Here is a 72089-nt window from a genome sequence, read left to right as displayed (position 1 = left end):
AAACACAAGCCATTTCTGCCTTGCCGCCTCTTCCATGCCCACGTGTTATTATTTACACCGCACATTGAAAATGTGACTTTTTTTCCGCCGCTTTGATCTCGTCTGTTTTCACAGCAGCCCTGTAAGGCCCTTGCCATTGGAAGGAGCCTTCTGATATGGACACACTAGGGTTGCCCCAGACCACAGCCTGGCAACCCCAGGGGCATTTTGGGGGCAATGGCAGGCATGCCAGCATCGTGCTGACGAATTACATCATTTCCTCTGAAAACTCGAAAAGACGTCATGATGTGAGGTAGGGCTGTCAATTCGGTGCGGTCCGAACTGAAAATCAACCGAATTTCCCCTGATTCGGTGATTTTCTGTTTGGACGGTTCCGAACTCAAAACTGGTGGGCAACCCGGGGAGCCGAATTCAGCGAGTTCGGGAGTTCGCGAATAAATCCAGCAAATTCGGCCCCCCCTTCAGGGGAGCCCGCTGGAGAGGCGCGGGCTGCCCTTTAAACTGACCTGCGCCTCCCAGCCGGGAGGCACAGATCAGTTTAAAGGGCAGCCCGCGCCTCTCCAGCGGAGCCCGCTGAAAGGTGCGGGCTGCCCTTTAAACTGACCTGCGCCTCCCAGCCGGGAGGCGCAGATCAGTTTAAAGGGCCCCCGCGCGCCTTCAGGGAATCCCTCTGAAGGCGCGCGGGGGCCGAATTTTCCCCCGAACTCCGGATCCCCCCGAATTACCGGGGATCCGAAGTGGGGGAGTTCGGACTTCGGCACGTACCGAATCCACAAGGGTCAAATTCGGCTGAATCCGAACTGTACCGAATTTTTTTTTTTGACAGCCCTAATGTGAGGGACGCTCTATGGTTAAACCATAGAGTGTTGCCAAATTCTAGAGCGCCCCCCCCAAAAAAAGACATGACTTCAGTTCCCGTTTTCACTCAAAATGATGTCACACGCTGGCACACATCCCAATTTGCCACCATTTTCCTCCCACCAGACATTTTATAAATAAAGAAACAGTCAGGAGGATCACATGACACAGTCCTCCTGGTAATGTACCAGCTCACAATGTGCACAGGGTGTTGCATGGTTTAACATTCTCTTTGTGAAAAAAACCCTTACCTGTGAGATGCTAGCAGGGTTCCAGCCTAGCTTTCTCCATGACATTCTAGTTTTCCGTGTGCAAGGATTTTTTTTAACATAAAGCTTTCAGTTGGATGGCTGCCATGTAGGAAGGAATGTCTGCATTTTCCTAGTCCCACATTTGCCTGCCTCTGCAATTTTGTTTTGTTTTGTAAAATACAGGTCTCTTGTCCTTATTATCACAGGAGACGTTTTTAAAATTTTGAAATAGTAGCTTCTGACACCAGAAATCAAAAGGATATGCTTCCACTCTCCCCGACTTCTGATATTCCATGTCTACAGCATCCTTTGACTGGAAATATTTATTTATTTATTCATTCATTTAAAATGTTTTATACTGCCTTTCCACCCCAACTTTGTCTCCAAACTAGGACTCACTGAGGAAATGGCTCAAATAAATAACTGACACATTAACCTTGTGCTGTTTGAACTCTAGGTGGGTCATTTCCTGCTTTTTCCATTTCCTTCCTCCCTTTATTGGGGAGGGGTCACACCCAATGGTAGAGCACCTGTTTTACAAGCAGAAGGTCCCAGGTTCAATCCCTGGCATCTCTACTTTTAAAAGGATCAGATCATAGGTGATGTGAACAACCTCTGCCCGAGACCTTGGAGAGCTGCTGCCAATCTGAGTAGACAATACAGACCTTGATGGACTGATGGTCTGACTCAGTATAAGGCACCTTCATGTGTCCCTGTCATCGTGCACACCTCACCTTGACCCCCATGCTCTTCCAGGGGATCCTCTGACTCCTAATAAGGGGGGGAGAGGGGATAAACCCCTTCCATGAGCATCATTCTGCTTGCAGTTTAAACAGAGCTATTGTTTAATGTGCCCTGACCTGGATGGCCCAGGCTAGGCTGATCTTGTCAGATCTCAAAAGCTAAGCAGGGTCAGCCCTAGTTAGTATTTGGATGGGAGACCACCAAGGAAGTCCAGGGTTACTATACAGAGGAAGGCACTGGCAAACCATCTTTGTTAGTCTCTTTCCTTGAAAACCCCATAAGGGGTCGCCATAAGTTGGCTGCGACTTGATGGCACTTTACACACACACACACACACACACACTGTTTAATGCAAGTTTACATACATACAGTTAGTTGTTAACTAAAACTTGCATATGATTCATTGGCTAAGATTTCTTCCATTGTGTGAAAGCAAATTTTAAAAGCCTCTTTTTTTACTGAGGTCCCGGATGCAAGCCTCAGGCCCTCCCTTAAGGTTGCCAACTTCCAGGTACTAGCTGGAGATCTCCTGCCATTACAACTGATCTCCAGCCGATAGGGATCAGTTCACCTGGAGAAAATGGCCATTTTGGCAATTGGACGCTATGGCATTGAAGTCCCTCCCCTCCCCAAACCCCACCCTCCTCAGGCTCCGCCCCCAAAAACCTCCCACTGGTGTTGAAGAGCGACGTGGCAACTCTCCCCTCCCTACTATAGTAACGTTCTTGGTTGTTGACAAGTGTGGAGAGGTTTGTTTTTCTTTCTTTGGGTCCTACATTGCTGTAGGTCCTGGAAGTAATTGTGCGCTCTTTCAGTGTGAGTAGCCCGCACTGCTATTATGGTATATTAAAATTTGATATCTAACGATAGGCGGCGGAAATGCTCCCACTCTTTCCCCCTGTGAATTCCTTACTATAGTTTAAGTGGGAAGAAGCGTGCATGAGTCCATCTGCTGAAAAACAAATTAGAAAATGGCCTCCCTCGGCTTAAAAGGGTTGCTACTTATTGATATGTCCAGGGAAACCCAGGGATGAAAGTGCCAAGACGTTAATGCTCCCAATAAGGAATGAGCCTCAAAAGACAAGGAAATCTTCCCCATAGACAACACTGAATCAATTCTGAAGAGTTTAATGGCATCTAAAATGTTTGTTGCAAATTTTGGATTCCATACGAATAGGTCTTGAGAAATCAGGTTCAGTGCCATCCTAAGAACCTTTCCTAGGAGTAAGCCCCATAGAATTGATCTGAGTAGACCAGTTTAGGATTGCTCTCTGTAACAGTTAAGCTTGCAGACTTCATAGAAGGGAAATCCTAGGTTTGTTAAATTTTTAATCAAATGTTTTAGTAGTATTCAATAACTCAATATAACTTGCTGTAGATGAGGCTATGATTCAGTTTCCCCCACCCCCCATTTCTGTAAATTGAAGTATCCAAAGGCTTTCTTGACTGGTGTGCTTGGTGGATTCAGGTATGTCTGTTAGTTTTCTCCAGTGATGGGTAAACACTCCTCTCCTCGAACTGCAATTGGATTTTAAATTGGGAGAAGCACCCTCAGACATTTAAAAAAACACTCAAAATAATGATTTGCATGTTTTCTGCTTTTTCTGCAGCTGACTCTATTCTCCTTCTCCTCCTCTAGGGCAGGACTGGCAGCCCCCCCCCCCCAGGTTGGCCTCTGGTAGAGTTGCCAACCTCCAGGTACCAGCTGGAAATCTCCCACTATTACAACTGACCTCCAGCCAATAGAGATCACCTGGAGAAAATGGCTGCTCTCGCAATTGGACTCTATGGCATTGAAGTCCCTCCCTTCCCCAAACCTCGCCCTCCTCAGGCTCTGCCCTAAAAAAACCCTGCCAGTGGTGAAGAGGGACCTGGCAACCCTAGCCCCTGGCCTGCCCACAGCCCCCAGGTCTTTGGTCCATCAGGACTTTTCCTGGTGGCTTAATGGCCTGTCCACCCTTGCTCTCCTCCATTTGCCTAATTCACCTGTGGTGGCATTCCCTGTGGTGGCTTGCCTGGTAGTGGCTGCTGAAGCAGATGCTCACAATGTACTAGCTGGCTTGGATAACAGATGACCCGGGGTCATCAAGGGCAGGTCATGCACCACTGAAGAGCAACCGCACGAGTGCACATGTGTTACTTTGGCACCTGCACAGTCAGAGGCATTCACCAGCACTAGACAGCACTCACTTTGTTGATGTGTTCTCAGATGAAGCTTCAGTTCTTGGGCAGCAGTGCAAAAACATGCAAACCCCAGGTAACATCAATGGGCACTCTGCTTTGGGAATCAGTCAGGACAAAAACAGAGAGATGAGCACAAGGGGCTGTGGCTCAGTGGTAGAGGGTCTGCTTGGCATGCAGAAGGGCCCAGGTTCAATCCCCGGCATCTCCAGTTAAAGTCCAGTTAAAGGGACTAGGCAAGTAGGCGATGTTAAAGACCTCTTTCTGAGACCCTGGAGAACTAAAGCTGGAGAGGGAGAGATTCTAAACAGATAAATGGAAATATTTTTTCACACAATGCATAGTTAAATTGTGGAACTCCCTGCCCCAGGATGTGGTGATGGCTGCCAGCTTGGAGGGCTTTAAGAGGGGAGTGGACATATTCATGGAGGAGAGGGGTATTCATGGTTATTAGTTAGAATAGATACTGGTCATGCTGCATACCTATTCTCTCTAGTATCAGAGGAGCATGCCTATTATTTTGGGTGCGGTGGAACACAGGCAGGATGGTGTTGCTGCACTCGTCTTGTTTGTGGCTTCCTAGAGGCACCTGGTTGGCCACTGGGTGAACAGACTGCTGGACTTGATGGGCCTTGGTCTGAGCCAGCAGGGCCTTTCTTATGTTCTTATGTTAACTGCTGCCGGTCTGAGTAGACAATACCGACTTTGGACCAAGGGTCTGGTTCAGTATAAGGCAGCTTCGTGTGTTCAAGACCACCAAGGAAATCACCTGTTTGGTAAATTGAGAATTATTTAGAAAGCCCTCTCACGGAAAATATTACATACGAGATTACCATTGCAGCCATGGGCACATTGTGCATTATGCTTTCCCTAAACGTACATTGGCTACTCTGTGGTATACATTCAGTAAGAAAAATGTCACATTTCACACATTTGGTGTACATGCACATTCCTGCACACGCCCAAAACAATAATAATAATGCAACAGTTGACTAATGAAGAAAGAAACAATTGCATTTCTGGCTGATTAGCTTTCCCCCCCTCTCCTCCGTGAGTGTGCTATTTGTTTAAAGCTCCCCCTTGTGGCTGAAGGGAAGGATGTGCCTTATTTCTCCAAACGGATCGCCTTCCAGGGCGCCCTCCTGAAGTGCTCGGAGTGTTCTTGTTCAGCACCTTAAAGGAAATATTCATTGTTTTGTAGAATCAGAGACTCTCGAGCACCGCAATCGCCCCTTTGTAGCCTGAAGGGATGTTTCAGAATAGGAGGGGGGAAATGCCCTACCAGGCAGCCCCTTCCCCCTCTTCTCTCTCTCTCTCTTTCTCTCTCTCTCTCTCGGATTGAAGCGTTGCTTTGAGCAGACTGAAACAAGTGCATGAAGCTGTTGCTATTTCCAATTGATCCAAATGCCAGACTGTTATTAACTGCAATGAAATAGCTGCCTTGGAGATTTATATCAAAAGATGGGCTATGAATGATTTTATAAACGATGAGTTTTAAAAAAAAAAAAAACCCGTCAAAGGTATCTATGCTCATAAATAAGAAGCTGGCCTTATTGGGGAGGGGCTGCGGTAGAACATCTGCTTGGCATGCAGAAGGTCCCAGGTTCAATCCCTGGCATCTCCAGTTAAAGGGCGTGGCAAGTAGGTGATGGGAAAGACCTCCGCCTGAGACCCTGGAGAGCCGCTGCCGGTCTGAGTAAACAATACTGACTTTGATGGACCAAGGGTCTGATTCAGTATAAGGCAGCTTCATGTGTACATGATGCTGACATGTGCAAATCATTTGTTTTTCTGGATCATTACAGAATGAACACTGCCCAGGAAGCGTGTGAGAGTGTGTGACTGGCCCAAGGTCACCTAGCAAGCTTACAGTTACATCGTTCTCCTCTCTTCTATTTTATCCCCACAACAACCCTGTGTGGTGGGTTAGGGTGAGAGAGTGTGACTAGCCCAAGGTCACCTAGCAAGCTTCCATGGCAGAGTGGGGATTTGAACCTGGGTCTCCCAGATGCTAGTCTGACACTCTAACCACTACACCACGCTGGCTCTCGCATTGCTTTTCTCGCCACGCTACCCCAAGCAGTGGCTTGACCAGAGATATGTCCCTGCTTATGTCAGGAACAGGTGTTGAAATTAAAGGATGCACGTCTTGCCGAGGAATCGTTTTAATATTCTTTTAATCCTTTCAGTTAAAAACAAAAAAGAGACATAGACACCGTAGTCTTCTTGGCAAGATGTTCTCCTTTTCAAAGACAACTTGAGATGTGCCCATGCGCAAGAGCACATAAGCATCCTAGACTCGCTGGGTCTTCTTTAACAGGTCCTGTACCACTGAAATATGGCAAGCAGTGATGTTTCCTCTGGCTGTCTGGGCATGACGTTGATTTATGACCAGCTCTCTGGTCGAACCGCTGTAATTTTGTGGAATGATAGCGATATTGATTCTAGGAAGAGTTTCACTTTTCTGAAACTACCGGACTAGAGGAACGAAATGAAGCCTTGAAGTGAACAATATAGCTTCCCACTCTATCAATTTCATAGCTTTGCTCCCTGACTTTGCTTAACAAGTTCCCTGTCTCTGATCTTCTTTTCCTTTTCTCTGTCTCGCTGACTTGGAGCCTTCGCTGTGGTCAACGAACAGAACCTATTGAACTTACCTGTAAACCTTGAGAAGCTATTCTGCACATGTACATTATTCTACATTAAAGTCAGAATGGGGAATAGCCTGTCAAGGATGTCAGGATCATTCAAGGCTTGTGTGTCCTTTGGGGCATTTAGTTGCTCTTAATCCTGATCTTGAGAAATACTGGTGCATGAAACCGAAAAGTTTGTCTGCAGATGCGGAATAAAGAGAGCCGACACCAGAGCTGGGATAATCAGAGGGCCAACTTTAGTTTCATTGCTCAAGAGGGATCCTGCAGTGCATACAGGCCAAAAACCCCAGAGATAATTGCAGTACGGGCAACTGGTGGGATGCAGAAGAGTCAGCCCTCCTTTGTTTTGTGCATCCCAGGTCATAGGGCGAGGCCACCCTGGCTCGGAGCTAGGGTTGCCAGCTCCAGATTGGGAAATACCTGGAGCTTTTGGGGGTGGAGCCTGGGGAAGACAGGGTTTGCTGAGGGGATGGACTTCAATGAGGTATAATGCCATAGAGTCCACCTTCCATAGCATAGCTTTTCTCCAGGGGAAGTGATCTCTGTCACCTAGGGTTCAGTTGTAATAGCAGGAGATCGCCAGCCACCACCTGGAGGCTATACTCTATAAAGACAGCAGTATTAGACCAAAGTAACGTTGCAAAAAGGTGCTATATTATATTTACAGTGAACACTCTAACATAAGCAATTCTTATATTCAGCTTTGCTTATTTAAACAAAAAAACCCAAAAAAACTTCAAACTTTTAGAAGCATTTTCCATATATGTTCCATTCACAGTTGTAAAGACTTCAATTTCATGATGAAGAGTGATACGTGGAACTGTATCCCGTCTGATGCAAGGTTGGGGTCTCTCGAACAATCCAGTCCGGGGGGCATGTTTTACAGGGGTCCAGATAATTTTCGCCCTGTTTCGACCGTTTGTTTTCATCAGAACATGCTATAATTCATATGCATATGTTCATTCAGTTAATCAATCAACATGTTTAGGTCATATACAATATTATGAGGGGGTAGCTTACTTTATAATATTGCCCGCGTTACAACATTTTTTAAAAATTTATTAGAAAAAAACCAATGACAATAACAAAAGAGCTCAAGAGGTTTTAAAGAGAGTAACTGTTTAGAAATTTTTAGAGAGAACATTTTTTTTAGTTTAAAATGATCTATATTGCATGGCAAATCTCTGTCAACCATTGTTTTTTCCAGTGCCATTACTAATTTCGAATTTTGAATTTCTAACTTTTAATGCTTTTATTCCACAATATTTTGTAAAACTATAAGGTTATTTTGTAACATCCTAGAAGAGCCCCGTGGCGCAGAGTGGTAAGCTGCAGTACTGGAGTCCACACTCTGCTCATGACCTGAGTTCGATCCCGACGGAAGCCGGTTTCAGGTAGCCGGCTCAAGGTTGACTCAGCCTTCCATCCTTCCGAGGTCAGTAAAATGAGTACCCAGCTTGCTGGAGGTAAAGGGAAGATGACTGGGGAAGGCACTGGCAAACACCCCGCAAACAAAATCTGCCTAGTAAACGTCGGGATGTGACGTCACCCCATGGGTCAGGAATAACCCGATGCTTGCACAGGGGACCTTTACCTTTTTTTATGGCTATACATATAAATTTACTGTTATGCCAATAAAGGGACCTGAACTGAACTGAAATAAATTTACTCTTACTTCTATACATTCTCTGCCCTGAAAACAGATGCTGAGGGGATGCTGTGGATGTGCGCTGTTATAAATAGTCTGTACAAGTTTGTTTTCACTATTAGTTCCCTCTTTGGTTCTTCATCCTGTGTGCCTGCATAGTAGTGAACACACATTTATTGTCATGCAATAAGGGGAAGAAGCCCTAGGGCTACTTTTTAGTTGAAAATGCATCATCAGAATATCGTTAGTGGAGAACAGAAAGAGGATAAGAGCCGCTTCAAATGAAATGCATAATGATGTCGATATAGCTTTCTCATTCTTTTTAGGGAAGGCCTTCACTGCAAATTGAAATCAGATTTGAGTTCATTGAACAGCCATGGGCCCAGTCTGAAGAACTCTGGGAACTGTAATTCTGTGAAGGAGGTTAGGAATTTGTGGTGAAGAAGTCTCAGCTCCTGTTCAGAACGAATTCTTCTTCATGGCTGAAAGGTGAGCAATTCTCCTAAAAAGCCAACTATCAGGTGCCTGCCATGCACTTTAGGTGTTCTAGCCTCTTCCATCCAGGGATCGAGGTAAGGGAAGAAAATGAAGGATAGTGCTGAATCATTGACCAGGGAGTAGGGTTGCCAGGTCCCGCTTCACCACCGGCGGGTTTTTGGGGTGGAGCCTGAGGAAGGCGGGGTTTGGGGAGGGGAGGGACTTCAATGCCACAGAGTCCAATTGCCAAAGCATGTAACCCGGTCGATGATATACTCGAAATGGAGGATGCAAAACTAATTAGTTCTTTTCGCATTCTCCCGAAAAAGGAACAAAACAATATAATAATGAGGCTAGGGAACCTTAAAGATAACCTTACCCAGATTAAGTCAGCACAGGCCCATTTACCCCCTTTAAAACCAAGGGTACCTTCCCTTTCTACTAGAACTGAGCACCAACCAAATTCTAAATACACGGTTGATATGACTCCTGCCTTAGTAAACCAGCCAGCCCAAGAGTCTGACCTACTTCAAGGCAATGCCCCAGTTCCTCTGGAACCAACCATAATAGTATGTCCTCCTACAGCAAATCCTAACCTGCTTAGGGAGATGTCTCCTACAGATCGCCCTGATAAGGACTGACTCTCATCTTGCTGCAAATTTCTTAGCTGGAATGTTGTTGGATGGTCAGCTAAACTTACTGATTCTGATATACAGTTATTTCTTTCAACCTTTGATATCATCCTTGTTCAGGAAACTTGGGCCACAAATGAGATCTTTCTCCCAGGCTTTACCTCTTTTACCCAAAAAGCAATCAAAGGCTCTGTGGGCCGCCCTCATGCAGGACTAGCATGCTTTATGTCCACTTCTTTAAGCATAAGCTCAATTGACCTTCTTTTGGCTGAAGAGTTGGTGCTAGCAGTTAAAGTAAACCTGTCTCTTTTTTCACTTATTTTATTTTCTGTTTATATTCCTCCTGCTGGATCAAGTAATACTGCACGAAACTGGGCCCGTCTGGGAGAACTATTTGATGACATTAAAAACAACCATCCAACTACTCCAGTTCTTATGGCCGGTGATTTTAACGCACGAATAGGGCTGGATGATAATACTCTCTTCCAAAATCTTATAGGGAATTTTGATGAATCTTTCCTGAGTTCCCTATGGTATACTAGAACTTCCAGGGACTCGGTAATTAATTCTTCCGGCTTAAGTCTGGCCCAATTCGCTATTCAGAGAAACCTAATAATAGTAAATGGGCGATCGTGGATCGTCCCTAATAGAGATTTTACTTTTTTTAAGCCAAAATGGTGCCAGTGTTATCGATTATTTCCTGGTTTCATTAGATCTCTTACCTCTAATCAGTAATATGGAAGTTTGCGATTACATGGGCAGTGACCATCTCCCTATCTCTCTTTCGATCTACCAATTATGTGTTCAACACTTAATACTGACCTACCATCAAATATTGCACCAATCCCAAAAAGCCCTAGCTCGTGTTTACTGGAGCCCTGAGCTTGATTCCTTGGTGCGTGGCAAAATGCAGCTTTTGGAGGTGATTTCGTTGAAAGCTGCCCTCCTTGAGCAAGAGTCTGCTACTGTCTTAAATGTTTTTTTCAGATTAATTGATTTATTTAAACCTTTATTTACTAAAGAAATCACCTCAAGCTTGCATGCTTTATACAAACAAAATTCTTGGTTTAACCGCGAGTGTAGACTACTCAAACGAGCAATAACCAGGAAACATAGAGAATTCAGAAGGAACAATACTATTTCAGTATTGAAGAAATTGTTAACTATTAAAAAGAACTGCAAGGACTTGGTAAACTGGAGGAAAAAAGAGGCCCTATATAAAAATTGGAGGAGCTTGATTACAGCTATAAACAACAATGATAATTCAACCTTCTGGCGGACTGTGAATTCTTTAAGTAATGGCTATGCCAGAGTCCCCGCATGTATCCTGTCATTGGTCTGGGTAGTTTACTTCAGAAGCCTCTTCTCCTACTCTGTGGAAAACCAGGGACTTATACCTGTAGTACTTTCTATTTTGTTGAATTCCTGGCCAGATGTGTCTCCTAATGAAATTAAACCGCTCATTGATAGCTTACGCTCAGGCAAAGCCCCAGGTCCTGATCTAATTCCCTACGAACTTTTTAAAGTCAACAGAAAATGGTGGGCCGACATTCTTGCTCCTGTATTTACACAAATTAATGCATCAGGAGCCATTCCAAAATCTTGGAGACATACTATTATTGTCCCAATCTTTAAAAAGGGTCAGCGCTCTGACCCAAGCTGTTATCGTCCAATCAGCCTTTTGTCTTGCTTAGGCAAATTGTATTCCTCCTACTTATTAAAGAGGCTGTTGGACTGGGTTGAGAGTAATGACATCCTTGGCTGGGAACAGATTAGCTTTAGAAGGGGTTGGTCTGTCACGGACCACTGTTTAGTGCTTTCCCATCTAGCCGAGAAATATTCCTCCCCCCGAAATGGCACCCTTTACGCGGCTAAGTGTGGCACATTCATCTAACATGAATCTAACATGACATTCATCACTCAGCTAAGTGTGGCACATTCATCCTCCCTCCAATATAGGGTTGCCAGGTCTCTCTTCACCATCGGTGGGAGGTTTTGGGGGCAGAGCATGAGGAGGGCGGGGTTTGGGGAGGGGAGGGACTTCAATGCCATAGAGTCCAATTGCCAAAGCAGCCATTTTCTCCAGGTGAACTGATCTCTATTGGTTGGAGATCAGTTGCAATGGCAGGAGATCTTCAGCTAGTACCTGGAGATTGGCAACCCTACTCCAATAGCTGTTTCTCTTGAGGAAGACTACACACAGCTGAGCAGAGTGGTAAGAGACAATCCCTTTTATCGGAGAGAGTGCAGAAATAACACTTATATGCAAGAGAGAGCTGGTGTGGGGTAGTGGATAGAGTGGCATAGTAGGGTCCTGGGAGACCCACATTAAAATCCACACTTCTGCCATGGAAGCTTGCTGGGTGACCTTGGGCCTGTCACAAATTCTCAGCCTGGCCTACCTCACAGGGTTGTTGTTTTGAGGAAACAGAGGTGGGGAGAATGATGTTCTAAAAGCCGCTGTGAGTCCCAACTGGGGAGAAAAGCGGGATATAAATAAATAAATGCAAAAGAGTGAACCTATTAGCTCTGGATTGGGTGGAGGGGTCCACACTGAATACCCATCTCTCTTCTTTCTTTAGAGCTACCACGCAGACACTTTCTAACTTGTTTTACTCTGCAAAGTGTTCCTTTATATTTAATCCATCTGTGTATGCCTTCCAAAGACCAGTAAGCAGTCACTCTTGTTCCTTTTTCCTTTGGGTCAGAACAATTGGAGGTTTTCATAACTGCCTTTTGTGCAGGGTCGTTCCCCCGTGGTCACCCCCGCCGACTGCTTTGGGGCTTCCTTTTGATGATGCATGCCTTTTCTGCCTGTCAGAGGTCGCCTCGCTCTACCCACGCATTTTGGCCGCATTTGCCAGATTCTGGCTAAAACAGCATCCGGGAAACACGGGCAAACGTGCAGGGAGAGCGAAGCGACCTCTAACGGCCGGAAAAGGCATGCATCATCAAAAGGAAGCCCCGAAGCTGTCGGCGGGGGTGACCGCGGGGAAACGTCCCTGCACAAAAGGCCAATGTCTACTTCTTTTATTAAAAAGAAGAGAAAGAAATCCTCCTTGATTGCTTCCTTGCGGCTGACAGCAGCCGTGCTCATCAAGGATGGTCTTCCCCACTGACGCTCTTCATCAACAAAGCACTTCTGCCTCCGGCAGATGGACTCCCGCCACAGAAGAGGCCAAATACCAACAGAGACAATTTCACAAAATGTGTTAATCACAGACAAATGAGGCTGATGTTGTGGGTGCCGAAGACAGACCCTTGTCCTGAAAGCTACATGGAGGAACTTGATCGGCATCAGGATTAGGGGGGGGATTTATGTCTTTTTTCGTTTGCGAAAGGAAATCAGAGTTCACTTTTGACTGTCTTATATGTTTCACGCGTAAACCGTATTATTAACTTCTGTGATGTCCTTGGCTTTTAAAGAAAAACTCAGTCAGATGTGTCATTCTGTCAAACGTGCCAGCAGTCATTTCCCATTTAATGCCGTCTTTCTCAAGTATTTTTCTTTGCCACAAGGAAGAAAGACAAAATCATAAGTACAAAAAGAAAAAAAAATCCTGCCGGGCATGACATTCTCTCCCCTCCCTATGATCAAACTTCCCGAGTTTAGCTGTGCTCCAGAGAAATGGGTGCATTGATGGGAAGTTTCATGATTTTGTTATACTACCATTAGTCACCACACATATTCCTGTCTCCTAGTGAGTCAAATTGCTGCAGGAGCCAGAGTTTGGACTCAGTTCTTGATAGGTGCTTCTGAGGGATATGTGACATTTACAAAAACCCACATCACATGACAAAGAGAAGCAGGTGGGGGAAAGTGCCGTCAAGTCTCAGCTGACTCATGGCAACCCCATAGGATTTTTAAGGCAAGAGACTAACAGAGGTGGTTTGCCATTGCCTGCCTCTGCGTTGATGCCCTGGACTTCCTTGGTGGTCTCCCATCCAAGTATTAACCAGGGCTGACCCTGCTTAGCTTCCGAGATCTGACAAGATCGGGCTAGCCTGGGTCATCCAGATGAGGGCAAGGAGCTGGTACATACTAAATATTTAACATCTACTGTACATCTACCTACATCAACTGTAATCATACTTTAACATGACTGTAATTTCTTGTTGTCACAGAAATTCCAGGGACCATTCATTACAATGGAGGGAGCAAATCCATAAGTAAGCACACATTGCTATCCCCTCTAGCAAGGTGAATGGAGAAGTTCCAGACATCCATTGGGCTTTGGACTTGAGCCCAAACTGGCTCAGTTACTTTTGAGGGACCTTGGTATTTATGACTGTTGTATCCGATGGTTCAATCCTACAATTCAGTTCAGCTAAAGTCCTCTGACACAGGGACTCTTCCTCTGGAGGAACAGCATTGGAAGAAGTCTTTGCATCTGAGGAAAGTTCCATATTTAGCTGAATGGTAGGATCCAACCCCACGTGATCTCCAGAGTAATTTTCGCCACCACTTGATAATGAGCCATGATAGAGAGAGGCTTGCTCAAGGCATTTGCCATAGCCCAGGGCTTAAAACAAAACTGACAAAGTGGAGAGGAAGCATCCTAACACTGCCACTCCTTTATTCTTTCATAGGTGGGTTCTTCTTCTATTCCCCCCTCCCAGCTGCTCCTGCAGCCTATTTACACATTGAGACCTACCGTACTGTCGATGTCAAGTGAAGATGGAAGCACTCATTATTTATCACTGGCGAACAAGAGAGGGTGATCAATCAAATTAACAGCTAGAAAGGAAGAGCTGAGGATGGGGAAGGAAAAGAAATTATTAGTTTTTCATTGATTATTGCCGTCCTCGTTGGACGAGGAATTCCGCAATGCAGTTATTCCATCCATGGAATTTTTCAAGCACCATCTGAGCTATTTAACCTCCATATGCCACCATCTCTCCTGCTCAGTTAATACTTAATGGAAAGATTTTGAAAGTCAACTCCTCCCACCCCCCCTCAAATGACACACAAAACTTGCAGTGAAGTTGGGGTTGTTGATCAATCTTTGTGTTGACAGTCAGGCTGGAAGACTTTCAAAATAGCATGCTTTGGAAATAATGATCCAGGGAGGCAAATGTGGTTTGACTTTTGCTCCTGTTATGAGACAATCTCACATTTCTGGAGGGGCACGAAGTTGAACACTCATTTGTCAACAATCTGGTTACCCAGCCTCTCTGTGATATGCAAAAGAGCAGGAAATAAAACCAAGGAGCAATCCAGATAAGTCACTGGAAGATCCTTGAATGGATCTTTACCATGGCTTTAATTTCTAAATAGGAGAGGTTCCCAATTTGGACTGAGGCTGCAGCACAGGAGAGGTGAGTGGGGTTTAAAAAAACACCATTTTCCTAACACCATTTTCCTAACAGGGTTCTTTACTCCTTTAGATCAGCCAGCCCAAAAGAGATCACGTGGGCTCGAGGTCCCCCAAGATCAAATATTCCTCCCCTTCTGTAGGTTCACCCCCATTCTATAGATAAGCAAGTTTATAATCAAGGGTTTTTAGCAAAATGTTTGTGTCAGTCTGCATTGCAAACCGATAGCCGCTAATGTGTGAGAGAATGAATTCAAGGAGGAAGACCTGTGCGTTCTGAGGTGAAACAGCTAACTGAAATTGGCTGGGAGGGAAGAAAGCAGATACAAAGGCATAGGGGGACTTGAACTGAACAAAATAAGTCCCAAGACTGCCATGACATTAATTCCAGTTCTAAATTAAGTTCACAATGGATCTATGGCCTTCCCCCCCCTTCTAAGTTTTATCCTGGATCTATAACCCAAACAGTTTCGCCTGCCAGCATTGAGGTATATTTTGTCCAAGCTATCAACATTGTACACTTTCTCCCATCTAAGAACCATTCTGTCCCTGGTCTGTGAACTTCTGAGCATGACGATTAATCTGGTCCTGTCCAACTGTGAGTTCAAACTATTGAAATTCTCCAGCAGTTTCGTAAATTCACAGTGGAGTCTTATGCAGAGTTACTCCAGTCTAAAGCCATTGATTTTAATGGACTAATACTGGAGGAACTCTTCATAGGATTGCACTGTAGGGCTGTCGGGAAAAAAAATCCGGTACAGTTCGGATTCGGCCGAATTTGGCCCTTGTGGGTTCGGTACGTGCCGAAGTCCGAACTCCGCCACTTTGGATCCGTTCAATTCGGCGGGAATTCAAAGTTCGGAAAAAAAATTCGGCCGAATAAAGCCATTAAAAACACAATCGCGCCTTTCCGCGGCTCTGGGGGGAGCATTTTTGGGGTTAGAGGTCCCAAACTTTCAGCAGAGCTTCAAAGGACGTTTATTGAAAGACTCCCCAAGTTTTGTAAAGATTGGGTCAGGGGGGGCTGAGATATGGGCCCTGAAAGGGGTCCCCCACCCTTAATGTGCATCTCTCAGCAGAGCTTGCCGCCCACGCACAAAGCTCCCAGTCCCGACAACAGTTTGCAAAGCAACTCAACCTTGTAAAACAACACCTTTTCAACAGGGAAAAACCAGGAGACACACAACTGAAACCTCCCCCCTCAAACCAGGGAGCGAGAGACTCAAGGGGGAACACACACCCCAGGCAGAACCGACGACAGCCCCCTTTGGCTTCCCCCCCACCCACAGAAACTGCTCCCTCCCCACACACACACAGACTCTGCTTTCCCCCCCACACACACACACATACACAGGAGAAAAGTTATAGATTAAAGCCCCCTAAGGGGTCTTACTGTGGCTGTCTTCTGTTCCATCAGGAGGGGCTGGGGAGGACTTGTAATCCAAGATGATTCCAATTAGGCACGGGACGTTTTGCTCTGGAGAAGATGCACACAGGATCGGCTCGCTGATCCATTCATCCCAATAGGGAAAAGGGGAAAGGGGAAAGCCCATATCTCGGGACCCCCTGACCCAATGTTCACAAAACTTGGGGGGTATCTTAAGAACACTGGTCTGAAACTCCGCTCAAAGTTTGGGATCTGCAACCCCAAAAATGCGCCCCCTGCAGCCACGGAAAGAGAAAAGGGGGGAGGCGATATTTCTGCCCCCACTGAACCCATCTTTACAAAACTTGGGTGGTATCGTAAGAATAACTGTCTGAAGCTATGCTAAAAGTTTGGGGGCTATATCCCCAAAAAAGCGCCCCCTGCAGCCACATAAATGGAAAAAGGGGGAGGGAAAACGGGGAGAGCCCATATCTCAATACCTCCTGACCCAATGTTTACAAAACTTTGGGGGTATCTTAAGAAGCTTCATCTGAAGCGCCACTAAAAGTTTGGGGTCTGTACCCCCAAAAATGCGCCCCCTGCAGCCATGGAAAGAAAAAGGGGGGAGCCCATATCTCGGGACCCCCTGACCCAATGTTTACAAAACTTGGGGGGTATCTTAAGAAGCTTCATCTGAAGCTCCACTAAAAGTTTTGTGTCTGTACCCCCAAAAATACGCCCCCTGCAGCCACAGAAAGGAGCAAATGTGCACAAGCACCCCACACACACACATGAGGATTTCGCTCTCTCTCTCTCTCTCTCCCTGGCCGGGCCGCACATCAGCTGATTCCTCCAGTACTCAATCCTGACTGATTGGCCAGAAGAAGACCCAGCTTGCCCACCGATTGGCCGGGGGAGGAGAATGCTGCTTACTGACGGCCGAATTTGCCGAATTTATTCGTGAACTCCCGAACTCGCTGAATTCGGCCCCCCCGGTTGCCCGCCAGTTTTGAGTTCGGTTCCTCCCGAACTAAAAACCACCGAATCAGGGGAAATTCGGCTGATTTTCAGTTCGGGCCGAACCGAATTGACAGCCCTATTGCACTGTAGGCCTGTTTCTGGTGGGAAGAGCAAAGACTTTCCCCACTTTGTTGATATCAAGAGCAAAAAATGTGGGGAGAGTGGGAGGGTGGTTGATGGTTATGTTTATCTTTATCTTTAGTCCGCCTTTCTCACTGAGACTCAGGGTGGATTGCTCAGTGTAAATTAATTCAATCAATAGGATCTAATAAACAATGTAATAGGGCCAGGATTACAGCTGAAATACTGTGTAGAATATTTGGCTCCGATGATGTGTATTATTCCCAGTCGCAGCACCTGAATCACTGGCAAGCCCCCCCCCACTCCCTCCCTGGTTTTACACCATGATTAACAACTGTTGCAAAGAAGCAAGTTTCTGAAGGCCAAAGACACTAATCCTCTTACTAAAACAGAGAAGGTGATGGCTGCTTGTCTTGTATTTATTATATGTCTCAGATCATAATTTTTAAAAGAATCCATTTCAGCCAGGAAGCTGTGTTATCTGACAAAGTGAGCATTGACTCATGAAAGCTTATACTCTGAAAAATTCTGTGGGTCTTAAGGTGCTACTAGACATGAAACTTAAAAAAAAAATCACAATGGCTTGGATCCCATGTAAAAGTCTCATGAGGGAAAGTTGCTCTCGCCCCCCAAGACATTCCTGGAGGTCCCCCATCCCTCAGAAGTAGCATGTGGTGGTGGTGTGCTATGGGGCTGCAGCAAGAGGGCGAGGTGTGGAAGTCACACTCCCCAGATGGAAATTTGTCCATCAGTGTACATTTTAGGCAAGATCCAAGCTGCAGCTGTTAAAATAAAGCGAGGTCTTTTATGCATGGTCGTTTCCCCTCGCAGTCACCCCTCCGATGACTTCGGGTTTTTGTGTTAATTATGCATTCTATTTCTGACCATCAGAGGTCGCCTCGCTCTCCCCCTGCCTTTCCCCGCGTTTCATCTGTGTTTTGAAATTCGAGATAAAACAGGTCCCTGAAAACGGGGGCAAAATACAGAGAAAGGCAGGGGCAGAGCGAGGCGACCTCTGATGGTCAGAAACAGCAAGCATAATCAACCCAAAGTCATCGGAGGGGTGACAGCAAGGGAAACAGCCATGCATAAAAGACCTAGATTTTTTTTTTGCCATTTCATCTTAACTGTACGTAAGAACAACTTCTGGAAACTACTGAATTTTGCCCCTAAAGAAAGTTACAATGCCCCCCGCCCCTGTGAAGTCAGAGTTGGAGGATAATACTGTAGGAGGGTTGGATATGATGACTGGAAAAGCGTGGTCCATGAGGCTGTAAAGGGAGCAAGATTAGGACAAGCCTTTCGGCCCGACATGCTGAAAAGGGGAGCCGACCTCCTCCCAGCGAGCCAGAAGTGCTGACCACACTTCTCTTCCTCCTTCTGCATTTGCTCTCTGGCAGTAACGCCCATGTACTCTGTCCATAAATATATTATTCTGTGTTCCTGCCAGCCTGAGACTAATAGGCCTAATGCTTCCTGAGGAGCAGCCCAAAGCAGCATTAGCTGCAGATGTTTGATTGATTTAAAACAAAGAGCCTGACCGCCAGGCTGCTCTATATGGTTTCTCTTCCTGTCATTTCGCCTGTAGGGTTATCTCTGAAATGCAATTAAGGTGCTTAAAAGTACATTTTCAGGAAGATGCGGGATTGATGATGATATCTGTGCCAACGGGTGCCTCCAAATGGTTAGCGCTGCAATGGAGGAAGTCGTGCCCCACCCGGAGCCGCCTCATGCAAGGTCCACACCGACCGCTTTAGAAATAATAGAGGGCAGGATGTGAAATGCCCCCTCCCATTACTGAAGCCTCGTATTAGATATCCTTTGCTGCTTAGATCCCTGCCTCTCAACCTTTTGTTCTTTCATTACTGAGCCAACCCTCTCTCTAATTAGCTTTTTTCTCAGGAAGTTGATTGCTGCCGTCATTTCACTTACTGGCTCCACTACTAATAGTTACCCTCCTCACCAATACTCCTTGTCATGTGCGAATTCATCCTCCTCATTCATCCTCTTCCAGCTTTGTTCGATGAACCGGCCTGGACTATTAGGAGCTTTGGTGCAAGCATAGTGAGGCTAACCCTGGTTAGCTACCACCCATGTCTAGGGTTGCCAGCTCCAAGCTGGGAAATACCTGGAAATTTGGAGGGTGGAGACTGAGGAGGGCACGGTTTGGGGAGGGGAGGGACTTCAATGCCATAGAGTCCAATTGCTACAGTGGCCCTTTTCTCCAGGTGAACTGATCTCTATTGGCTGGAGATCAGTTGTGATAGCAGGAGATCTCCAGTTAGTACCTGGAGGTTGGCAACCCTACCCATGTCCCTCACCATCAGGGAAGGTAGTCAGTCCACAGATCCACTCTCTTTTTTTGTGGGAGCACCCAGAATAGCACATGAGCCACTGCTGAGAAAGCAAGAGGAAGAAGCACAATCAAGACAAAATATAAGGTCATGTTTATCACCTATAGCATAAAAAACAGGATAGGAATGAAAGGTGGGTGTAGTGTAACATGGTCATTCTAATCCAGTGTTTTTTGTTACATCCCAATCCCGGACTATCCTGAAAAAGAAGAAGATGAAGAAGAAGATAAAGAAGACGAAGATGAAGACGACGAAGAAGAAGAGTTGGTTTTTCTATGCTGACTTTCTCTGCCATTTAAGGCAGACTCAAACCAGCTTACAATCACCTTCCCGTCCCTTCCCCACAACAGACACCCTGTGAGGTAGGTGGGGCTGAGAGAGTGTGACTCGCCCAAGGTCACCCAGCTGGCTTCATGTGTAGGAGTGGGAAAACAAACCCAGTTCACCAGATTAGCCTCCGCCGCTCATGTGGAGGAGTGGGGAATCAAACCCGGTTCCCCAGATCAGACTCCAACACTCCAAACCATTTCTCTTAACAACTACCCACGCTGGCTCTCCCCACTGAGAGTCTGTGACTGGCCCAAGGTCACCCAGAAAGCTTTCAAGGTGTGAGTGGGGATGTGAACCTGGGTTTCCAAGGCCCTAGTCCAACACCTTAACCATTTCACCACGCTGGTTCTCAAGTAATGACATGCCGTGACTGAAACAACAAATTCAACAGCAAGTTTTTGCAAGTTTTTCTTCTGCAGCGATTTTAGGCTTCTTTCCAAAGAGAAACCTAGGAAGGGAGGGAGGATAATAGGGTTTTGAAATCTTGCCAGAAATCTCCCTCCCTTCCCTCTCTCTCTCTCACTAAACTGCTTATCTCTTCTGTGCAATTTGTTATGCTGGCTGAAGACTGTGCTGCAATATTTTCACTAAAATGTCCTCAAGGTTTTCCATCTCCGCCCTGCAGCTTCTCGGAGAGAACTGGCAAGCAGCCTCTTTGTTTCTTATGGGACAGGTGTTGACTCCACCTCTGCTTTGCTCTTTGTGTATGTCCCAGCATGGTTAAGAGTGGCAGACTATAATCTGGAGAACCGGGTTTGATTCCCCACTCCTCCTCATGAAGCCAGCTGGGTGACCTTGGGTTAGTCACAGTTCTCTCCGAACTCTCTCAGCCCCACTTATCTCAAAAGGTGTCTGTTTTGGGGAGGGAAAGGGAAGGCAATTGTAAACTGCTTTGAGACTCCTTAACGGTAGAGAAAAAGCAGTGTATAGAAACCAACTCTTCTTATTGTCTTCCTCAGTTCTCTATCTCTAATTTATTTTCAGGGTATGGTGTCTGGAAAAAAAGAAAGAGAGAACGGAATAAAATAATGGGGTTTACTTCAGCACTCCTCCAGAACTGGAACTGATGGCCTGATAAGATGGGGAGACATTTGTTTGATGCCATTCGATAATATCTATCGTTGGCAGACAGATTTTCAAGGAAGTCATTGAGGGCTTGCTCAAGCCAGGACAGATTGAGGACAGGATGGGAATGAGGAACAAGGAGATTGCTTTCACTGTTCCTGAGGTTCTTTTCAGAAGGGGGAGGTAGAAAGTGCACCTTCTGGTGTGATTTAATGCTCATGTTGCTACGGCAAACAATGGGTTTAACCAAAAGGCCCTGAGAGTTCCATTTCGGATTTCATGGGGGAGAGGGCAGGGGAGATCCAGAGGCCCCTCTTAGATACATTCACTGTAGGGTTGCCTTTTTCGCCACCGACAGGAGGTTTTTGGGGCATAGCCTGAAGAGGGTGGGATTTGGGGAAGGGAGGGACTTCAATGCCATAGAGCGCACCTGCCAAAGCGGCCATTTTCTCCAGGTGAACTGATCTCTGTCGGCCGGAGATCATTTGTAATAGCCAACTATTATTATAAATGTACATTTTTTTGTACCCCTACCTTAGGCTGAAGAAGCCCTCAGCTAAATGTGTCAAAAATAATCTAGATCACACGTTCCTTCTTTTCCTTCCACGTCCACGTTTGGCACCACATTTTGGACCTGCTTCTCTTGGATGTTCTGCACTTACCTGTTTGTGGCTTTTAATTGGATTACACTGAACATTATATTTTCAACAAAAGCACAACAGAACGGCCATTCAATTCTTCCAGCTGAGTCAGTGCATCGTTGCATTAAGTCCATTGCAGACTTACTGGATTTCTTCCTTAGCCACCAGGTTTTGTGATAGGGGTTTTGCAGCTCCTCTGCTTCCCCTTGTATTTTCTTGCTTTGGATGTGTTGTATTCCATAGGTGTCATATATATGTGCGTCTTTCTTATTGTAACACTATTGCATTTGTGTTTGTATTTTTTGTATTTCTTGAATAGCTGTAACTTTTGAATATATGCTTATCTTGAGACTTGGTACTGTTTTTTTTTTTTTGTAGTTGCAATTTTCCTGCAGTACGGCTGCGACTTGAAGGCACTTTACACACACATATGTCCAAGCAACATTAGCTATGATGTCAGCAAATCTGGATTGCCATGCCAGATATTTTTCCCCAGCATCCTCCTGCCTGTATGTGCTAATCAAGATGTGACAATCCCTGAATAATGGGTGCTCACCCGCTTGCAAGGAGCCTTTCAACAGTCACCTGAGTGCCAAGAGTCAGAGCTGTTCTAGTCCACCCCTCCCTTAAGTATATCCACAAAGCCCTACTTATCTAGGTCATCCTGGAAATAACGTCTCCAGCGATTCACAGAGGCTCCCCTGCCTCAAGGAACACGGGCCATTAAGAAATGGAACAAATGACTTAAATGAGAGAGACAAAAGAAATTCTGGAGTTGATTGTTTGTTATTAATAAATCATTAAGCTCCTCTGCTCTCTTGCTAGGAGATTGATTTTTAGAGAGCTTAGTGAATGTGCCCCGAACAGAGTGCTTCAGGACCTGGAGAGCTACAGCTACTGGAACAATAATAAAACGCAAGACAATTTTAGGACTTCCAGAATGTTGGTAAGCTGAGCCTTCCTTCAGCCTGATACCCACTTGGCTATTTTTAGTGGAAGTATTATGAGACTCAGGGGATGTTTTGGAGGGAATCGATTGTCCCACTTCGCTTCAATTTTCCCAATTTGCAGCCATCAAAGTTCAAGGTATGCCCCAACAGGTTATTGGGGTATGGTGGGATGTGGCAAACCATGTTTCCAGGCCTGAAGCTAACTAATGCTTGGGTAAGAATGGTTTTATTGTTCGTGGAGGTTAGTGAGAAGGTGGAAGCCAAATGAGTTGCCAATGACAAAAAGGGAATTCAGCAGCTGCCCTTTGTCGCCACTAGGGGAGCCTCACTGGGTTGAGCTGCCTGGACCAGCAGTCTTAGCAAAAGGAAACAGGAAGAGGCTGATAGCAGTTAGCATCAGTTGCTTCCACAAGGATGCTTTGTTCTGCTTTTTCCGGGAGCATCTTCATGTCCTTATCCTCTGTCCTGTCCTGCTTCTGTGATTTCCCCAGCAATGCTTTTCTGAGCCTGATTTGATACAATCTTTTTGACGAGATCCCAGTAGAAGTGGGTTTCCATGGTGTGTCAGCTGGAAGGTGTGCATCTTTGTAGGTTCTGCCCACATCAGGAGGGTTGCCAACCTCCAGGTAGGGCTGTCAAAAAAAAAAATTCAGTACAGTTCGGATTCGGCCGAATTTGGCCCTTGTGGGTTCGGTACGTGCAGAAGTCCGAACTCCCCCACTTCGGATCCGTTCAATTCGGCGGGAATTCAAAGTTCGGAAACAAATTCGGCCGAATAAAGCCATTAAAAACACAACCGCGCCTTTCCGAGGCTCTGGGGGGGGGCATTTTTGGGCTTAGAGGTCCCAAACTTTTGGCAGAGCTTCAAAGGACGTTTATTGAAAGACTCCCCAAGTTTTGTAAAGATTGGGTCAGGGGAGGCTGAGATATGGGCCCCTAAAGGGGTCCCCCCACCCTTAATGTTGTGCATCTCTCAGCAGAGCTTGCCGCCCACGCACAAAGCTCCCAGCCCGACAACAGCGGAGAAATTAGCAAAACGCAACCTTGTTAAACAACACCTTTGCAACACACAACTGAAACCTCCCCCCTCAAACCAGGGAGCAAGAGACTCGAGGGGGAACACACACCCCAGGCAGAACCGACGAAAGCCCCCTTTGGCTTCCCCCCCACCCACAGAAACTGCTCCCTCCTCACACACACACACAGACTCTGCTTTCCCCCCCCCACACACACACATACACAGGAGAAAAATTATAGATTAAAGCCCCCAAAGGGGTCTTACTGTGGCTGTCTTCTGTTCCATCAAGAGGGGCTGTAATCCAAGATGATTCCAATTAGGCACGGAACGTTTTGCTCTGGAGAGGAGATGCACACAGGATCGGATCGGCTGCCCCATTCATCCCAATAGGGGAAAGGGGAAAGCCCATATCTCGGGACCCCCTGACCCAATGTTCACAAAACTTGGGGGGTTCCTTAAGAAGCTTCATCTGAAGTTCCAGTGAAAGTTTTGTGTCTGCACCCCCAAAAATGCGCCCCCTGCAGCCATGGAAAGAAAAAAGGGGGGAGGCGATATTTCTGCCCCCACTGAACCCATCTTTACAAAACTTGGGTAGTATCTTAAGAATAATTCACTGAAGCTATGCTAAAAGTTTGGGGGCTATATCCCCAAAAAAGCACCCCCTGCAGCCACATAAATGGAAAAGGGGGGAGGGAAAAGGGGGAGAGCCCATATCTCGAGACCCCCTGACCCAATGTTTACAAAACTTGGGGGGTATCTTAAGAACACTGGTCTGAAACTCCGCTCAAAGTTTGGGATTTGTACCCCCAAAAATGCGCCCCCTGCAGCCATGGAAAGAAAAAGGGGGGAGCCCATATCTCGGGACCCCCTGACCCAATGTTTACAAAACTTGGGGGGTACCTTAAGAAGCTTCATCTGAAGTTCCAGTGAAAGTTTTGTGTCTGCACCCCAAAAAATGCGCCCCCTGCAGCCACAAAAAGGAGCGAATGTGCACAAGCACCCCCCCCACACACACACACACGAGGATTTCGCTCTCTCTCTCTCTCTCCCTGGCCGGGCCGCACATCAGCTGATTCCTCCAGTACTCAATCCTGACTGATTGGCCAGAAGAAGACCCAGCTTGCCCACCGATTGGCCGGGGGAGGAGAATGCTGCTTACTGACGGTTATGCTGCTTACTGACGGCCGAATTTGCCGGATTTATTCGCGAACTCCCAAACTCGCTGAATTCGCCCCCCCGGTTGCCCGCCAGTTTTGAGTTCGGATCCGTCCGAACAGAAAATCGCCGAATCAGGGGAAATTCGGTTGATTTTCAGTTCGGACCGAACCGAATTGACAGCCCTACCTCCAGGTAGTAGCTGGAGATCTCCTGCTTTTACAACTGATCTCCAGCCGATAGAGATCAGTTCACCTGGAGAAAATGGCCACTTTGGCAATTGGACTCTATGGCATTGAAGTCCCTCCCCTCCCCAAACTCCGCCCTCCTCAGGCTCTGCCCCAAAAACCTCCCACCGGTGGCAAAGAGGGACCTGGCAATCCTACACATCAGCACTATTTTCCTTGCCATAGCTCCCCCAGCTGCCATTTTTCCAATTTTCAAGATGGTACATATCTATTTTAAAACAGTTTTCTCTTGTATACTTTTTTTTGTTATCTAAATTAACCAATACTTCAAAGTACGGGTGTGAGCTTAAAACATCTGATAGATTGATTATGCTTCCGCTTTTGTGATGTTAAAAATTATCTGATCTAGAGATATTACAGTAAAAGGGAGAGTTATCTCAAATCAGTACAACCGTCACCTTTTGTAAGGACCTGATTTCATCGCTAAAGCTGAAATTGTCAACATGAGCCTTTATTCTGCAGAAGCCATTCAGGCTTGCTTAGCAGCTAATGGAACAAAATTGTACTTTAGAGCCATTTGTTCCAAAGCGCAAAATACAGCCACTCACTGGGTGGTGCAAACAGTACCCCCGCACTTAATTCCTCTTTCCTGCCACTGTTCAGAATGAAGAAAAAATGGCTAATGAGCTGATGCCATGACATCACTTCTCAGAGAGACTGGAAATAAAATGATAGAGTTTTTGGTGATTACTAGAGAGGCGTGACATTGATTCTGGGTTTTCCCTGTAAGTGACATCACACAAAGGCCAGTGGCTGTCCCCACACTGGTTGAAGAAAAGCTGGTAAGTGGTACCAAACAGGGATGCCTACCTCCAGATGGGGCCTGGAGATCTCCTAGAATGAATTAGAGCTGATCTCCAGATGACAGAGATCAGTTCCCCTGGAGAAAATGGCTATTTTGGAGGGTGGATTCTATGTAGGGTTGCCAGCTCTGGGTTGGACAATTCCTGGAGATTTGGGGGTGGAGCCTAAGGAGGGCAAGATTTGGGGAGAAGAGGGCCCTCAGAGGGGTATAAATACCATACAGTCCACCCTCCAAAGAAGCCATTTTCTCCAGGGGAACTGATCTCTGTCATCTTCCACTATACCTTGCGGAGGTCTCTCTCATCTCCAAAATCCACCTCCCCCAAGTTCCACCCACAAATCTCCAGGAATTATCCAACCCAGAGTTGGCAACCCTAGTAACGAAACAAGGAAATTCAACTTCATATGGGGTTCTCATGCTCCCAATGGGGATGGGAGATCTCCCACCCTGCATTCTTGTTGCCCACTGCAAATGGGGTACAATCAGCATCCCCAGCACAATGATGCCACTTTTGGCACAATTCAGAAGTAATCACACCGGGTGACACTGTAGCATTTGCCCAAAACTGTATGGTTAAACCATAGGGTTGCCAGGTCCCTCTTCGCCACCGGCAAAAGATTTTTGGGATGGAGCCTAAAGAGGGTGGGGTTTGGGGAGGGGAGGGACTTCAAAGCCATAGAGTCCAATGGCCAAAACGGCCATTTTCTCTAGGTGAACTGCTCTATTGGCTGGAGATCAGTTGTAATAGCAGGCACTCTCCAGCTACAACCTGGAGGTTGGCAACCCTATTAAACCAGAGTATTTTGTGTGAACACTAGAGAGTCCCCCCCGGTGTGATGATGTCAGGTCTAGGTGACATCATTGCCAGGGTGCCAGGCCCCAAGAAAAATTAAAAAATGACTGCCCAGTCAACTGCAGGAAGTCACTTCCAGGGAACAAACAAGAATTGACATCACGCCTCTCTAGGAATTGCCAGAGTTTCTTACGATTCCAAGAAAGGCATGATGTCACTTCCAGGTTTTTCCTGAAAGTGATGTCATGCTATCATCTGTGGTGGCTCCCAATGCCTGCCCCCACCCCGGTTTCCCACTGTTGCCAGGCTATTCCCTGCAACGCTAGTCATTGCAACAGGAACACTGACTGCCCCCTCCCAACCATGAGTCCCTGGCCTCCCCATCTTAGCTTCAGAGCCAGATGTGGGTGAGATTCAGGGCTGAATTAAGACATGCTGAGGCCTTAAACTATGCCAAATGTAAGAGGCCTATTAGTATTTGTTAAATTTAGGATCATAATGTGAGTCCCTAAATGCTGTGGACTATTTAACTAGTTCCCTTGGAAGAAGGCAGATTCAGAGGGTGGACTTTAAATTATGGTATCACATTCTGCTTCTGCCTTCTATCTTATTCAAAGAGAGGAGATAAGTCCATAACAGATGCACTTCAAAAAAGAAGTCCCCCTTCTCATCTCCATTTGCACACCTTATTTCCAGTAGCATTAATAAACTGCATAGGGTTGCCAGGTCCCTCTTTGCCACCGGCAGGAGGTTTTGAGGGCAGAGCCTGAGGAGGGTGGGGTTTGGGGAGGGGAGGGACTTCAATGTCATAGAGTCCAATTGCCAAAGCAGCCATTTTCTCCAGGTGAACTGATCTCTATCGGCTGGAGATCAGTTGAAATAGCAAGAGATCTCCTGCTACTACCTGGAGGTTGGCAACCCTATAACTTCAACAGTACATTTCCCAGGGTTTTCAGGAACTAGCAAAACAAAAGCGAGTACAGTTGTGGGAATGTCACTGGATTCCTTGATACATAGAAAGATATGCCAAGCGATATTTGCATAGCGCTTCAAGCAGAACGCTTTCTCCTGCCTGCTTATTGCCGCCCATCTGCATATTCAAGATTTCCCTATTCCTTTTCAATGCAAAAACAAAACAAAGCAAAAGCAGCTGAATGTAAGCAGTCAGTCAAGGGAGGGTCTGGTGCTAGCAAGTGATTCCCAACAGGGGGGGAAATAAATTGCATATTGCGTAAGCGAAGACTGCTGACATGACTGATTTTTACCCCATGAAAGCATCTTGCATTCTACCACTGTTACACAAGGCAAAACTCAACAGCAATAATGGCATCATTTCTAAGTGTCCTCCTCCCATTATGGAGTCATTGAAGGCTCGTTACTTTAATGGCAACAAGGGTAGTGAAGTTATTTGTTACTTTTCAATAGCCTGCCTGCAGTCCAAACAAAGGGATCACTTCCTGCTTGCTGGGCGTCAGGGATGAAAACGCTAGCTGGGAGAGAGAGGCCAAGTACATAAATGACATCCACTGAGCGCAGGGGAGGGGGGATGGTTAGCGAAAGAGGGGCTCCACCTGCTGGCCATATCTAGTAGTGCTGATCCCGGCTGAACAAAGCAACATGAACATGCATTATTTTAGATGAATATAGTGCTGGGATAATTGCGGTAATATGATCCTAAAACGATTCTGGCTTGTGTTATATTTGTTTGCGACTTCAGATCAATAAAAGGCACTCACTATATTTTAAAAGGTCTTTTAAAAATAACTTTAACCATGAAAGAACAATAAATTACTGGAAAATATATTAAGGGTAAACTGGGATGTGTCCTTTTATACATTGCATCTTATAGCAATGGGCTGTTTGCTATACATTCCTCCCTCCCAATGCTCACACGCCCTAGCCCAGAAGATAAAAATATCAACCTTTATGATAAGTGATAAGATAAATAAATCTGTGAAGAGATCCAATTTCGAATCACCACTCTGCCATGGCAGTTGACCTGTGGGGTCCTGCAGGCTTCAGTCTTATCCTTCATGCTGTTTAATATTTATATGAAACCACTGGGAGAGGTCATCGGGAAATCTGGTCTGCAGGGTCACTAATGATACCCAGCTATACCTTTCTTTTCTATCTAATTCCAAGTGTGCTACTGATGTTCTGAACTGGTACTTGGAGTCAGTAATGGGCTGGATGAGGGTGGACAAGTTGAAACTTAATCCCGACAAGACAGAGGTTCTCTGGTTAATAGAAAGGCAGATCATTGACTTGAGATCTCACCTGTCTCGGATCGGATGGGGTTATACTTCTCTTGAAAAGCCAGGCGCACAGCTTGGGTAGGGTTGCCGACCTCCAGGTAATAGCTGGAGATCTCCCGTTATTACAACTGATCTCCAGCCAATAGAGATCAGTTCCCCTGGAGAAAATGGCCACTTTGGCAATTGGACTCTATAGCATTGAAGTCCCTCCCCTCCCCAAACCCTGCCCTCCTCAGGCTCCACCCCTAAAACCTCCTGCCAGTGGCAAAGAGGGACCTGGCAACCCTAAGCTTGGGAGTGCTGCTTAACATGGCAATCACCTTAGAAAACCAGGTAGCTGCTGTGGGTTGGAGTTAGGGTTGCCAGCTCTGGGTTGGGAAATACCTGGAGAGTTTTTGGAAGGAGTCTGAGGAGGGCAGGGTTTGGATAGGGGAGGGACTTCAATACTATAGAGGCCAATTGCTGAAGCAGCCATTTTCTCCAGGGGAACTGATTTCTACCACCTGAAGATCAGTTGTAATAGCAGGAGATCTCCAGCCACCGCCTGGAGGTTGGCAACCCTAGTTGGAGTGCTAGTGCCCAGCTTTGGCTGGTGCTTCAGCTGCACCCATTCCTAGTTCAGTCAGATTGGGCTACAGTGGTTCATGCCATAGTTACATCTGGACTAAATGCTCTAAAAGGAGCATTGCATGGAGAAGAGAGTCCATCAATGGCTACTGGCCATGGTGAATGAAGAGAGCCTCCATCTACAGAGGCAGCGAGCCACTCTATACCAGGGCTGGAAGGCAGCAGGAGGGGAGGGCCTTGGCCTCTGTGCCATATTCGTTTGGCTCTCCAGGCCAACTGGCTGGCTGCTGTGTGAAACTGTAGGCTGGATTAGATGGACTATTGGTCTGATCCAGCAGGCTCTTTTCATGTTCTTATAATAGGTACATGAAGATTGATTTATTGTTCTGAAAACGTGTCTGAGTGCACAGTCTAAGATGGAAAACAAGTGGGAATCTATACTCAGTTGAGTATGAAAACCCCCCACCCCCAACTCATTTCCCACTATTCTTATAGGAAATGTTTTAACATGGGCAGGAATATTGTAATCCCTTTAAGGGTGACCCCAGTTCTTTTTTTTTTATTTTTTTCTGGCTCCCTACTGATATTCTCCATATTAAATACAATCACTTTGATTCTGTGTATCAGTATGGTATGTTAAGTACTAGGCAACGCCAAAAAATAGAACAGGCAGACACTTTGAAATCAGAGAGTATTTCCATCCTAACAAGTCTGAGAGTGATTATCCTGTACACCTTGTGTATTGCAAAAGACCTACTATGCAGATACAGATTCTAGCAAAAGTCAGTCATGTTTTTAATTATTAAAGAGCACACCAAAAGAGCTGAAGTCCCAGGATTTTATTAGCACTTTCTCCTTCTATTTTTGACTTTATTTTGAAATTATAATTGTGCACCCTGTGGAGAGAGTTAAGCAATATACACCAGCTGCTCTAAATCAGGAACCTTCATTTCCTGCTCGGTTTCAACATATCTTAACAAAACCAAGAGATTTCAAAAGCGCTTGTGGAGAAGATTAGAATGTTAAGAGGAGCTCGAGGATGACATGAATAAATATGAAGTAAACAGATGCACTTCAGACACGTTAGTTCAGATAGGAGACAAACAAAGGTGGCGCTTCAGAAGGGATGCTAATTTTCCAGACAGGATACAGGAATAATTTATTACCTGCATGCACGAATCTAGAGTTCCTTCATCTGCGCTACCTTTTAGTGATTGCGAAAAATCAAATGTCAAGCAAGATCAATTGGAGGTGACCACGATGTGGTGCATTTTATAAACTAAGCGCTCTGTACCCTTCTTTTCTTCTCAAGAGGATGTGAAGATGCCACCACGTCACAAAAGGAATGGAACACAACCTATGAATCCTAGGCCTTTGTGGTCATTCATATATTTATTTGTAGCTTGATTACGGAAGTCTTGCATTTCCTTTTTGATATCTACACAATAAATACCTGTTTAAAACAAAGACACTGAAAATAATGAAAATGAGAGTATTAGAAGAGGAAGCTTCTTCCCATGTCACAGGATAGCAGATAAGAAAATTAAAATCTGCCCAACCGATCTATTTAGACAGCGTAAGATGTATCTCATCATCTTTCAAAGGTACTTCTTCAACTGACTATTCCAGATTCTCAGGAGTTTGGTCAGTTTTGCTTTATCTGCAACAGACTACAACTTCTATGAATGCTCTGTTTCCGAAGGGATATTGTGTACTAGTTAGAGAGATGAACTAGGATCTGATAGATCCCGGTTTAAATCCCCACTGAGCTGTAGAAGCTTGCTGAGTGACCTTGGGCCAGCCTCATCTACTTCACAGGGTTGTTGTGAGGATAAAATGGAAGAGGGGAGAATGAAGTTCACTGTCCTAAACTCCTTCTAGGAAGGGTGGGAATTAAATTTACTATTTTCATAGTAAATAGATTTCAACTTTCATTAATGTCGGAATGTTTGAAATAAATCCAAACAGATTTTATTTCCAAAACCACACCTTTCAAATAGCACAAGAATTAACAAGAAAGGATTCAGAGGCCAGTTACATCCCTGCTATGTTTCTTATTATGACAATTGTCACATTCCACGCTCTTCACATAACTGTGACTGTTGTACCATACCTTTGGACAATTTCTTTAACCCTTGCATGATTTTTCAACAGGAAAATAAGCACATATGTCAGTTGCCAGCGTGGTTTAGTGGTTAAGAGCGGTGGTTTAGAGCAGTGGACTCTGATCTGGAGAACCAGGTTTGATTCCCCCCTCCTCCACATGGGCGGTGGATGCTAATCTGGTGAACCGGATTGGTTTTCCCACTCTTCCACATGAAGCCAGCTGGGTGACCTTGGGCTAGTCACAGCTGTCTTAGAGCTCTCTCAGCCCCACCTACCTCACAGGGTGTTTGTTGTGGGGAGGGGAAAGCGATTGTAAGCTGGTTTGATTCTTCCTTAAGTGGTAGAGAAAGTCGGCATATAAAAACTAACTCTCCTATTCTTGCAGGAGGATTTTTTTTTTCTTGAAAAGATCAGACAGGCAAATCTTTGCTTGGTTTATGGAGGATGATTCCATTTACATCCAGTGCAGGGAAACCGATAAACGCAAGAGCCTCAAAGGCAGCTTCTGCTTCCTGCCTATTGAATGTAAAACTCAGCAACAAGATAAATGCTCTGTTAGGAGCCAAGCTGCATCTCAACTCTGAGTTTTAAAAATATGCATATCCTATTTTCTTGCAACATCCTGTTAAGATGAGCATATAGCTGCCAGTCACCCCCACGGCTTCTACAAACCCTAAAAGAACATAATAGGGCTATTTTTAGAATCCAATCACTATTTGCCTCACAAAAGGAAACCCTTTGTTTGGAATTTGCATTCAGAGTCATGCTCTGCTCATATGATCCATCACAAGTTGTTGAAGTTTTTAAGAGCTGTCTTTCTAGCTAAAAATCACAGACTTTGACTAGTATATGTATGTTAATGTTAAGAGAATGTGTTGCGATACAGGAATAAAGAAAAAAAACTGGTTTAAATCTGTTGTCAGCCATAGCTCACTGAATGGTCTTTCCATCACAAGCCACCTTTCTTTAACATGGTGGTGGTAATACTGACCTGCCTTGCAGGGTTGTTGTGAGGATTCCTTACTGCTTTACGTCTATGCCAGAAAAAAAGAAGCAAGGACAGTTTAAAAACAAAACAGCACAAAAATGGGGCAAGCCATGTATTTGTTTAGAAAACCTAAAGCAGCTTTTAATGCACAGTAGACATAACACAATGTCTTGGGATTAAGTTCCAAGTATGGAATTTACAGGCGAGTGTAACTGAGAATTGGACCAATATGATTGGGCAATTAATTTTTTTAAAACCTAAGAACATTGGCTCTTGGTATTATGTTGGCTAGTTATTTTGAGCTGTGGCTACTGAGTTTGGCAGAACCCCAACGTGATTTCCAACAACTGAGATTTGTAGATGTTTATTAACATTTTCATAAAACTGAAAACCTTGAACTGTAAGAACTGCAAAACCCTTCTCCAAAATCTTGTAAGACTGAACCAATACTAAGTGAAAAATTTAATTAGAAAAGGTCACACCTTTAATTGTGAATTTATTGGGGGGGAGGAGAGAACCAATCTGCTGGCTAATTTGATAACTCTGTCCAGCAAGTAGTCTAAACATCCAACAGATCCAACACTTTCAATTCCACTTATCACTTATTAGTGACAAACATTCTTCATGTTTTCATTTAATGGGGATTTAAAATGCAGCCGGACTCTCCAGGCAGAAATGCTGAGCACAAAATATTTGCATATCTGCAAAGGAAAAATGTTTTGCCTCTGATAAAGGTCATTTCGCTGTCTCCAAAGTAATAAGCTTTATGTGTTCTTTTATTCTCTGTTGCACCATCTCCGATAAGGCATGTAGTTTTTGTAAGATTCTCCAACAACTAGAAGAGAATTTAACTTTGTCTTTCTCCCTCCCCCCACCCTGCCATTTATCAGCAAAGGAAATTCAAAGAAGATGGGCGGGGGTGTAACACAACTGTTTGAAACGTAGTGCATCTCCTGCAAGTTAGGAAGAGGAAACTAATGAACATCATGTAAACCACAGATTTATAATCTGATGTGTGGTCAGCATGACATGGTGCACATAGCGAGTAGTTAAAATCTATCAATCTGTGCAAGTAACACATCATTCAGAAAAAATGTGTTTATATCTCTGGCTAATGCTTCCCCTAACCCCTCATTTATTTGAAAAATATGTTATGGGATGTTACTATTCAGGGGTATACTACGTCAAGGTAGCAAGTACTGTGAAAAATAGAGACCTATTAAGGCACATTTACCTCATAACAAGCAGGGGAGAAGTTCCTGAAACCTAGGGTTACCAGGTCCCTCTTCGCCACTGGTGGGAAGTTTTTGGAGTGGAGCCTGAGGAGGGTGGGGTGTGGGGAGGGGAGGGACTTCAATGCCATAGAGTTCAATTGCCAAAGCGGCCATTTTTCTCCAGGTGATCTGATCTCTATCGGCTGGAGATCAGTTGAATTAGCAGGAGATCTCCTGCTACTACCTGGCAGTTGGCAACCCTACTGAAACCAGATAGGCCTCATAAAGCTAATACAGGAATGAGGGAGGGTTATACAAAGGGACTAACTTTTCTCCACCTACTAATTCACACCAACCATCCCTTTCCCAAGCTAGGCCATGAAAGGGGAGGGAGAAAGAGAGAGAGAACAGGAGAGTGAAAAATGGCCATCAGGTCAAGACTGCTGGGGAAGGAACAGTAGTGGTGGTGGTGGTGGTGAATTCTCCAGCTCATCCATTTTCTCCTGCAAGTATCCCTCTCTCAGGTCTCCACATCGCCTCAGCCAACAGAATTTGGAAACTCATGTCTGGCAGGATGATCTTCTCTCATTCTTCCTTGAAGCGTATGACCAGTAAGATTGTTTTAATACATACAGAGGGTTTGAGTCCGCCAGCTTTTTCACTGAATCTTGCCTACTTTCTCTCCCTAATACAGTCCCTGGCCTACAAGGCTTTTGTAGATGCAGGTCCCTTTTGGTGGGGGGACCAAAGGGAGCATCTCCTTCCTTTCTCACCAGCAGAAAAGTTGGTTGGATTCAACCCAGAAGTTTGATATTGTCCAGCTTGCAGGTGAAATGTTTTCTAGCCAGAAGATGCATTTGGTTGGGGAAGGTTCAGGGATCTAGTATTTGCATTACAAATGCCATAGGGATCAGCTTCTACTGTCCAAGTTTTATATACTCTACCACAGGAGTCCCCAACATGGTGCCTGCCAACTAGGGTTGCCAACTCCTGGTTGGGAAATACCGGGAGATTTTGGGGGTGGATCCTGAGGAGTGCGGGGTTTGGAGAGACGAGGGACTTCTATGCCATAGAGTCCAATTGCCAAAGCAGCCATTTTCTCCAGGGGAACTGATCTCTTTCTCCTGGAGATCAGTTGTAATAGCAGATCTCCAGCCACCACCTGGAAGTTGGCAACCCTACTGCCAACACCTTCCATGGCACCCACCTAGGATTTTTAGAAAGTGGGTGGGGCCAGGTGGGACTCTTACCCAGTAGGGCTTCTGATTTGCCACTTAAGATCTAATTGACTATGCCACTGTTTCAGGGGCAACGGTTGTTTCATTCTCTCTCACCCTTCTTTCCCAGTGTATTTTAAAAATTATCCCTCTTCTCCCCTGTACTTGGGCTCCATCCGTGCGCGTGGCTCTAACTCCTGCGCCAGCCATTTTGTGGTTGCACCCACCACCCTATGTCATAATTCCAAAGGTGCCTGCAGGCTCAAAAGGTTTGGGGACCCCGGCACTACCATCTGAACTATGCACACGCTGTTACCAAGTGACATTACATTATGGATATCCACCACTCCATATTACTGGTGCCTGCTGGTGAGGATAGGAATACTTGCTATTACACCAGTTGGTTAACAGCGTGCATGTTTTATAGCTGGAGTATACAGAGAGTTCATTATTGGGAAATGGTCTCCAAGGCAACCATAAAATGTAGCCAAGCCCAAAGTCAGTACCTATAAAAGGGGCAAGCCTAGGGACCACCAAAAGACCACCTTCCAAGACGGTTGTACTTGCTGAATTATATGTTTGTTCCCCCAGAGTTCTTAAAGACACAGAGGGCTTTTGCCTGTTTTGGAATATGGAGTTTTCAGCAGCACATACAACTAGAAACTTTGAGAATGACATTTGAATAAACAGACACAAAATGGCAACTTACATGGAACATCTCAGCCAAATTCAAAGTAAAACAACAGAAAAAATTCAGCGATGAGCTCAAAGTTATCTCATTTTCACTCTTTTATAAGCCCATTTTTAAAAAAAAAAATTAAGCAAGAGTATTCTATCCAATATAATAACAAAAGAAGCATAAAATTGATTTTTAGCCCACATTTAAGCAGGCAACTGAAAATGCAGCCCCTGGAGGAGTTTCTGTTAATTGGGTTAGAGTACTTAATTGTCTAGAAACAAGAATATTAAAATATTTATGCCAGACTTTCTTTTTGTCTCAAAGGACTTACAAACCCAAATTTAAAACATACATCGTACAATTTAAAAAACTGTCATTTGAAAGCAGCTCTTGAATTAAATTCCTACACTCCCTTTGTACTTCAGGACATTTGAAAAGTAGCTTGGAGGTCATCATAGAATACTGCTGAAAGGAAGTGGACCAGAAGAAGTCAGATATGCCAGATGGGGGAGTCCTACACGCTCACATCTCTGCATCAGGACTTGTTACAAATATAATTGGCTAAGCAGTCATGACTGACTGGACATGTTGACAAGACATCATCTCTTCTCTCCCACCCCCCGTATTTTAGGATTGGGGGGGAGGTGCATTTAAGACAAACCCACATGCAGCTTTCGTAGACAGGGAAGGAAGGGGGAAAGAAAAGATCCACTTTGAAAAGAACCCCCTTCACACTTTCCATTACAAGGACTGTAAAAAGAACAGATGTGTCTGTCTTGGAAAGAAACTGGAAGGCAAAATTAGAACTACCTCCCTTTTTGAAACGGGAAGCTTAATTAATGATATCCTTGTTGGGCGCCATTTTAGTGGATAAGGAATAAGAGGGGGACAGAGGGTTTTTTTACACTAGGAATGCTCTCTCCCCCGCCTCCCCGATCAATGACCAGATGAGTGTATGATCTCCATTTTCTCTTTGAGACATAAATCACAGCCTTTGTTCTGAAGCAGCAGACATGTTTATTTATTCATTACAAGGACTCCCCCTTGCTCCCCCCTTTCAGGCTTGATGATGAAAGCAACACTGAAATGGTAGTGAAGACTGCAGGTAAGTACTTTTGCACTGCAGGACAAACAGCAATAGGTAGGACAAGCAGAACAGGGCAGTTACTTAGGTGTTTGGACACACAGTGCAAGATCCCTTAAAACACTCCCATGCTGTTGTGGTTTGCTTACCCGATAGGGTTGCCAACCTCCAGGTACTAGCTGGCGATCTCCTATTACAACTGACCTCCAGGCGACAGAGATCAGTTCCCCTGGAGAAAATGGCCGTTTTGCCCATTGGACTCTATGGCATTGAAGTCCCTCCCCAAACCCTGCCCCAAAAATCTCTAGGCATTTCCCAACCTGGAGCTAGCAACCCTAGTCCCCAACCTCTTTGAGCCCTCGGGAACCTTTAGAATTCTGACATAGGGTGGTGGGCGCAAACCACAAAATGGCTGGTGCAAGAGGCGGGGCCACAAGCGCAGAGGAAGCCCAACTGCAGGGGGGAAGAGGGGTAATTAAAAAAAAACCACTGGGAAAGAAGGGTGAGAATGAAACAAATGTGGTGCCAGCTGCCACTGAAACAATGTTATTTGCACAGCCAAGCAGATCTTCAGTTGCAAATCAGAAGCCCTGCTGGGCAGGAGTCCCACCTGGCCCCACCCACTTTCTCAAAACCCTTGGTGAGTGCCAAGGAAGGTGCTGGCAGGCACCATGTTGGGGGACTCCTGTGGTAGAGCGTATAAAACTTGGACACTAGAAGCTGATCCCTATGGCAATGGAAAGACTAGACCCCTGAGCCTTCCCCAACCAATTGCATCTTCTGGCTAGAAAACATTCCACCTGCAAGCTGATCAATATAAAGCTTCTGGGTTGAATCCAACCAGCTGGGTAGGAGTCCCGCCTGGCCCCACCCACTTCCTAAAAACCCTTGGTGGGTGCCAAGGAAGATGTTGGCAGGCACCACGGCGCCCACAGGGACCACGTTAGGGACCCCTGATCTAAACCATTGCTGGGGAAACCCAGTTTCAGATCCAAAAAGATGCTAGAGAAATAGTTTAACTGTCAGGTGACAAAGCATCACAGGTATATGAGATACTGTAATCAAGTACATCATCCCACTCAGAAGTCACCTGGATAGCCTTACTAATCAAATTAACAGTTGGAATTCTGTAAGCCATAAATAGCTCCCTTATAAGAGGCTTGAATTTACTTTGATGCAAGAGGAGGGATGGAAGGAGGGAGAGCTATGTGCACACACAATTTCTTCTCAACAGTAACTTGACAGTATTCTTCACAAGTCTGAGAAAGAAGCAGCAATAAAAACAAACTTGTTTTAAGAGCTTTGATTGACATAGTTGTTCTTGCCACTAAAGCAGTAAAATAGAATGGCTTGGATCTCACCTAGAACGTCAGCTGATGAAAGGTTTGTGTCAATTTTTGCCAATTCCCCTCCCTCAGTGCAGCAGCCCAAAACACTCCCTTAAATGCTGCTGCTGGGCAAATTGGGGGACCATGGCAGGAGGGGGAGATTGGCAACTTCCTTCTTTGCACCTGTGGAATTCAAACCAATGGTTACATTAGGTATTATGTTATCATACACAGGAAGAGAGGTATTGGCAAAAATTAGAAATAGTAATTCCTTAGAATACGAATATCATCTAGGCATCCACACAACCTTATACATATAATGTTGTAAGGAGATTATAGTTACTATATTTTATTTCCTTTTGTTTAAAGATCAGTCAGCCTGCAGGTCAGTGTGAAGAGCCAAAACTGAAATTGTGTACAAACTTGGAACTTGTGTCAACACTTGAATGTATACAAGATTTTTTTTCCAGGAAATCATGAGGAAAAAATTATAAGTCTATTCCCCCAAAAGTAGTAGGATGACCACTGTATGGTCAAATGGATTCCTCATGGTGCTAGACTCCTATAACAGACCTGCACAACTTGTGACCCACAAAATCAGTCTAGCAGCTGTACAGTTTGGGCTGATAAGACTCTGCCTTTGAAACTGTCTACAGGCAGGAGAAACAGGAATTAAGCACCTGGTATATTGCTTAGCTTGGTAGCTATGAAGAGTTTCATGGAAGACTGTGTGTTTTTTTGCCCCTCACTACAAGAAGAGACTGGATCTGTAAGAACAAATGGAGCATTTCAGGGATTTTCCCCCTTAAAGTTGAGTCACACCAATCACAATTAATAAAGCTTACATCAGTACTATGTCTAAGGCCTTTTATGCATGGGAGGTTTTGCCTTGGATTTGCCGCTCTCTAGATGCATTTTGCCCATCCAAATTCTTAAAACTCAACAATAAGCCCCCATATATAGTTCTGAGAATTTGGTTGGGGAAAATGTGCATCTATAGAGGGGCAAATCCAATGCAAAACCTTCCATGCATAAATGGCCTGAGGTAAGCTTTGAAAATTGGACTTGGTTGCCTGCATTAGATTAGTTGGGACTCTGTTCTAGATGGGTGGGGGAAACGAAAAACAAGCCTGCCCCACTTTTTACTCAACTAGATTGGTGGCTTCCAGGGACAGTGATAAGTCTCCCATTTCTGCTGCTCAGCGGCTACTTGACAAACCTGTTTTCAGAATCGCCCAGAAGTCGCAGTATGTGGGGTGTGTTTGGTTGGGTGGAGCACAATTGGGCTAAGCTTACCATACCCAATTTAGGAAAGCAGATTTTCATGTAAATGAGTAAATTAAAATAACAATCTTTTCAGGGGTTGAAAGGCATCAGTGAAGATATGTCTATTTGACATTCAATCCTGTACTGTGGGGATGTGATGATCCAAATACTAAGTACCAATCTCAAATAAAATTGAATAATTGTTTGTGCCTTGACTTGTTTAAAGCAGGTTATGGCAGCCAGCATTCATGTAGGCAACTACAAACATTCAACTGCAAAACAACATGAGTTGGGATGTGTGAAACAGAATGATTTACTTCAGAGCAATCTTAAATATGCTGCACCATATCCAATGTATTACTTGAAGATAGATAGTTTATTTGCGGCCCTTGGCCAGATAAAACAAGATACATGGACTAAAATGGTCTTACTGACAAAGGTTTACAGTCCAAGTCTTAATTCACTTAAAAAAAAATAATTAAAAAAAATAAATAACATCCAAGTTACATCTGCCATTTGGAATAAGAGACTACTCTGTGGCAACGAATTTTCATTGCAGAGTATTACCTGAAACAAAAGGTTCTTCTTTTTAGTCTGCTGCTTAGCTTCCAGGGTTTCATTGTGCAATTCTGTTCTAAAAAAAAAGTAAACCAAATGGCACAAAGGTGCCAATATCCATCATAAAATTTGACACCACAGGCAAGAGTGACAAGGACTTGTCACAGCACCAAAGTAGTAAATATCACCTGCAAAGGAACCCTTTTACTTTACTGTGGGTGGGTCCTTGAGAGCTGGTGTTACGCTGACACGCTGACGTCTCTTCTGGTAAAATCTGGAAGTGACATCTTTAGAAGCTTTAGAAGTGCACTGCTGGCACATGCTCCTTCCCCTCCATTTTCTCCTGCTAGTGCCCGTAACACCAGTGAGCAATGAGTTTGTGTGCTGGGAGGCCTCTTGCTATAGTGGGAGGCTTGACATCCCTATAGGGTTGCCAACCTCCAGGTACTAGCTGGAGATCTCCTGCTATTACAACTGATCTCCAGCCGATAGAGGTCAGTTCACCTGGAGAAGATGGCCACTTTGGCCATTGGACTCTATGGCACTGAAGTCCCTCCCCTCCCCAAACCCCCCTCCTCTGGCTCTGCCCCAAAAACCTCCTGCCGATGGCGAAGAGGGACCTGGCAACCTTGTGGATTGGTCATGGAGTGCTGTTCTAACCAGTTTTGATGCTTTGGTGGGTTTTGCCCTGTTCTGTGTTTGGGTTTTTTTTAGGGGGGGGGGTTTCTCTGTTGCTGTTTGACACTGTTTTGGAGGAAGCATGGCATTTTCCCATGAATCCAGGGGGTCTTGGATCCCTGCAAATTTGGTGCCATTTGTTCAAGAAACCACTCACTCCAAACTCCCAGAAAGATCCCCTATTCCCACCCCCATAAGAAAAAAATGGAGTCAGAAGTCTGGAAACCTAGAAAAAATATAAACCCATGAAAATAAACCCAAAAAGGCATGGGGATAACTGCAAATTCAGGGTTATGGTATTAGTACCCCCTCAACTCTAACTTTTACCAATTTTCTTCAAAATGCATACCCCTATCTAACACTATATATTCAAGGACAGCAAAACAACTGGATTTTCAAAAATGTGCAGACTGGTTTAAGACTTTAATCAAGAAAGATCAAGGATTCAGTAGTTATTTCAACACTCAAAAACTAATAAGTTATTGTGTAGACCTTTATTTACAAATTATCCCACTAGCTGTTCAATTGACAAAAGTTTGTATCCAAGTACCTAAGAATTTATGTCAAATTACAGTTTTGTGAAGAACTGGAGCATAAACAGCTCTTTTAAAAAATACTGCATGGAATCAAGTATTTTATTTAAAAGTCCTGAGGTAAAGATGGTCTCCTGTTGCACTTGCATTGTGTTAAAATTGATACTGACTTTTTATAGTATTTCTGGGTGTTAATCATAATATACTTTCCTGTTTACCACTTAAACTGGCTCACTATTACACTTGTCTAAGGGAAAAAAAAGTTCTTCTTAGCATATCAGCCACACATGGTTTCCCCCACCCAGGGATTAAAGTGACATTCTTGCTAACACTCTGAACACAAGGTGTAGGCCCACAAGGGATCATGCAGTAATATCTACAAACGAACAAGTTTTGCAACTAAAAAGGCGTTTCAGTCTTAAAAGCCACTAGATTCTATAACAGCTCTTTAGCAACACACAAGCGTCAGAAGTGACAAAAACACCACCCCCTAGGAAACACACAAAAATATTGCAACAGTCAGTACCTACAGTAGAGGCGGGGCTGTGGCAGGAATTTGCTACGACTTCACTAGCCTTCCCTAGAGTTCCTACTTTTGTTCTTTTCCTTAGAACGATTTTGACAGTCCCACTTCATAACCTTAAAAAGGGGGAATTAAGATCTTCTACACACACTTTGGGGATTCCAACAGAAATACAGTGAGACCATTTTCAAATTCCTAAAAAGGCCAGTGTGTCAAGCCTAAAAAATGAAATAGCTGTACAACATTTACCCCATATTGCATTACAGTTGTCAAAGCCCACGGGGGTCACTGGATTTTAAAGAAAGAAAAGATTTAATTATAGTTGAATACAGAAAGTATTTGTTACAACTACAGCATAATTGGAAAATCCTCTGAATTTTCAAAAAGTTTCAATTGGAGAAATTGTCCAGTTTAAAAATATTAGAGAAACAAATACCCTCTCTAAATATATAAACAGCAATGTCAAACTGAACCATACAAAGTTCATTTTGAAAATCTCCCTCCCCCAGCAAAAGGCACAGCATGGCTTAAAGTGTGTGAGTAACACTTTGAAAGGAACGGTAGAACAAAGCTCGTTTGTGTGTGTGTTTTTAAAAAAGTCTCTTTCTTAGTATTTTACACAGTATTGCTTTGGATTACATCTGCAGCTGGCTTTTCTAAAGAGCAGAATGCTGATCAGTTCACAGAATTGCAAATTTCTTTTATTTTCTGGTTGAAATCTTCAGGTTGATCGGCATACACATAGTGACCTGCTCCAAGAATAACCTATGGAAGAAAAAGGGGGGAAAAAAACAACAGTGTTAACAAAGGTTCACTTTCAAGAAGACTGAAGTGTTTTACTTAACAAATACAATGACTTAAAATAATTCCAAATTGTTATTTTGGCAACAGCCTCGACAAAACTTGGGTCAAAACTGAATGTTGCAGTTTCACCCTAACCGGTATAAACAAGCACATCACACAGCACAATTCACACTGACCCAGCCTTACAATGACATCTTTTACTTGCCATTATCACATAGATATAACAGTTTCCAAATAGGCAAAATGCTTTTAAAGTTGCCAAGTAGGCAAATCTTTGCCAACTACATTCCTTTCTCTATTGAATGTTATGCTTCTCAGCAGTTTAGCCTCGGTGCCATTATGCCGTACTTGGTTTGTAAAGACTTTGCCAAAAATCACACAGCCAGACCACTGTGCTGGTGTGTGTCCCAAGCCGACTCCAGAGATTAGCACATCACCGCACACACAGAGAGGTCTACGCTTTCACAAGTTTTGCTTCCATAGTTATCATACTAGTTTATTTCAAACTGGTTGACTAAGGACAGAACTGACCCAAGTGATCTAAGACATCTACAGTATGAAATGCTAACTGGCAAAAAATTGAAATTATTCTCAAAAGCAATAAACAAGAGTCTGTAAATTTTATCCTAAATACATCATGAGGAGCAGTGTGGTGCAGTGGTTAAGAGCAGCGGACTCTAATCTGGAAAACTGGGTTCGATTCCCCACTCCTCCACATGAAGCCTGCTGGTTGACCTTGGGCCAGTCACAGTTCTCTCAGAACTCTCTCAGTCCACACAGAGGCAGGCAATGGCAAACCATCTCTGAACGTCTCTTGCCTTGAAAGCCCTATGGGGTCACCATAAGTCAGCTGTGACTTGACGGCACACACACACAAATACATCATGAACATTTATCAATTTGGAACAGGTAGCACGATAATTTGTAGAAGTGATTTGTTTGGTTTTCTTTGCTTCTCTTTTTAAGAAGGGAGTTCTAAACCCCTGGTGGTGAGGATAGTCCATGGAAAAAAACACCCATGCTTTATCTAGTTTGGTTTCCTGCACATAGGCACCCCTTTAGTTTTCACACTCAACCTCATAAAAGCACATTACTTAGCAAAACAGGCAAAATCATCACCTTTAATCAACAGTTTCCTGAAAACTCATTTTAAAATGTTGCATTTGGACACTGTGGGGTAGATCCAACCATCCTCCAAGTAATCTTCTTCCAGCCAAAGGAGCCTTCCTTCAACTTAAGTGGCTCTTCCTCCAATGGAAAATCCACTTAAGTTGGAGGAAAGCTTTAAAGTTGAGCCAAAAGAAAAGGTGGGGTGTGTGTGTTAAGTTCCATCAAGCTGCTTTTGACCTATGGCGACCCTATGAATTAATGACCTCCAAAACGTCCTTTCGTTAACAGCCTTGCTCAGGTCTTGCAGACCGAGGGCCAGGGCTTCCTTTATAGAGTCAATCCATCCCACATTGGGTCTTCCTCTTTTCTTGCTGCCTTCAACGTTTCCTAGGGTTATTGTCTTTTTCAGTGACTCTAGTCTTCTCATAACGTGACCAGAGTATGATAGCCTCAGTTTAGTCATTACAAATATTTAAATAAATACATTTTGATCTGTAGAGTGGTAGGATAGGAATAGGACCTACCACAGTCTGAAAAGAAGCAGTGCTTAAATATAAGATTGTGAATGAGCCATTCTGCACTTACACAAATGGTTATTGCAAAATTCATTTGTCTGAAACTTTCAACAAGCACTGTTGTGATCACAGGGCAACAGAAATTTTGAATAAATCTGAGTGTTGACAAACATTATCTTTCACATGAAAAACAGGAAAATATTAGGGCTCAAGAAATAATTAAGGTAGGGTTCTTCAAACATTTTGAGCCCGCAAGCACCTTTGGAATTCTGCCACAGTGTGGTGGGTGCAGAGCCCACCATAACATGGCTGCCACAGCTTACCTTCAGTCACACAGTGAAGATCCTCGTGCTACAGCGGCAGCTGCTGGTAAAGCAAATCAAATCTCCAGTGGCCAATCAGAAACCTTTCTGGGCAAAAGCCCCACTTGGCCTCGCCTACTTTGTAAATAACACTCGGGGGGGGGCACCAGGAACAGTGGCAGGTGCCATGGTGCTCATGGGCACCATGTTAGGGACCCTTGCTTTAAGGAAACTGGAGTCTGACTTGACAGCAGAATCCAAGCTAAAAATACAAAAAAACCTCACTCCTGTCTTTCCCACTCCTGCCAAGAATCTTACTTCAAGTACTTTTAAAACACTAAAACTGACATTGAGAAGGCAATTTATACTAAAAATGGATCAAATGACTGAACACCCTACTTACTATGGTTTTCACATAGGAATTTGGTCGCAGAGACTGGATGGTGGTCCCAGAATTGCCGTCTATACACGACCGTGCTCCATAAATCACAGTGATAGGAATGTCTTGGTGCATGTATGCAATCCGCTGCAGCATTGGCCTTTTTGCCCATCCGTATGGCACAGTCATGTTCTTGAAAGCAGTTTCACCACTTTAACGGGAAAAAGGGAAGAAAAGAAGTGGGGAAAAACGACCATATCTCCAAAATATCTGACCTGCAGTACTGTTAAACTGGAATTTCACTTACTCATTCAAACACCAACTTAGGTCTTTCATTAAAAACTGAACTCAAAAAGGTTAAGAAAAATACCCCCGTTTTCATATGTAACTTATGTCTGCTTTATCCTGACTGATGAATACTACTTCAACCAAAAGAGCCTTTCACTCTTCTAGGAGATATTTAATGATGAGATTTTGATTGGCTACCAGAGGAAGTGCATTTTATATTTGCAATGTGGCCATTGAGAATACTCTTTCTGTGCTTTTGCCATTCAGCTTGTTTCACTGATAAAAGAGAAGGTATGCTCAGCTGATCTGAAAGGTTTTGGCAAAATGGACAGAATGTCCCTGTAGGATCCCAAACTATTAAGAGTTTTAACAAACCAATACTCTACAACTACAAGCATTTAATCCAGAATTTCGATTGAATGCTGTCAAACCGAATGAGCATTTTTGCCAAATCCATTGATTCTTGGTACATCTTTTTTTGATTAAAATAGCCTCTCTCTTCAGCCAATGAGCTAATCAAACTCAGAACAAAATTATCTTATTTATTTTTCAAATTTTGAGTCCACCCTCAATCCCCAACCAAGGGAGGGCTCAGGGCGGGTTACAAAAAATACCTTGTGACAAATCAATAAATTAGAATACTTAACACAATTTTGAAAACTCTAAATTTACCTTGGAGACTGCACATTACAGTGGTAGATATATTCAGTCACAGTGTCATCATCAAACATGGAAGAATACTTTCTTTTGAAATCTGGCCTAATACGCTGTACAAGGCTCAGCCCTGTCATAAATCAAGAAGGAAACAATTTTAAAATTGCTGCCTGTTGGGCTTTCAAAATGCCCATTAACAGTATCTTGCAACCATTTTTAGTGGTTGAGTTACAGAGTAATCCACAAGGGGAGGCCGAAAGGGAATAGGAGCTGGCGTGACCCCTGCGTTGGTGGTAGTGAAGGAGAAGAAGAAGAGTTGGCTTTTATATGCCGACTTTCTCTACCACTTAAGGGAGACCCAAACTGGCTTACGATCACCTTCCCTTCCCCTCCCCACAGCAGACACCCTGTGAGGTAGGCGTGGCTGAGAGAGCGTGACTCGCCCAAGGTCACCCAGCTGGCTTCGTGTGTAGGAGTGGGGAAACAAGTCCAGTTCACCAGATTAGCCTCCACCGCTCAAGTGGAGGAGTGGGGAATCAAACCCGGTTCTCTAGATCAGAGTCCACCACTCCAAACCACCGCTCTTAACCACTATACCACTTGCGCAGGCTAAACTGGCATTAATGCTGGCGCAGGGCCAGTTACGCTGGCATCGGGGAGTGGCTCAGCTGCACCATGCTTGAGTGCCAGAGCAGCCGCGGTGGGAGCATATCTCCACTGCAAGGGCTCGCACTGGTGCCACAGGGGGCATTCCTGGGGGTGGGGCTGACTTTAGTCAGCTCCCTAAGCCCTCTCGCCTCAGGAATGCCCCTTTTGCAGGTGCAAATTTGCGCCTGCAAAACTCATGGCGTAGCCCCATTAAACTCTATGGAGGAGTTTCATGGGGCTTGGGGGATTTGTTTTTTATTTCAGGCTACACCGTCCCCAGGCGCTCCTTAACTACCCCAATCCTCAGGATTGCTCTATTAATTATTTAAGTGCACATTTCATAATTTTACATAGGAAACAGAGAAAGTAAGAGGCAATGCTTTGACTGCTAAGAATGCACCCATAACATACATATATAGTGCATGGCAGCTCCTTCCCTTTAGAGGCATTCTCATTACTTTTCAGCACAAAGCTTACAGTCAACTCAGAGCCTGCATGAGCAAGTTCTGCTGGATTTTAGCTCTATTTAATCAAGACTGTGTACAAAGTATAGACAAAGCCACAGGCAAATGTATATATACAATGTTTATTATACAAAGTCAGACTATTAGTCCATCTAGCACAGTTCAGTTTAATTTTACTGGCAGCAATCCTCCAAGGTTTCAGAGAAAGGGTTTCTCTACCCAAAACCCACTGTTCTTTAACTGGAGATGTCATGGGCCCAAGCTTGAGACCTTCTGAATACAAAGCATGTGTTCTACCATTGAGCCAGAGCCCTTTTGCAACAGAACTAGACACAGCTAAATACTCATAAACATAAAATCTGCAACAGAACTAGACACAGCTAAATACTCATAAACATAAAAAGTGTGTATCTATTGTTTATCTGAGTTTCTGACTTAAGAATGCTATCCCAACTTTTTTGTAGCATCGGTGAGTAAGATGCCTCTTTCCCATCTCTCTGGTTTGAAGGTACTTACTGCTTAAACTGATTTTGTTTCCTTGCTAAACATACACCTGAAGTCTACCATCAGCCATGGGTTCTGAAGCTCAAATAGTGTAATCAGGTTCCTTAAAATACCAACACACATGAACGCATGAAGCTGCCTTATACTGAATCAGACCATCGGTCCATCAAGGTCAGTGTTGTCTACTCAGACCGGCAGCGGCTCTCCAGGGTCTCAGGCAGAGGTCTTTCACATCACCTACTTGGCTAGTCCCTTTAACTGGAGATGCCGGGGACTGAACGTGAGACCTTCTTCTGCATGCCAAGCAGATGCTCTACCACTGAGTCCCAGCCCTTCCCACTATTATAACAAACTGACAAGCACTCACCAAAAGGTCCTGCTATCCTGAGACCAGCCAATGGGTTAAATGGACTCAAAACTGCTCCAAGTGCTTTGATCCAGACTGGAATTGATCTTTCCTGTTCAGCATTACTAGGTCTTTCTGGGAAACCCCATGGCTCCACCAATATAAGATGCTTCACTCTGTAGGTATAAACGTCAGAGGCTGTGTCAACAGGACAACTTAAAATTACGCTTGCTGTAATCCAGAGTCAATATTACCTAGTCTTTCTCTCTCACTTTCAAAAGAAATGGTTTTAGGTGGTTCCTACCTGAATCACAAATCAAAGCTCAGCTACTGGATATTGCTTCATTAAATGCTCACAGGCAATACCTTTCCTTTAGAAAGAATAAATTTGATTAGATGCCTGTATATAAAGAAGCAAAAGAAGATTCTGCCTGGTCAGAATTAAATCATGCATATCCTCTAAACTATCTGTATAGTTTGTTCACAGCTTATATTTCAGTTCATGATTAGAAATTCCTACTTCTGATACTACATGATTTTCAGCACAATCCTGTGCTAAGTTACTCCAGGCTCTAAGTCCACTGAAAACAAACCAATGGGCAGATTTCAGTAACTTAGCACAGGATTGTGCTGACAGTTATGTAAATAAATGGCCACAACCAGAAGAGTCCTAACAAAATATAAGTTGTTTAGAACATGAACATCAGAATATCAGAGAAGCAGAAATTATCATGGTTCCTGTATCTTGATAAAATCCTCTACTACAAGAGGCAACAAGCTCCCAAGTACAACAATCATTTTGTCACTTTCCCCCCATCAAGTCAGTTGACTTAAGGTGACCCCGTAGTTTTTTCAAGGCAAGCTACCTTCCAATGTGGTTTGACACTGCCTGCCTCCACATCACGCCCCTGGTATTCCTTGGAGATCTCCCATTCAAATACTAGCCTGGGTCAGGGCTGACAGTGTGTGACTGGCCCAAGGTCACCCAGCAAGCTTCTATGGCGCAGGTGAGGATTTGGACCTGGGTTTTCTAGGTCCTAGCCTGACATATTAACCACTACACCACGATGGCTCTCCATTCTGTCACTACTGGTGTATTAGAATAATATTTGTAATTCTCCAGTTATTTAACACCTCCCAAAAAAACTCAGCTCAAGATAAAATGCAGTATATCTACTCTAGTAGGTTTCTATCTTGCTAAGTACGTGAAGTGTACTACCCAAGACAGGAAAAAAAAACTCATTGGTGCAGAGGGATGATAGTAATGTGACATATGAAAAAGCAGATGGGGTGGGAAGATGGTCCCACAGCACCTCAGACAAGCCATCTCTGCGCATGACATCAAAGCAGGGGCAGTCTTAATGGTTCTAGGGCCTTGGGCAGAAGTCCAGGACATGGCCCCAGAATACTGCCACCACCCCAGCACCCACCCCTGCTAGGGCAAACCGCCTTGCCCTGTGCGAGGTGGGAAGGAGCTGCCACCGCTGCAAGAAGTCAGGTGGAGTGGGAGCAAGCAGCAGCAGGAGCTCTCCTTCTTTCCCCAGCCCGTTGGGGGGGGGCAAGTCTACAAGTGGTCACCCCCATCCCCACCCCCAGCATGAGGCCCAGGGCAGCTGCTGCCCCTGTTGCCCATTGTCTAGGACTGCCCCCCTGCATCAAAGACACATTGGAAGGCTTTGGGGCAAGAAATACCATATAAATTGTAGCACGCAACTGCCGCCTGAAAAAGGCATGAAGTACAAGGGGAGTGCAATTTATATTTTAGGCTTGCAGTTAGTATGTTCCCATGAAATGAAGGATAAAAGCAGTATTTCAGTGCTACATTTTGAAGCCCAGAGAGCTTCCTCCAAATCATACTGTGCCATACTGCGCTTATTTTACAAAAGATGATATGCTGTGACATTTTGTCATCAAGCTAAACTATATTTATAGCTTTGATACAACAGAGAAAGAACTTCCCTTTACGTATCATTTTCAGATACCTTGAGGGGTACTTCAGGGAATAAGCAGCTGCCAGGAATCCACCCAGGTTGTGTCCAAGTAAAATCATACTGTCCAAGCCTATTTTCTGTCGCCACTCTTCAACAGATTCCACAAACTGGTTCTCTGCCACTTCTGCATCAGTTTCAAACTGTGGTCTACTGCTGCGCCCAAATCCCAAGAAATCAAAGGCATAAACAGTCCTGTGTTCACAAAGATCTTCAAAGTTCAGGGCCCAAAGTCCAACACCTCCCCCAAACCCATGGAGGAGAACAAGTGGAGTTTTATGGGAAAGGTTCTGAGAGAACGTTAGTGTCCATATTTTATTTCCATTGGATATGAAGACATATTGCTTATGATACGGACTTTTGATACCTGAAGAAAGAGAGAACAAAACATATTTTATTATTCCAACACCGACATCAGACAGTCTATGGTCAAGATGCTACATTCAAATAGGTTGAAGCCAATTCATTCCTTACTGTATCCCTGCTTGTGAGAAGGGGAGGAATATGCGAAACTCTGGTTGAGATTTCCTAACAAAAAGATGATACAGATACTGGGGAGCACAGTAACAACTTGTTGAGCAACACATGCCATATAATATATCTCCTGGTAGAAATAATCAGCGGCAGAATTATTTCACATTTTATAAGCACGCACAAGTTACAAATTACCAAAGGTAGTTTTTAAATCCATGTCCAAATAAAAAAAACTCCAGACTAATTTCTTGATAAAAGCATGGCCATAACAAATTAGTTATCTGCATTTGTCATAGGTTTAATGAAGTGAAAAGACTAGTAAAACCTCAGAGTGCTTGATATTTCCAATGTATGCTGTCCTATGAATAATAATAATAAGTAGTTAGGGAGGTCTTCGCTAATCACTGTTCATGAGATCCCACAATCAATAATTTACCCAGTAAAGCATATGCCTTGTTAAAGAGATGTTGCCCATTAAAGCTTCACTTCTGGGTTTTCTCCTAGAAATAGAGTGGCATAGCTTTCCTCCATCCTAACTCTCAATATGTGTCCAGATGTCACTCCACTATGAATAGATCTACTTGGGAGCAGTGGACTTGCCTGCAATAAATTTACTTGCGGATAGGGCTCTCTTACGTCTTGAAGTAACTCAACATATTTCTTGTTAACGATTGCTCCTCAGCACATTTGCAGAACACCCCAAATCAGCAAAAACCCACAAACCACCTCCCCCCTGCAAAAGGTAATGGTGCAGACACACCTTTAGTCTTCACAAGAAAAGATACTGACATTATGCTGAAAATAAAATCTGAACATCTTGTAATGCTTACATTTCAGTATTTTCTCTTCAGCTTCTTTAAGCTGTACGACTGATGTAGGGCACCATGCAGGCAACCAACTGGACAGCCATCCTGATCTATAGCAATAAGAATAAAAACATAATTTACAGAACCTCAGAGTTTTATAAGCAAAGGATGTACCCACCTCATCTAACAAGTGCTTTTAATGCTGCACTGGATTAAGAACCTCTACCCTGCTTCTTGCAAATAGCAAGACCAGTGGTTATTCCTAAACCCAAAACCTAAAATGGAGAGTAACTGTGCAATCCTAAAGGGGAGGTGGTGGAGCTGTTCAGGAGCTGGCGTGACCGCACCGACAGTGTCCGTACGACTTACGCCAAGCAAAGGGGCACGGATGCTGGCTTCAGGGAGTGACTCAGCAGTGTGAGCTTTGTGCGCCGGTGCTGCCTTCCCAGTGGTGTTTTTCCAGTATGAGTGCGCATGCCGGCATCCAGAGGGGCCTTCCCGGGGGCAGAGCTGCCTTTAGGCAGCTTCCAAAGCCTTTTCGCCCCGGGAACACACCATTTTGCAGACGTAGATTTATGCCTGCAAAATAGGTGATGTAGCTCCATGAAAACCAATGGGGGAGTTTTATTTTTAATTCCCCCCCCTCCCAGCCAGAGAGCCTCTCAGGAGGTGGTGCGTCTGTACCGTTCCCTGCCATCAGCTAACTACCCCCTCTTCAGGAATAGGCTGCTCTAGAGTAATTACTCTGTTAAACCAAAATGTAAAAATATTATAGCGGTGCTAAAATAACTCAGATTAAATACAATTATAGAAAGTAACATTAATAAAGATCAGATAAGCATTATGCGTAATAGACATAAATCCAACACCAATAAGCACACTAAATAGCCAGGAGTTGCAGTGTTATTAGATGCTGAAAAGGTTTTTGATTGTGTAGGACAGAAATTTATGAAACAATGAAGCGGGGATATTGATTTATAAGGGTGATGCATATATTCTCTAACTCTTCAATAGCACACATAAGACACATAATAAACGAACAAGACGAACAAGATGCCCATTATGTCCTTAGCAGTATCTATTAGAAACAATAGCAAAGGTAAAGGAATGGAGATGAGTGAAAGTGAGCATAAAAATAACATTCCAGATCATAGCTGCTCTTACCAAGAAGACGACTGACTGAAAGTACATTTATGATGTGCTTTCTTGCTTCTCCTACATTAAGGGCTTTAACGGCCAGCCAGGGTTTGATAATAACCCCCGCCCTCCTCTATATTATCAGAAGAGCTCCAGTGACTCGTGCGTGAGAAGAGCAGAGGTTTTTCTGTCTCCAAAAATGCTGTTTACATTTAGACTGACATGGGAGATTTGCCAACTGGATTACAATAAGATCTAATGTTGCTTAAGTCTGCCAGCCCCAATTAATTGTATGATACACACTGTAGAACTTACTTTACTATCAACTATTTCAAACATCTATTAATAACTTTGAACAACAATGAACTGTGTTCCGAGGCTGATTTGGGAGGATTGCCAAAGAGATTTACAGTAAAATTTATTTCTGCTTAAGTCTGCTGGCTCTAATTAACTTTATTATATATTTACGGAACTTATTTGTACTATTAACTATTTGGAAACTTCAACTAACAACTCTGAGTTACATAGAATTGTGTTTTAACTGTATTGCTACCTTCATTTTTTCGGTATTGTAAAGAGGCTATTTCAAAAGACTAGGGATAATCCGCCATTTTATTTTGGCAAATTTAATGACCAATTAAGTTTGGAGAAGAGAAACCCAAATATTGTGGAAACATATCCAGGCTGGTTGCCAACACTACTCTTCTGTTTTGTTTTGGAGGACATTGATTTATGGGTCTCCATGAGTCGGAAGCAACTTGACAGCACTTCACACACACACACACACAATAAATGGAGTAAAAAAGAAAATCTTGGAGTGGAAAGATCTTTTGGAATTGGATCGTTTGATATGGAAAAATTGCTGTGGTCAGGATGATATTATAGAGAGAATGATGAGTAGCTCACAAAATGACAGATCCTGGTGATCTTGTAACATAGGTATGGACAATCAACAAGAATGTTTTGTGAAGTGCCTAAAAGGCCGGGCAAAGTTGTCAAGACACTGTCACACATGTTATTCTGATTGATACAGATCCTGGTAACCACCACCCGAGTAGAACTGGGTAAGAGGAAGCATTTTTAGTCTTTTCTTTTTTGCCCCTGTGTTATAAGTATAAACAACTCTACGAAACAGGGCAGTTTTGAGCCAAGTGCCACTATCTTAGACATAATGTGTTGTATCAGAGGAAAAACTGACAGCTATTCATGACTGTGCAACTAATCAGTTGCAGAATTTGGGTGTGCACACTGTTCCTCATTTTAACCTCTTAAATTACACAACTGTAAAGCTTCTGCCAGAAAGGACCTGGGCCTCTGTCTTAAAGAAAATGTACGGTACACAACTTAAGTTATTTCTCAATCTCATTTGATGCTCCCTCTCGTGCCTTGTGAATTCATGCACAGGCTTAAAATAAAGGTCTTAAAGAGCCAGCATGGTGTAGTGGTTGAGTGGTGGTTTGGAGCGGTGCACTCTGATCTGGAAAACCGTGGTTCATTCCCCACTCCTCCAAATGAGCAGCGGACTCTGATCTGGCGAACAGGGTTGGTTTCCCCACTCCTACATGTGAAGCCAGCTGGGTGACCTTGGGCTAGTCACAGCTCTCTTAGAGCTCTCTCAACCCCAGCTACCTCACAGGGTGTCTGTTGTGGGGAGGGGAAGGGAAGGTGATTATAAGCCGGTTTGATTCTTCCTTAAGTGGTAGAGAAAGTTGGCATATAAAAACCAACTCTTCTTCTTCTTCTAAACTAATAGCTCTGTGGGGTAATATTAAGGCCAGAATCCAAAGAGCCCAAAATGTACATGGAAAGATCGTCCATGCATGGCATGCGCATGCATCCAATTCTCCCCATCCTCTGGTTGCATCTTCCTGTGGCGCGCTGTTTACTTCTCCACAGCGGCTGAGGAGAAGCATGGTGGGGATGCATAAGGCAGGGGCTGGAAAAGCTCTGGCCACATACTGAACAGGCATGCCACTCTCTAGATCCCAGCCAACAAATCCTAGTGTTTATTTGAAAATCTATGTGGCAAAACTGGCAAATTTACAAACACACATTATGCAGTGAGCAGCTGCAGTATCTGTCAATGGGATATTGCTGTGCAAATACTCCCAAACAACTCTGCCCAGCCTGTAGGGCACTGTCACAACAGATGGAAGTTATGCTGGTTCATGTTACAACGATGTTATTAAAATTTTAGACGACTGCTTAACCCAATTACTACATTAATAATTATGCTGCACAAGAAGCAACTGTGATCCTATTAACGAAACGTTCACCAGACGTTGTTCTCTGTGCAAGAGACTTAGCTTTGTCACAGGTGAACACATTTCCCACAGGAGAGAAAAGGGAAAAGTAAAAGTTTAAATGCTGTACAAGCCAATGAGCAATTGTGAGGTAGGGTTTTTGACCTGCCCTGATCCAAAAAAAAAAATAATAGTAAAGGAAACAATGTATCATAGAATCAATGAATCCATCACTGAACAAAGCATCATTGAATCCTCAAATCATTTCCTTAGTTGGCTCAATATGCCAATTCGCTCAACCATAAGACACGCCACCAACAGTGTTCAGCTGGAAAGAATGACGTTATACCACTTTTGTAACATATAGAGCAGTGATCACCAACAAGGTGTCTGGGGACCCCGGGGTGTCTGCTGGCAGTATCTCCTTGGGGCTTCCTGCTTCTTGAGCCTTGGAGATAAAATCTGAAGGGCCTTCAATGGAAGAGGGGGAAAACAACCAGCTGATTAGCTCAGTGCTTTGCTAGCCAGTCAATCATACCTGTGCGCTCTTGGCTGGTCATAGGCAGACACAGACTTAAACGTTTCTAGGCTTGCAAGCTCTGCTCTGTGAGCGTGCAGGGAAGAAATCTTCCTCTTTCTTTGGAAACTGGAAACAAACAGTATCTCTTCCCCACAGGGGCAAACTGACCGGGAGGGCTGCTGTCCTGAAGGGCTGATACCAGCCAGAAGCAAGCAGAGATCAGTCCCAGCAACTCTGCCAGCACCCCAGGGGCAGCTTGGCTTGGACCCTTCAGTGGCAATGACGACCGGTGCCAACTCATCAAGGGTCCCCTCTTGAACTGCTGACAGTTTGCAGAAGGATGCGACAGGTGAGCCATCAGCTTGGTTTATTCCTGGGATGTGACCACTTCCCAATCTGCCCCGCTTTACCAATCCAAAGAACTGATCTTGGTTTTCTCCACTCCTTCTCCACTCCATTATGACAGCCATTTTGTGATTGGGATTTCGATAGATAGCAGTGGGTGCGAAGTGCTTGCGGGATCAATAAAGGAGACCTTCGGCTCAGAACACGTTACAAAGCTTTTTGTCCTCAACCTGTTTCAATCACAACGTTATTCACTTACAGTATTCAAAGATCAGTGTTTCTTTCTCTTGCGCTCACTCAAGGTTTCCTCCTTTAAAAAAGAACGTTATGACTTAGCTTGCCATACAGGGCTTTCCAGTTCCTTCATCCAGTGTACCCACTTTCCTGAAAAGCTGCCCTTTAGTGCTGGGGACCCTCAGGAACAGTGTGGAACATGGAAGGCTGTAGCGACAAGGAGGAATCAGCAGATATCCTTCCCCATCCCTTTGCACAAGGACCTATTTGGAACCAAGTCAAATGAGACTATACTGGTCATTCATCTCAAGAGTGCTGCTTTGAATAAATAAAAGGTAAAGGCACCAGGTCATTACTGACCCATAAGGTGACGTCACATCATGATGTTTACTAGGCAGACTATGTTTACGGGGTGGTTTGCCATTGCCTTCCCCAGTCGTCTACACTTTACCCCCTGGTGAGCTGGGTACTCATTATACCAACCTCGGACGGATGGATGGCTGAGTCAATCTTGAGCCGGTTACCTGAAACCAACTTCCATCAGGATTGAACTCAGGCCGTGAGCAGAGCCTTTGACTGCAGTACTGCAGCTTATCACTCTGTTCCTAAATAGCTGTTCCTTAAATGTTACTTCAAATCTGCACGAAAAACATACTCTTGGACTCATGCCAACATGCCTTTTGAACAAACTGGCAAAAACTTGACAGTACATTATCAGCTGATCTAGTGTATGTTACAGCAAAATGAAATATATTAAATATAACATAAGGAGAGGCAACACTTACAAAAATATCTCAGTAAAAAATCTTATCTGCTTCAATACTGACAATTTCCCTTCTGTACCATTAAACCATATTGTTTGTTTGCACAGTCTCCTGGCTTTATGCATACAAGTTAGGCCACACAATCTTTGCGTTTATCAAACTTTAAATGTTCTAAAATGCTGAACTGGAGCATAGAACATTTGGCTGTTGTTATTTAACTAAGCAACTGTCAATGGAAAACTTAGCTATCAGAGGAATCTGGCTCAGGGTGTAAGAGGTCCAGATAAATAAGGGAGAGTCCAAGAAATATAGAAAAAATAGAATATAGTTATCATACTGTTTAACAGGTTTCTCTTTAACAATATGTTGCTGAACTATATATAAGGGAAGTGACAAGGGATGGGGGTGAGGGGGTGAGATTAAACTGGATTTGGGAAAAACCTAATCAAATATGGGTTTTTAGTAAATATTAAAATGCTACAAATTTTGTCATGGAATGTTAATGGTTTGAACACTCCTATTAAGCGGAAGAAAATATTCTATCATTTACAAAAATCTAAAGCTAACATTTTTTGTTTACAGGAGACGCATATGTTAACAAGGGATGTTACACGGTTGGAGCAAACAAAATTGGGTGAATTATTTACATTTTGCAATGAAAAGAAAAAAATTAACGGAATAGCTATGTATATCCCTTCAATATTAGAACCCAAGATTTTATATAAAGATAAAGATTGGAGGATCTTGATGGTAGAAATCTTAAGTGATTTTCAAAAATAATTTTAGTTGATATCTATGCACCTAATACTAATCAGAAACTGTTTTATACTAATTTAGCATCAATATTAGCTGAATATGCTAAAGAAAAAATGATTTGGATGGGAGATTTTAATGGTGTAATGGAACCAAGGTTGGATAGATCAGTAAAGAAGAAAAAGGGTAAATGTGAGGGTAAATTACCAGGGATTTTTAATCATATTATAGAACAGTGGGAAATGTATGATATATGGAGACTGGTAAATGGTAACAAAAAGGGATACACTTTTTATTCATCGAGACATTGTCTCACTCAAGAATTGATATGTTTTGTTTGTCCAAAGATATTACAGGTTGGTCGGATGGTCCTGAAATTTTACCTAAGGTACTATCTGATCATAACACGATTTTGATTAAGATTACTATGGGGAATAAGAGAAATAAACCGTGGTTTATAAATGAATACCTACTGAAAAATAAAAAGATGATAGATCGGTTAAAAATAGATATACAGAATTACTTTCTGGAAAATGCTGATAAAGGGACCCCGGATGAAACAGTATGGGATGCAGGTAAAGCAGTAATAAGAGGTTTATTAATACAACAAAACTCAAGATGGTTTAAAGATAGGGAGCGGAAAAAGAAGAAAATTTTAAAAGAAATTAAACAAGGAGAGATAAAATTAAGAAAAGCACAAAGCAAATTACTTAAACAAGAACAGATAGATAGAATAAAAAATTTACAATCTCAATATGAATTTTTAATAACTTCAGAATTAGGGGAAAAAATAATGTTTAACAGGCACAAATTTTTTGAGCATGCAAATAAACTGGGTAAATTATTAGCTTGGCAACTTAAACACAAAGAGAAGAAATTACCTATATTAAAAATAAAGAGGGATGGTAAAGTAACAACAGATAAGCAAAAAATTATGGAAACCTTTATAGATTATTATTCAAATCTTTATAGACAAAGAGTTGTTTCGGAGAAGGAAATAGAGGTGTATTTAAATCAATTTGAATGGGAAGGAATTTCACAAGAACATAAGGATTTATTAGATTCTAACATAACTATGAAGGAATTAAAAGCAGCTATAGGTAAAAGTAAACTAAATCACCAGGCGAAGATGGATTTACAGCATTTTATTATAAAACTTTTATAGAACAATTATCACCATATTTATTAAAAGTAATGAATTGTTGTTTGCAAAATGGATCCATCCCAAACACCTGGAAACAAGCGAATATAGTATTAATCCCCAAACCAAATTCGGATTTATTGGATGTTAAAAATTATAGGCCAATTTCATTACTGAATAATGATTATAAACTCTTTGTAGCTATTTTAGCAAACAGATTGAAAGTTGTATTAAATCAGATTATACATGAAGACCAGGCAGGTTTCCTTCCAGGAAGATTGATAAGTCAAAATGTTAGAGTAGTACTGGATCTTATAGAATATGCAGAATTTAGTACTACACCTTTTGCAATGATATTTTTGGATGCACAAATAAAATATTTAGGCATCTGGTTAACCTCAAATAATTTTAATCTGTTCAAAAATAATTATACTAAGATATGGCAGCAAATTACCGTAGATTTAAAAAATTGGGGGGAAATTCCTTTAACACTGTGGGGTAGAATCTCGGTAATTAAAATGATGGTTTTACCCAAGATGCTTTTTTTTATTTCAAAACTTACCAATTATAAAAGGAACTAAAATATTTAAAATTTGGAAAAAAGATATTCTAAACTTTTTATGGGGTAAAGAGAAACATAGAATTGCATATAATAATTTGATTCAACTCAGAGAATCAGGAGGTCTAGGGTTACCAGATTTAAAAATGTATTATGAGGCATCCTGTTTTGTTTGGCTAAAGACTTGGATTATGTTAGAAAATGCCAAAATATTAGAATTAGAGGGTTATAATTTACGTTTTGGATGGCATGCATACTTATGGTATGATAAGGAAAGGGTAAATAAAGAACTTAATATTCATATTGTTAGAGTTGGATTGTTTCAAATTTGGAAAAAATACAGAAGGATTTTGGAAAATAAGACCCCGGGATGGGTTAACCCAGTAGAAGCTCATATGAGAAGTGGGATACATTTGAATCTAGATATGGACATGTATAGAAAACCTATTGAATGGAAAGAGGGAAAAGGGGTTTTAAGAAGCAGAGAAGAACTTAATATAAAGGATTGGTTTCTGTATTATAGATTAAAAGATATATTTAATAAAGATAACCAGCTTGGATTTAATCAAAATAAATCTGAATTAGAAAAAATATTTATAAAAGGAAATAAGGGACTGATAGGAAGAATGTATAAATTATTAATTGAAACTAATTTAGAACAAGAAAGAATTAAACCAGTTATGATAAAGAAGGAGTTAGGGTTTAATATCGAACTGGACATATGGGGAAATCTATGGAAGAGAGAATTTAAATTTACAATAACCAATGAAATGAGAGAAAACCTATTCAAAATGTTTTATAGATGGCATACAACCCCTGTGATAATATCAAAAATGGATAGAGGAGGTACAGATTTATGTTGGAAATGTGGAAAGGAAAGAGGTACATATATGCATGTATGGTGGTCATGCAAAAAAATTAAAAACTTTTGGAAAAAAGTACTTAGGGAAACTAATAATTTGATTAATGGTAGAGTGAAGAGGAAGCCGGTATTTTGTTTATTGGGAATTCCACAAAAAAATATGACTAATAGTGATAGGGTTGTTTGCCAATATAGTTTTGCTGCTGCAAGAATTGTAATAGCTAAGGTTTGGAAGCAAATACATAGACCTTCAATTGTTGACTGGAGAGAGAAATTGTGGGTGTATATGAGGATGGCCAAATTAATGGAATTCCTACATGGAAATGATATGGAAGAATTTAAAAAAACATGGTTTAAGGCCGCCTCATATTGGGATAAAATGGCAAAAATGGACTTTACAATATTAATTAGCGAGTCATAGAAATTATTTTAATAAATTTACATTATATTGATAAGCTTTAAAAACTGTTTAGACACTTCTTCGGAAGTCGGGTGATGGGTCACTTTTTTGGGTGGGTGGAGGGTGAAGGGATATCTTTTTTGGATTTAACTGTTTGGTAAACATGAAAGTAATAATTAGTATATAAAGATACCCTTTTGTAATTTTTGTTTTTTGTATTTTGTTATTTTTTATTGTATTGTTTTGTGTTATAAAAATTAATAAAAATTTATATAAAAAACCCAATATGTTGCTTTTAAAAGCAACAATCTCACAACAGCTCCACACAAGCCAGTCTGCAAATAGTGACAAGGAGGTGCAATTTACAAAATAATGTATGAACATTTAACTCCTTTACACAGCAATGGCCTGACAGAAGAAGATCTCAAAGTGTAATTTCATGTAGGCTGACAAGGCATAGAATTAGCTATTGCTGCATGGCTGTCTCTGTCACTGTGGTAGCCCTAATAGGCCAGACTAGCCAGATCCCATCATATTTGGAAGCTAAGCAGGGTTGGTACTTGGCCGGGAGACCACCAAGAAAGATTGGGGCTGCTATGCAGAGCAAGGCAATGGCAAATCACTTTTCTTCATCTCTTGCCTTGAAAACCGCATGAGGTGGAGCTTCAGGGAGTCACCATCAATCGATTGCAACTCAGGAGTGCACTTTACATTTTACCACGGCTGTCGTGTCCTTAAAACAATCAACCAGTGGTTAGAGAGTGTTAAGAGCTCTACCAGGGTGAAAAGTCTCTCTCAGGGGTTCTACATGCAAGGTAGAAAATGAGCCCTGGCCCAGACTGTGACAACAGAAAGGTGAATGAGGAGAACAGATACGATCAAGTTGTGAATAATGTGGACGCGGAAAACTTTCTCCCACTGTCATAACTTCAGGGCCACCTAATAACACTGACTGGCAGATTCAGGACAGATGAAATACTTCTCCACATATTGTATAATTAACATATGCAATCTGCTGGGGCGCATTAATTAAGCGTGGAGCGGTGGTTTGGAGTGGTGGACTCTGATCTGGAGAACGGGGTTTGATTCCTCTCTCCTCCACATGAGTGGCGGACACTAATCTGGTGGATTTGTTTCCCCAGTTCTATACATGAAGTCAGCTGGGTGACCTTGACCAAGTCACATTCTCTCAGTCCCAACTACCTCATAGGGTGTCTGTTGTAGGGAGGGGAAGGTGATTGTAAGCTGGTTTGATTCTTCTTTAAGTGGCAGAGAAAGTCGGCATATAAAAACCAACTCCTCCTCTTTCGTCCAGGTATGGATGCAGTATGCCGTAAATACCAGTTACTCTAGGTCTTTGGGTGGAAAGGTGCCATAAAACTGTTTTAAATAAATATATTAAATAGGTCAAGGAACAAGAAAAGCCTTCATGGCTTGTTTGTGGGTTTCCTGGAAGCTTCTGGCTGGACATTGCTGGAAACAAGATAATGGCCTTAGTGGAACCTTGGTCTGATCCAGCAGGGATCTGATGTTCTCCTCATAGCTGGAGGGGGGAGTGGGCAGGAACCAACAGCAAGATACACTTCCAGCAGTATTCTTTGGGGAGCAACAACCCCCATAATTGACATGCCTAGTAGTATATACATGCTAACTACAGCTAAGACAGAAAAACACACATGCGGGGAAGTGACCTTGATGGAGAGGAAGAGAGATGGACAGATGGGCTGAGAATGTGTAGTGTTCTATCTATCTACCTCCCTCCCTCCCTCATTGAGTACAAAGCACAAATTAGAAACTATTTATAATGACAATAATATATCATTCAAGTGTAATTACTGATATGTACATCTGAAATGGAACCAGAATTCTGCAAACAGGCACAACTTCCATGGATTGTTCCATTAGCTACTTACAATGGGCACATTATGGCTTAAGCAGACTACAAAATCAACGGCCAAGAGCCTGAGAAACCCAAGGGTGTAAAGCACTTCTGCCAGTTTTCAGAGTCTGGTCATCTGACCTCACAAGAGGGAGCGAAGGTTTGAGATTGCCGCTGAAAAGCTTTTATATGCATGTGAGACCTGGACATTTAATTTAGTTGGGCCGTCTCTCTTCCAAGTCAGTGCAATTTATCTGAAAGAGCAATTCAAAATGAAGTTTCTGAAATCTAACTCAGTGGGATGGATCCAGTGGAAACATTTCTGCTAGAAAAAGGATTTCTGTCAGTGGAGTGTAGCTTCCTCATTCCCTTCACCCTGCAGCCCTAAATGCCTTCAAAAATGCTGCTCCTTGTTAAAACTCCCCCCCCCCACCACCACACACACGCAAACACCAGCAGACATTTTCTACTGGATCCAACACAGTATTTTTTAATTTAAAAAATCCAGAATAATTTGAGATAGCAACCGTTGAATTTAGGTATACATTTATGTAAGAAGTTATACCTATAAAATGGTTAAAGCAGAAGGACTGTCAGGCTGGAAGGGCCCTGAACACCATTTAGAGTGTTGGCTGTCATGAAACAATCCATGTTATCAAACCTTCCACAGATTAATCAATGTTTACTTTAGACTCGGAAAGTAAGAAAGGATGCATCACTTCCAACATAGAATACTTTTCCTGCGCATAAATCTCATTCAGTTGTTAAGGAAGATGTTACTAAGAATGAAAGGTCAACTGACAAATATTTGCTAGATTTTTTTTGGTCCTCAGAGGATACTATTCCTCCCCTCCCCCAGTTTAGGTAGGCAGACAGCAAGTGGTGAGAAAACAGGAGTCTCTGGTACTGGAATTACTTCTAGCCTTTAGGTAGATTAACAGTGCAATTATATGAAGAGCTACTTCACGTTAAGCCCACTGAAATCAAATAGGCTGATATGGGAATAGCTCTATGGTGTATTGCACAGGAAAACAGACTTGAAACGTAATCCTAAATAGAGGTAGACCATTCTAATGGCTTGGAAGGGTATAGCTCTGTTTAGGATTGCACTGTTAAGATGCAATTCTAAACACTTAATTAGAAGCAAGCGCCAAAGTTGTTAGGATTTCTTTCTAGTGATAGTTTGTGATTTTTTTAAGTAAATATAGAAATATAATCACTATAAAACATGTTATTTGCATATGTAAGTTGCCTATACAGTTCTTCTACAGTGCTAGAGTTTAAAATGTTGTGCCTTTAGAACACAGCATTTTATCTATATTGGCTTTAACTTGACATTCTTGACTTTGTTCCCGTGCAAACAACATAGACCACTATGGCTGTATCTTCAGTTCACCGCCTCTGGAAATCCCTATTTTTCTCTGTGGTAATGTTTGTCCAGCAAAAGTACACTGCATTCCGTTACTTCCTTTCGATGATGAGCCAGTCACTGGATCCTTCCTATGTGGAAATCTGAACACCTCTGAACGTTTCTTGCCTTGAAAACCCTACAGGGTCACTATAAGTCAGCTGCGACTTGATGGCACACACACACTGCTTTGAAGGTTGCAAACTGAGCGTTGGGATTCAAGCTGGATTGACTTTTCAAAAATCTATTCTGCACATGAATAAAGTCCGAAGAACGGTACACTCCTTCTATTTGGGATAGTCGTCCTCTTCCACTGATCATGCAGCTTCGGGAGGGACGCACATGGAGCGGTGAGGGAGGTAGGGGACACCCGCCTAGCCAGCCAGATCAGCCAAATCAACCCTGGCAATCAATGGGGTGACAGATGTCACAGCCAGATTGCCCTCACATCCCATGAATAAAGTCCAAGATCCTGACATGGCTTTAACAGTAGGATATTTACTGAGGTCCTTTTGAACTGCTTTTTAAACGTTTGGCATTCGAGTATCGTTTGCATTTATCTATACCAAATGTCAATGCTTTTAAAGACTGACACTTGCATGGCAGAACACTCAGACTTTGGCCAGCTAACCGGCAAGACCGCATCATCAACTGCTTTTGCAACTCCCTTTGTCTTCAAGAGGTTCACTGTTCAGCTTAGAAAGCTGCAGTTCAAGAAAAACAAACCAAAAGTCCCCTTGGGCTCATGGTTTTAGTTTCATAGTTCTTTGGATCTTGGCCATGATCTCCACAACTACTATGTCAGAATCCCTGAGCATCAAGTTTATAAGCACATAGGCCACAAGCAAGCAAAGTTCCTCCTGGGCTTATATTTATCCAGCTGGACTTTTTTCTCTTCTAAATTTGATCTTGCAGTCTTTTCCTCTGCTTCAGATCCATCTGATTGGGTTTTTTTGGCTAGGCATGGGTGCTTTAGATCATGAACTAGTGGATTGCTGCTAATCTGGAAATTCAGCCCAGAAAAGTTTGAATGAGAAGCTGATTGTATTAGAACAGTGAGAGCACTGCTTTACTTCCATGGCATTGTTATATTTTTCAAATTTGAGAACAGATTTCAAATTTGAGAACCTCTTAGATTTCGAAGGCTACATCCAGTTTAATTCTACACCGATGTTCTACATTTAATGTTATTAAGAAAACATGTTCCAGTGTTCCAACTTTCAAAATAAGATGGAACTCATTTAACACACTGCGGTCATTATAGTATCGTTTTAGGTTGGTATATGTTAAACATTTTGTACCACGGAGAATCAGGATTAAAAAATATATTCTTAATAAGCATAAATAACGGCACGACAAGAAGTTGCATGGATTGTTTAAAAAGAGACGTTCTGCTCTTTTCGCTTGAATGCTTTGATACGAAAGACAATTAACTGCCATCCAGGACACAATAAGACTACCGGACACATAAAACCCAAGTTCTCATATTTTAAAGAGAAACTTGTCAACTCCGCATCTTTATTAAGATTCAATTTCATGAATCAGCACATCAACCAAAGGGATTTGAATGAACATGACACCACTATGTCATCATGGCATGTGGTGCTGTGCTGGGAACAGCAGTCATCGGGGAGAGTCATTGTGATGCCATGCAATGCTTTTATGGTAAACAACTGGAGGCAGAGCTAACCTGGAAACAGCTCACCTACACACATCCTAAAAATAATTCAGATGGCATGCAGCTTTTCATAGTTGTGAGAAAGATTTGCAGCTATGTTTACATACATGGGGGAAGGAATATTTAAAGAAAAAGAACACATTTGTAGAGGGAATTTAAAAATTAATGAAGTATGCAAAATTGCTAAAAAAATATTTTGGGAATGACTGATCTCAGCTGGAAACAGATGACCTGGGGAGAAGCAAGCTTAAATATACACATAAAAGAGGCATAAGGTGTGTGTGTGGGGGGGGGTGGTTAAATTTAAATTTGGTCAGAGATCAATGTCACATCTCAAAGAGCAAACATATATGCCTTCAAAGATCAAACTCTGACGCCTCTTCAAGAGTACTGATTGTGTTTTATTAGCTGGGGAATACACAGCAGCAAACTAACACATATAGTTCCCTCTCTTATTTGAAGTCTTGCAAGTAGGGTAGGGACAGCTCCCAGTCCTAGACCAAGAGCACAATGTTAACTTTGCAAACAGTATGAATTATCCATACAACTCTGATTCAGTTTCTATATAAACACACAACAGTTGTTTGCAAGCTGCCAGCAGATAGTTAAGACTGGGAATCAATCATACTGGTCTTCATTCTTCAATGTGGGTACATATAATCCTCTTGTTTGTTCATCACCAACACCAAGGTAGTGGGTTATAGTTCCCTTTAAGAGGGGAGGGAGCTACTGCACAATATTTCTAGGAATCTTACTGTACAGAAGCTGATGGAGAGGTCCTTGGCAGATTGCAGTATGTTGCTACACTAGGGCAGAGGTAAAAACAACTCTTGCCTTGTATAGTTATTGCCTCTTGAACTTTGTATTGAGAGAAGACAGCACTTGAACAATCAAAGTAAAAATAATACAGAAGAGGATGTTGCCACCCAGGATCTCCAAAGCATACAACTAGAGAATTATATTGGCTCGTGGCTTGCCAAATACTAACACGAGATTGTAAAAGAAAGAGTCCTCAGCCACGGAATATTAGAAACTGTTTTTATAAACGGCACACTTAAAACATAAAGTACTCCATCACACTGATATGGAGAATTCAACGGTGATCCTCCCTTGAAATAAAACAGAGGGATGGTTCCCTACTGGGAGGGAAGGTGGCATGGTATAGCCTGTTCTCAGAAGCTAAGTAGGGTCAGTACTTGGAAGGAAGACTCTTGGAAGGAAGACTCTGCAGAGGAAGGCAATGGCAAACCACCTCTGCTTCTCACTTGCCTTGAAAGTACCTTACTAGGGTTGCCATAAGTTGGCTGCGACTTGACAGCACTTTACACACACACGCCTCCCCACATCTTGTACCTCTTTTTATGTGTATATCTAAGCCTGCTTCTCCCAAAGACATCTATCCTTTCTTTGCATGTTTTAAGGTTATTTTGTAATTGCATTAAAGCCAACTAGCCAATGCAGCTCTTGGGAAAGAAAGCACTTACAATGCGACAATTAAATGTGGGCGAAAGTACTGTTGACAGACATAACTGTTCTGATATCCAAGAAGCAAACATATACAGCCGCCAGGTAGTTATCTGAAACTGCACCCCAACATATTCAACCTGCTTACAGAGGCTACTACAGGTTCACATAAAAACAAACTCTGCAGTAGATGGAAAGAAGACTTCATTCATGGAAGACTTCATGGAAAGGCTATTTTACTCCTCACACTAGAACAGAGCAATGCATATAAAAAGTGAAGCTAAATCCAAAGAGATTCTTCTGCTTCCATTTGTAAAGTGCTGTAAGCATTTGCAAAACTATACCCGTGGCAACGTTTCTCCTCAGTTTAGTCATTTTAGCTTCTAGGGTCAGTTCAGGCTTGATTTGATCCATAACCCACTGATTAGTTTTTTGGGGCAGTCCACGGTATCCGTAACACTCTCCTCCAACACCAGATTTCAAACTTCACTAGCAGTATTTAAATTATTTAGTTAAATTTGAATAGGAATTTTTTCCAGAAGGGCTATTTGATTTGATTGATAATATTCTGAACAAATAAACTTGTTTGTTAAGAAAGGAAGAACAAAGGCCCAAGCGTTTGCAACAGGAAAAACAGGCTATATGGGTACAAAAATTTGAGACTCTGGACTCATTCAAAGGACCACGTGCCCATTGCTTCCAAGCTTATTAGTCAGACTAACTTCATGTCTTACTGGGCTGAGATAGTCTTGCAGCGGATGCCTGCCTGCCACACACTAAGCTGACAGGCCTGGATCAATTAATAACTCGCAGCACTGGTTGCATGACTGGCTCAATCTATGGGAACTGCAGCTGCCACAGACTCAAGGGGTCATGCGACAGTGACTAAGCAGCAGAGTGATACAACATGACATTACACAAGGGTCAAGTGATCCCTATAACTACCCAGTACAGTACTACCTGTACCACACAGGTATCTTGCTGATTAATTTCCTAGAACAAGTTTAAAAGGAAGCAAGCTGTATATGCTAGCACCCAAAGCAATTGTTTTGACCTGGTATAGCACAGTGGCAAAGTACAGCATAGTGACCTGTTATAGCAAAGTGGCTATATGCCAGGAGGTCTACTCCAAATGCTGTTGCACCAACTGGCCTAAGGCAAGCTGCGATCTCCAAGAAAAGGTGTTGAAAAGGAAAATAAGAACACTTGTAAATTGTAGGTATATATATATAGATATAGATAGAGAGATAGAGAGATAGAGAGAGAGAGAGAGAGAGAGAGAGAGATGCAATGTGAGGATATATAGTGAGAAGCTTGGATGAGTGCATGTGTTCTGAAACCAGATAGGAGGGATCAGAGGAACTATGATAAAAATGTTTACTGAAGTGGGCTGTATAGTAACGAGAACAGAGAATGCAAGAAGTAGGTTGATATAAGGTATACCCAGACCACAGCAGGTCAGAAAGTAGTGGGAATGCAAGAGCTGCTAAACTGCACAAAAGCAATGGCGTGCGTATGTAAGAAGTAAAGGAATATTTATTTGATCAATACCTAAACAGGGAAAGCATGCAACAACGAAATGACACAAAACTTTGGGGCACGCAGGGGCTGTGCATGTAGGGGAAAACATGAGACAGTGAGAAGTGGTATTAGGTGGGGAATAGCAGAAAAACTGTACTTGTTTGTTTAAAATACTTCTGCCTCCTCACATTTCCCATAGCTCAAGATGGTTTACAAATTCAAATTCTTACAACACATATGTGGGGCAAGGGGGAATGATTGGAGGGGGATACCAAGCGGGAAACATACACAGGATCAAGGCAATTGCTAGGTATAGACAAAAAAGGGAGAAGGGAAGTAATCTAGAGAACTGAGGTTTATACTGGGGCACTTATAGACAAAGGAGTACTTGTCAAAATTTAGTCACCTCAAAAACTCTGTGAGTGAAGACTTTAAAAATGCTAAAAGTAAAATAAATGTTATGAAGTTACCGATTATTCAAAGAAAGGAAAAGACCTGTAATAACCTGGGGTGAGAAACACATTAGAACATTTTTTTACAAGACTGTTATGAGGAAAACAGCAGAATTTGCTTTAGAGTCAGCACAGTACATTGTGTGGGAGCATTAATCTTTATATACCAGATACCATATGAATTGTAACTGAGAGAATCCACACCCAAGCATATATTGGAAGAATAGCAGATGGAGATGTTTTGATTTAATCTAAGCCACAGTTCACCTGGGTTTAGCCTCCAAATATCTTTCAAAAGTAGTGTCATAACAAAGAAATGAGCACAAGCGGAGTATATTTCCTTAGCAATGGGGAACCCACATCAGTAATCAGGGCTTTCAAATCAAAGAATATGGCTAACAGCTCTTCTTTAGAATATCTGGAGTATCAGAAGTGCACAAACTGTACAAACATTGCCTGTACCCACACACTTCTGGATATTCACAAATGTATTTTCTATAGGTAATACCAAATGTTGTGCAGATACAGCCACTGAGTACAGAACAGCATGGTGTAGTGGTTAAGAGCAGCAGACTCTAATCTGGAGACCTGGGTTCGATTCCCCACTCCTCCACATGAAGCCTATTGGGTCACCTTGGCCCAGTCACAGTTCTCTAAGAACTCTCTCAGCCCCACCTACCTCACAAGGTGCCTACTGTGGGGAAAGGAAGGGATTGTGATTGTAAGCTGCTTTGAGACTCCTTAAGGTAGAGAAAAGTGGGGTATAAAATCCAACTCTTCTTCTTCTATATGGAGAAAAGGTTAATAGAAGAATGGATCTGGAACCCAGACTACAAGCAGTGTTTATGAAATTGGATAATTAATATGGCAATTATTGTGAGGTGAGAGAAATGCATGAAAACCACTGGAAAGGCCTTTCCTTACTTTGTGCCTAGAATGCGGGCAGGAACTGAAATCTAGAGTTAAGGCCAAACTTATGCACATGACAGTGGCAGATTTACAAAGCAGGAAAGAGAGACCTTGAAGTACAATAGAGATAGGCAATAATGAACCTTGCTGTCATTTGGTAACCATTCCCCCTCCTCAAACTACCATCTCTTTTCCTCCTAGTGAGGCTCCAAGACCAGAAATAACTTCCATCACAAGAAAAACTGTTGGGAGAAGCAATTTGAGAAGATGGGAAATTGATATATAAGTGGCAGAAGAGTTCAATGCCCCCATAGAGCCCTTTTACTCTCCCTCCCATGTTATAGCAATTCAGCCACATCTAGTTTGGAAAACTGGAAAGCATCTGGGGACAATACAGGTAGGACAAAATATGCAAGCACAAAAAAGTGATATACATTGTTAGATGGAGAATAGCAGAAATAGTATACATGGCAAGGGGGAATAACTGCAGATATACCCAGTAAATGTGCATAGGATGAAGGCAATCACTGGGTGCAGACAAAGTTAAGCATACACATCAGTGCCATGGCTCAATGGTAGAGCATCTGCTTGGCATGCAGAAGGTCCCAGGTTCAATCCCCGGCATCTCCAGTTAAAGGGACTAGGCAAGTAGGTGATGTGAAAGACCTCTGCCTGAGAACCTGGAGAGCTGCTGCCAGTCTGAATAGATGATACTGACTTTGATGGACCAAGGGTCTGATTCAGTATAAAGCAGCTTCATGTGTTAATGTGTAGTAGACACAAAAAAATACTTACCCTAAGTCATTTCAAAAACTTCATTTGTCAATGAAATTTGAAAAAAAAGTTTAAAATACACATTAGGCACTTGCCTATTGCCCAAATGAAAGTACTGAAGCACTTTAATACCTCGGGCCAAAGGAAGACAAGCAAAATGCTACTGCAAAAGGGATGCCCTGTAAACTTTACAGGTTCTCAACCTTTTTTGCTCCATTCCCCCCTTTCACCATTGTTCAGAATATAATTCCCCCTTCCCACTCTAACTCAAAATTAAAAACAAACTACAATTTTACAGGTTGTACATAATCTACAGGACATCACGCTTTGCTGAACAGTGTTCCCAATTTCCCCCCCCCGAACCCTAAAATTCCCCCCAGTTGTTGAGAACCCATGCAATGTAAAGGGTACCTATCACCCATTATGCTACATGAGAGCTGCTTCACAGGCAGTGCCAGTCTTTTTTGCGCCCTAGGCAAGGCTAACTACCTGTGCCCCCCCTCCCCCGGTTGCTAACCAATTTTCAAAAACAGGTGTCTTGTGGGGGGGGGGGAAGCCTGATGCATTCCTACAAAACTTTTTATAAGACATTATAATTAATTATATTCCATAGCACTGTTGGGGTACTTATCTTAAAATAAAAACAAAACATATAAAGTGTCAGTTGCATTTTTTCAAGAAAATAATCTGTTTAAAACTGTTCTGCGCCCCTGAGGTCTGCGCCCTAGGCGACCGCCTAGTTCGCCTCAGGGTAGCACTGGCCCTGGGACACTGGTGTCCCAATTTCTTTTATTATACTGGAAGGGGCACTTGGAGGGAAGGCAGCATGGTACAGCCCGATCTGGTCAGATCTCGGAAGCTAAGCAGGGTCAGCCCTGGTTAGTATTTGGATGGGAGACTGTCAGGAGCTGTGCTGGTCAGGCAGGCTCTTGACATGAGTTAGGCCCAGGACAGTTTCAGTGTATATTTGGTTTCGTTTTCTTATGTTGCCCAGATGGTCCCCGCTCACCCCCCTGCGCGTCCTTGAGCTTTCAGCAGGCAACTCCGGCTGAGCTCATTCCCTGCTCCCCTTCTCTCCCTGTTTCTCACCAGGCTCATTATCTCCCGATTCCCAGGCCGCTTGCTTTGTGCTTAAAGTTATGCTTTGTAGGTTGAATGGTCATTTGAACTTGTGGATTGCTCATGCTGTACCTGCGTGCTCCTAAGTAAACGTTTACCTGCTTAAGATCTACCTGCCTGAGCAAGTGACTTTTTGGGATCGCTGAGAGCAGCTGAAGAACCTCACAGAGACCGCCAAGGAAGGCCAGGCTTGCTGTGCGGAGGAAGGCCCTGGCAAAACCACCTCCGTGAGTCTCTTGCCACGAAAGCCCCCAAATGTGGTCGCCATAAGTCGGCTGCGACTTGACGGCACTTTACACACACAAAGCGCACTTGTAAAAGGAAGCAGCTTCCTCGCTGGGTGGCAAAGCCGGCTTCGCTTCTGCATAAGGCGGAGCAAGGTGAGGCAGGGACGCGGCGGAAACATCCACACGCCGCACGGCGAGGCGGGGGCAGCCGGGGAGCGCGGAGCAGCCTCTGGTGAGCCTCTGGGCGCGGGACAGCTCCCCACCCAGAAGGAAGCCGCGGGCCCGCTTCGAGGAATGCGGCACCTGGGAACGCCGGGAGACCGTGAGGCGGGAGGCCAGAAAGGGCCCCCCCCCCACAAAGAGCTTAGAGACGCCTTCCTCGGACTCACCCTTCCCCGGCAGGCGACAGGCTCTCCTCCTCGGCCATGGCGGCAGCGCTGCGCTCCAAGGGCGACGCCGAGACGGCGGCGAGGGAGAAGGCGACCGCGGCGACGGCCCCACTGCCGGCCATCACGGGACTCGCCCCAGAAGGAACCGCGTCAGTCAGCGCGCGTCGCCCCGCCTCACCGTAGAGAGGGGGCGTGGCGGTTAGAGAGGCCGTTGGGACGCGCCTGGCGGCGGGGTGGGGGGACGGGGACGCCCGGGGCCGCGCGCGCGGCCGTTGGGCCTTGTGCCGCAGGAAGGCCGGGCCCCGCCCCCTCGCGCCGCCTCCCCGGTGACGCAGCCGTTCCTCGAAAAGAGAGGGAGAGCGAGAGATTGAAACGGTGGTGTCACAACAGACCCGGATGGGGGCCGCCGCCCCACACACACCCACCCCGCTGCTGTTGAAATCGCTT

General features: G+C 43.4%; 1 protein-coding gene across 1 annotated transcript; it reads right to left on the bottom strand.

The window, feature by feature from the left end:
• Positions 1 to 42170: 42170 nt before the first annotated feature.
• On the bottom strand, positions 42171 to 71764 carry ABHD5 (abhydrolase domain containing 5, lysophosphatidic acid acyltransferase). The gene is made up of 7 exons (XM_056857555.1): positions 71643 to 71764; positions 50889 to 50974; positions 49579 to 49951; positions 47618 to 47772; positions 45653 to 45764; positions 44717 to 44903; positions 42171 to 42347 (listed from the first exon to the last, which is right to left on the bottom strand). Exons 1-7 carry the CDS (start codon positions 71762 to 71764, stop codon positions 42258 to 42260), a joined length of 1125 nt encoding a protein of 374 aa, XP_056713533.1. The 3' UTR covers positions 42171 to 42257.
• Positions 71765 to 72089: the final 325 nt, after the last annotated feature.

Source organism: Euleptes europaea, chromosome 11, assembly GCF_029931775.1.
Source record: "Euleptes europaea isolate rEulEur1 chromosome 11, rEulEur1.hap1, whole genome shotgun sequence".
Classification (NCBI taxonomy): domain Eukaryota; kingdom Metazoa; phylum Chordata; class Lepidosauria; order Squamata; family Sphaerodactylidae; genus Euleptes; species Euleptes europaea.
Note: the sequence above shows the minus strand (reverse complement) of the source record. Positions and strands in the feature narration are given on the sequence as shown.

Bases quoted from the DNA above. Each gene is read 5' to 3' on its own strand.
- ABHD5 (XM_056857555.1), bottom strand. From the start codon at position 71,764: ATGGCCGGCAGTGGGGCCGTCGCCGCGGTCGCCTTCTCCCTCGCCGCC. The intron at 50,975-71,642 runs GTGAGTCCGAGG...TTATTGCTATAG, and splicing joins CTGTCGCCTGCCGGGGAAGG to ATCAGGATGGCTGTCCAGTT. The intron at 44,904-45,652 runs GTAAATTTAGAG...TTCCCGTTAAAG, and splicing joins TGTAATGTGCAGTCTCCAAG to TGGTGAAACTGCTTTCAAGA.